Below are 60948 nucleotides of genomic sequence, written 5' to 3'. Positions count from 1 at the left end.
TGTGTGTGTGTGTGTGTGTGTGTGTGTGTGTGTGTGTGTGTGTGTGTGTGTGTGTGTGTGTGTGTGTGTGTGTGTGTGTGTGTGTGTGTGTGTGTGTGTCCCTTGTTAGTTGATGAAGAATGTAAGAAATGCAGTAAAAATTCTTAGGTTTATGGGACTCAGAGCATAAACAACTTGGGAGTCAGTCTGTGTGCGATATGCCAATTATAGAAGAACATGCATCTCCTCAAAATATATGTAAGACTCCTGTTCTTATCTTTCGTAAGAACCTTGTTGTCAATACTGAGACACCGACAGGTCTCCAGATCCAGACACAAAACCAATTGAAATATGACAATTCCAGTGCGCCCTCTGTCCATGAACAAAACTATATTTTAGCTATGTGGAGGGGCAGGAAAGATCACTGCACTCTCACAGCGTCAGTTCTCTCTGGCTTCACAAGGCTTTTGAAAGGCAGAGCAGCGTGGTGAATATATAGCCTCCAGTGCTTGTGTATTGTATTGTATTTCTGTCGTGTGCGGGAGAATAGACACAAGAGCGGCAAAGGCTGAACATTGGATACATTTTTTGTCCTAAGTGTATCTGATATCTACTCAACAAAGATCGATGGGATAGCCTACAAAATGTGGAGCTTCGGTAATAGTTGCAAAGTCACCACGTAATGACACGGAGCATGGAGTTGAAATGTTGCAAATGCGTTTATCCTCAGTTGCTGAGAAGTAGATTTTGACGCGCGCAGGGTCTCATCAATAGTCTTTGAACCTGAGGATTACGTGTGAAAAATAACAGGTACCAAAGACAAGAACGGCATCGAGTTCCAAGGTCTGAATGAGACACTACAGACAACGTTTCTGTAACAAGGACATGAAGTTCTATCCCAAAAATCGAACGTGTATCTTGGAAGTGTTATGTTTTAAAATTTTATTGTGGAATAACCCAGGACTAGCCTAAAGGTTATGAGCGTTCCTGGCGCGTTGTTTACGCATTTCTCAAATCAATGTTTGGAGGCAAGACTGAGCAAGTCCTAAAGGTAAGGGTGAACTTAATATACACGTTATATTGCTTTGTATGTTTAAAAATGGTTTATAGATGCATGATACATAAGACGCTGAGTCTGTAACTTATCATACATGAACCCTCTCTCTCTCTCACACGCACAAACAGCAAATAAAGTTTGTTCATATAATAACGTTTGTTTGAATTGATAACGCCTTGTTTGACATTTCTACAGATGTGCCCAACATTAAATAATTAACGGAATGTTCCCACGAGATTTGTTAAGTTAGCCAAAATGTACTTGCAGTGCCTTTCATTTCAAATGTCCCTTTTGTGGGGACAGCGTGCAGCATACATATTTTGGTAATACGCGTATTTATGTGTACTATTCAACTTTTTATGAAATTAAAATTCTATTTATACACATTCTGTTCCTATGCAGGGTGAAACTGAAAGGATTTGGTGGAGAGGAGAAGAGAAAGGCTTGGCCGCATAGAGGGAGGCGCCTTTCGCGCTGTCCTGAAACCAAAGCCTTTGAATTGTTTTGTTTTTTGTTCACTTCGGGCATAGAGGAGATAACCTGAAAAATTGGACGCTTGAGAATGATGTGCATTTAAAGGACATCATTGTGTGGATTTTCACCGCCAAGACATGCTCCACAGCCGAACAGGAGCACGCTGGGGAAAAGGGTCTGACCTCTCCGGCGTGCGCTCAGACTGGACTAGTACGCATGGGATAGTCGGTAACGCATACTTTTCATTTGAATTCTACAAAATAATATATATTTGTTTGAGTAGGAAATAATGAATTTAGACTACATGAGGTATTTAATTCATTTAAAACTGTTATTTTTGATACATGGATTAAATTCCTATTCGTTTACTTGCGCGTTATGGTACATTGCTGCTATGAAAGCCACATTCCTTACCTGTCATTAGTCATTACCCTTCTCTTAGTGTTTGCTATGCCAACAATTAAATGGCTGGTTTGATGTCAAAGGCTTTCTATTCACATCAGCTGCTTTTGTCATGTTAAACTCTCTTTGATCACACCTGCCACCTGTTCTGGCCTGACTTGTTGAGTCACCAGATTTTTTTATGCAGACCTATTGAGAGTGTTTTTGTCATAAATGTTTATCTGTTATGCCACAAACTGATTGTTCCTCTGTAAACTGATTGAACACTATCGTTATATTAATAATACAGCCTTTCTAACTTTTCTGATTCAAATCAGTCCTAGAAAGCGTATTCTGTGTGTAAACTGAACCTGCCCAATGAAGACTGGCTACAATATAGGTTATCCTTGACCTGTTCTTGTGCCAATTCCCTGGTAGTCTCGGCAGCTAGGAAGTCTTAGTGTGTGACCCTCTCCAAGGGTGGGCTGCAATCTGAATATCAAAGCATTGTTCACACACATGCTAATGTTCAGCGTGTACCCCCCTCAAAGCATGCATACAACCTCACTCATACAGGCGTATCCATTTCCCCTGATTTCCATTGCCTCCCAGGTGCTTGGAGACATTTTTGGTCATTTAGCAGAGACTCTTATCCAGAGCGACTTACAGAAGCAATTAGGATTAAGTGCCTTTCTCAAGGCCACATCGCCCGATTTTTCACATTGTCAGCTCAGGGATTCGATCCAGTGACCTTTCAGTTACTGACCCAACGCTCTAACCGCTAGGCTACATACAATATTAGTCTGCTTTCTTAGTTGACTTTATACTCACCTCTAATGGGAAGGCTGATGCAGTGGCGGCTTTTGTCTCAGTGTTTCGTCAGGCACTTACTGGACATCTAGTATCCCAGTAGCACAGTGTAGATTGGGGAGGTCAGGGAACTGGGCCAAATTGTATAAGTTTGAAGACGAATTTCAAACTCAAGGTGGCTCACACTGTTAGCTACTCTGTAGTCTGTAGGGAAATCAAGTCCCCACAGATGTCAATCCACCAGCATTGGTACGGGTTGCAGAAAGCCAACCAGGAATCAGCAAAAGAGCAGAAAGATGATATTGTCCAACCTTCGATAATAAGGGCTCTGCTTTTATACGCAAACAATGTTTGTGTGTGCATGTGTGAAGTGAGGCACTAAATAGCACCCTTGAGTTGATTTAGGACTGTCCATTTACTTTGCTATTTCACTTCCAGGTGTGTGTGTGTGTGTGTGTGTGTGTGTGTGTGTGTGTGTGTGTGTGTGTGTGTGTGTGTGTGTGTGTGTGTGTGTGTGTGTGTGTGTGTGTGTGTGTGTGTGTGTGAGAGAGAGAGCATGAGATCTGTGGTACCTGAGGTATCTCACATTCTCCTGTGATCCTTCCACTGGTTTCCACTTTCCCGGGTCAAAGGTCATGGAGGTCTGCAGCCCGGTTAGGGATCAGATCAACTGGACACTCTTTTACCCTTTTCCTACAACCTCCCTCTGTGTGGCCTGCATGGTCTGTTTTAACAAGCTTGTACTTTATGGGAATGAGAGGGTGCTCTTTGGTCTGGATGTGTATTTCACTACATGCTCTCATTTCTTCTTCACGTCTCTTTCATTGTTGCATCTTAACATACATCTGTATCGCTTCTGGGAGGCAGTTGGTTCCATATCAACGTTAAATGCATCAACGTGTTGTATATTTATTATTACCTGCAAGTAGCTAAGCTCAAGTGTTATTAAAGTTCTACTCCCTCCCCCTAGTGGTAAGCAAATATTAGATCACTTGAAAATGTATAGTGCCTTCAGAAAGTATTCACACCCATTGGCTTTTCCCACATTTTCTTGTGTTACAGCCTTTCAGCATGACAATAACCTAAAACACATGGCCAAATCTATACTGCAGTTGCTTACCAAGAAGACTTCCATTCAGCCACAAGAGCATTAGTGAGGTTGGGCAATGACGTTGGGCGATTAGGCCAGGCTCTCAGTTGGCATTCCAATTCATCCCAAAGGTGATCGATGGGGTTGAGGTGAGGGCTTTGTGGAAGCCAGTCAAGTTCTTCCACACCGATCTCAACCAAACGATTTCTGTATGGACCTCGCTTTGTGCACGGGGGCATTGTCAGGCTGAAACAGAACAGGGCCTTCCCCAAACTGTGGCCACTAAGTTGGAAGCACAGAATCGTGTAGAATCTCATTGTATGCTGTAGCGTTAAGATTTCTCTTCACTGGAACTAAGGGGCCTAGACTGAACCATGAAAAACAGCCCCAGACCATTATTCCTCCTCCACCAAACGTTACAGTTGTCACTATGCATTGGGGCAAGTAGCGTTCTCCTGGCATCCGCCAAACTCAGAATAGTCCGTCAGAGTGCCAGATGGTGAAGCGTGATTCATTTTTCCAGGGAACGCGTTTCCACTGCTCCAGAGTCCAACGGCGTCAAGCTTTACATCACTCCAGCTGACGCTTGGTGCACAAAGCGACAATGCCCCCGTGCACAAAGCAAGGTCCATACAGAAATGGTTTGGTCAAGATAGGTGTGGAAGAACTTGCCTGGCTTGCACAGAGCCCTAACCTCAACCCCATCGATCACCTTTGGGATGAATTGGAACCACTCCAGCTTACGCTTGGTATTGTGCATGGTGATCTGAGACTTGTGTGTGGCTGCTTGGCCATGGAAACCCATTTCATGAAGCTCCCGATGAATAGTTCTTGTGCTGATGTTTCCAGAGGCAGTTTGGAACTCGGTAGTGAATGTTGTAACCGAAGACAGATGATTTTTACCCGCTTCAGCACTCAGCGGACCCGTTTTGTGAGCTTATGTGGCCTACCACTTTGCGGCTGAGCCGTTGTTGCTCCTAGACGTTTTGACAGCACTTACAGTTGACCGGGGCAGCTCTAGCAGGCCAGAAATTTGACAAACTGACTTGTTGGAATGGTGGCATCCTATGACGGTGCCATGTTGAAAGTCACTGAGCTCTTCAGTAAGGCCATTCTACTGCCAATCTTCGCTCTATGGAGATTGCATGGCTGTATGCGTGATTGTTTTGGACCTGTCAGCAACGGGTATGGCTGAGATAGCCAAATCCACTAATTTGAAGGGGTGTCCACATACTTTTGTATATATAGTGCTTATAGTTCATTTTCAATACATTTGCAAACATTTCTAAAAACATGTTTTCACTTCGTCATTATGCAGTATTATGTTTCAGTCTGTGAGAAAACTAATCCATTTAATCCATTTTGAATTCAGAATTTCAGTAAGGTCTATACTAAATCCACTCTAATAGAGTTCTATGTAGAAGTCTACACAGGGAAGGTTTGTCTGGCTTGCCTTGTCTGTGAGAGTGTGTAAGTAATGAGAGAGATTGGTTATGCAACCTGGAGTGCCACAGGGCAACCTACCCCAATCTGGAATTGTTTAACGAACTCACTGAGCTACAATACGTCTTCTGGGGTAAAGTGAAGGGGGCATGATCCGACCAAAAGGAATTTTGATTTTTTTGTCAACGCTCGCCATTTTTGTCTTACTTTCTTGCAGTTGGGCCATACTGCTAAGTATACCAGTATTATACCTGTGTTATTGCACTTAATGTCTATTGCTGATTTGTCGTCGAGCACTTTGGCTCTTCAAACAGACTTAAATTTAGAACAAAGCGATAGTTACCACAGTTCAAAACACTGATGAAACACGTAGCAAAACTCCTGTTTTTATCGCAAGATCTCACTCTTACAAATTTGCTCTTGAATTCGGAAGAATGTTAACTAGCAGGGTTTGCACTGCAGTGTTTGTGGCTGCGAGCACTTTTTTGATACAATAAGCTGTATTCTTCCGAAATTGCCGGGTCAGCTTCATTCATCATGGTGTCATGGGCTCCTTTGAACTACCGGGCCAGCAGGTCATTACCAGAGCCCGTCTGGGGTTCAAGACAAGCGGGCGACACGGAAACGCTCTGCAGGGCGTTTGTTCATCCAGATGCAGTGACGCATTAATGGCCAGCTTTCCTTGGGTCTGGACCACACTCAACTTAATTAGACAAAATGAGACATGGGATGTTGAGGGAAAGGGGAGAGGAGGTTTGGTGGGGTAGGGTTGGGGGGGGGGGGAGTCCTCACAAGGATAGTAAAACAAGGACAATTCGGATAATTAGGGACATTTCGCCGGTCCCTAGGTTTAGGGTTGGAGTTACAATTAGGATTAGGGTTTTGAGGTTAAGGGTTAGGTTTCGGGTTAGATTTAGGGTTAGGGTTAAGGACAGGGTTAGGTTAAGGGTTAGGGAAAATATGATTTTGAATGAGAATCAATGTCATTGGTCCCCACAAGGATAGTAAAACAAACGTGTTTGTGTGTTTTAAAAAGAGAAGACGACATATTGAGGACAATTCTGTTTTTGCTTTTCAGTTCTTTTTTGTAGATATGTCTCCATATATTGTCTCCAACATTTTCCTCCTTTCTCACTCTCCCACTCTCCACTCTCACTCTCCCACTCTTGCCTGCCGATGTGACTCCAGCAGATTGTAGCGCTCACAAAACCTGTCATCTGAAATCCTATCCTCTATCGCTGCCATAACACAACTTAATGTGTTCCCATTTAAGGTGAGGTTCACCCAAGTGTTCTTTTTCTGTGACTCCCTCTTAAACGGCATTAATCAGCTTGGAATTTGGGATCTTATAGGGACTAGGGAGTGTGCTAGCAAGAAACAAAGGCAGAACCGCTACATGCAGTGTCTTGGTCAAATGAAGTTGAAGTCCGTTATCGGTTGCCGATGAGGTATCTCCAGAAAACTGTCGGTGAAGGCAGTTGTTTCCATTCACACAAAGTTCAAATCAATTGAACATTCCAATGACCCAGTGGCCGACTTAGTAGAAAAAAGGCAGACATTGCTTTTCACATGGAAAACCCCACAGTATTACATTTCTTTCAGTTAGAATAGAGCCTCACAGTGGAGGTGCTATAATACCCAACAAGGAAATGGTTCCAGTCGTTTTTTTCACCATTCATTTTTCCCATAAGGGATTTTAGAAACACTTAAAATAAGGGCTGTTTTTTTTGTGTAGGTTTACACCAGTGTGACATTTTGATAACCGTTTAAATCTCTCTCGGACCACATGACTCTTATCAATATAGTCGGCTCTATTTAATTAGCATCAAAGTAGACATCATGTAAGAATACAAATCCCTACAAGCTCCTGCTGGTCATCTTTCGCTGACACCTTTGCTAACAGGTATAGTGTACATTTTACATTTGCCCTAGAGAGTTCACAGAATTGGAAATTAAAGTAAATTTAGCCAATTTATTCATCACTAAATGTAGTTAACAGATTGTTAATCCAGAGATTCTTACCTTTGCCTCGATTCGGCAGTCTCATCCAGAGCGTCACGGAATTTGTAGTTCTGTATGATAGCCACATTAACAGCTAAATAGCATTTCATTTTTGGGGGGTAAATACAGGCAAATGTATTGATAGAAATCACCTTGTCCGAGAGAGATTTACACAGTTATCAAAACATCACACCAGGGTAAGCCTACACAAAACACAGCCCTTATTTTAAGTGACTAAAATCCCCTATGGGAAAAATGAGTGGTGGAAAAACGATTGGGACAATTTCCCGGTTTGACCGCTAGGTTTTATGGGTATAAAGACTGACCAAAGCAAACTGACCAAAGAACCAATCAGAGCAGTGGGAGTGGCTTAGTGCCATTGAGGTTAAGGTTAGGGGTGATATGTCTAATGTCCTTCTGGAGGATACATTTTAACGCCCACCACTGGACCCTGTTCCTTATAATAAGAGGCTGGAGAGTATGATTTCTCATTCCACAGCATCTCTGAGAGGGACAGGGGTTTAAGCCTGAGGGTGAGGGTACTAATCCGCCCATGCTACTTCAAACACTTGGTTCCCCAGTAAAAACACCATTACCTGGGTTTCTCTGAACCTTTCTAGAGCTCTCCTCCACGGTGAGAGGATGCTAACCTTGGGGCCATGGAGGTAAATCACTGCTCACTTAGACCTGAATTCTATCTTGAGATCTGTGTGCGGAACCCAAGTTTTTGCACAGATCTTCATCAAGGGCGGCAGGAAACCTAGTGGTTAGAGCGTTGGGCCCGTAACCAAAAGTTTGCTAGATCGAATCCCTGAGCTGATGAGGTTGAAATCTGTTGTCCTGCTCTTGAACAAGGCTGTTAACCCACTGTTCCTAGGCTGTCATTGTAAGTAAGAATTTGTTCTTAACTGACTTGCCTAGTTAAATAATGGTTAAATAAATGATTTATGAGAAAGTCCAAGTTAAGTGCACACATCTCAAGTTAGGATTCTGCCCTTAGGTCATAATTTTATCACCAGGCAACCACTTTGTTTGGTTCTAACCAGCACCACTGATTGCAACCAGCTTACTCTGTCTACCCTTAAGGACTAATTGAGGTTCAGTTGTACCGCTTCCTCTTTCCTATCCAGAGCCACTATGAGCTAAACACTGATATTGGCCCTTGTTCTCTCATCTTAACAATGACCCTGCGCTGGTATATCCTAATCCCATGTCTGCTTGTGCTGTCTTGTTAATGCCTAGCATGACAATGAATGTGACAATGTGGCATGACACTGACCATAGGAGTTGGCAAGACAGCACAAACAGATCTTGGACCAGGCTGAGCCTATTCAGCTTGACTAAGCACTTTTGTATGATCTCTTAGTACTGATCTGTGCTGCCGATCATACTATCTTATTAGCCTGTCTTTGATCTGTAACGGTTATTCCGTTGTGTATCTGTATCTTTGTGTGATACACCTGAGAAACACAACCCCCATGTATGTATGAATCTGTCAAGACTGTCCCTGTCTTCAGTAGAAGACTCTCAAGCATCTCTTCAGTGCAGGAAATGCACTGACATCTAGCTAGCATCTCCTTTGGGGATAGCCTGCCCAAGGAAGTGTTGTCCACACCTTCTGATTGCCGCTCCTGACTGGGGTTATCCGAGCCGCAAACATCCCCAGCTATCTGTTTCTCATTTTGGCAGCGTTCTGTGGATTTTCCACCGGTGACAGCTCGGCTAAAGAGTGGAAACTGGCACTAACGAGTAATTACCTCTTCTCCTCTCCAGCCTGGAAGGGATTAGGGGATTATGCAGCGTATTCAGACCCTCTGGTTCTGTCGCTGCTGACTGCAGTCTAGTCTAGCAGCAGTTAGAAGGGCACATCTGGCGCAGCAGTGCAATCAGTGTGGTGAGAGTAGTAGGGGGGAATCGAACCCAAACCCGACACTTTAACACGTAAGGACATACAAGTACAAGACTGGGTGAGGTTTGTGGGTTTGCTACCAGCACAGTCTAAAAACTGAATAGCAAACAAACATGTAGTAAACTGCCAGACGTACAAATTGTCTGTTCTGATTTGGACGTGAACTGTACATATCAGAACAGGTTTGCACAGGAACCAGAAGGAATAGTGAACACGTGTGCCGTGTACAGTATATCATCGTAGGTGTTATGGGAGTTTGTGTACCGGCCCAGATAAAAGTGTGTCTGGTAATGATCAGGCAAGGACCCGGCGGCGATGGCTAGTACTCTGCATCTCCTCTTCTCCTCTTTCTCCCCAGGTGTCTTTTATTGCGGTGGTGATTTAGTGAGGTCTTTTCCATACCCCCATGCGGCAGGGCTCTGTCTATGACAGGTAGAGCAGGCGGATAGAACACCTCTAATGGGGCATCATTATAGGAGAGGGTTCTGTTCTGGAGAGATGGGATGTGGGCTGTTAAAGGGGAAGTTCAAGATTTTACAACTTGATGTTAGATTGTTCCTCACCTCGTAAGTAAGTTTTTTGGCCAGGAGAAACTGTAATCCATGGTTCGGTTTTCTAGCAGCCACGACAAACTTAAACTTTAGCCACCTCTAGCTAAAATCAATGGAAGTGATGATTTATAGTTTCTCCTGGCCCACAGACTACTTTCAGGGTAAGGAACCATCTAACATTAAAGACGCACTCCAGCTATTTTGTTGTACTTTTCCTGTTGAAAAACAATATCCCACATAAAAATACAGTAATGTGCACACACGTAACAGTAAAAAAAAAAAATGTTTGTGCCCTCTGATGTCACCGGCCTCCCCCCTTGCTTGCGTGAACAATAGAGCAGCAATAGAGAACAAAAGAGGAACCCCCCCCCCCCACCACACACACACACTTGTGCCATGTTATGAGGATGCCTGGACCACTTATTGAGATGTGCCTTTTGTTAAGTAAATGAGGTGATAAATGAGTTGAAAAGGACACTGGAGTGCAACTTTAATACGTAAAATCCTGAACTTCCCCTTTAAAGTGAGACAGAACACAGAAGGGAATCCCAGCCTAGCTTGCTCTACGTTTCTATGAGAGCTTTCACACATGTAGAATACAGAATGATGTACAGTGCCTTCAGAAAGTATTCATACTTCTTGACCTATTCCACATTTTGTTGTGTTACAGCCTGAATTGAAAATGATTAAATATATTTTTTTCCTCACCCATCTTCATAAAATACCCCATAATGACAAAGTGAAAACATATGTTTAGATTTTTTTACAAATTTATTGAAAATGAAATACAGAAATATCTAATTTACTGTGAATACTTTGTAGAAGCACCTTTGGCAGCAATTACAGCTGCAAATCTTTCTGGGTAAGCCTCAATGAGCTTTCCATACCTGGATTGTGCAACATTTGACAGCTATTCTTTTCAGCTCTGTCAAATTGGTTGTTGATCATTGCTAGACAATCATTTTCAGGTCTTGCCATAGATGTTCAAGTAGGTTTAAGTCAAAACTGTAACTATGCCAGTCAGGAACATTCAATGTCATCTTGGTAAGCAATTCCAGTGCATATTTTGCCTGGTGTTTTAGGTTATTGTCATGCTGAAAGGTGAATTCGTCTCCCAGTGTCTGTTGAAAAGCAGGCTGAACAAAGTTTTCCTCTAGGATTTTGCCTATGCTTAGCTCCATTCTGTTTATTGTTTGTCCTGAAAACCCCCCCCAGTCTTAATGATAACAAGCATAACTATAACATGATGCAGCCACCACTATGTTTGAAAATATGGAGAGTAGTACTCAGTAATGTGCTGTATTGGATTTGCCCCAAACATAGCACTGGACACAAAGTGAATTACCTTGCCACATTATTTGCAGTATTACTTTAGTGTCTTGTTACAAACAGGATGCATATTTCGGAATATTTTTTATAGTGTACAAGCTTTCTTATTTTCACTCTGTCAATTAGGTTAGTATTGTGGATTAACTACAGTGCTGTTGATCTATCCTCAGTCTTCTCCTATCACAGCCATTAAACTCTGTAACTGTTTTAAAGTTACCATTGGCCTCATGACGAAATCCCTGAGCGGTTTCCTTTCTCTCCGGCAACTGAGTTAGGAAAGATGCCTGTATCTTTGTAGTGACTGGGTGTATTGATACATCATCCAAAGTGTAATTAATAACATCACCATGCTCAAAGGGATATTCAATTTTAGCTTCCTTTTTTCTACCCATCTACGAATAGGTGCCCTTCTTTGTGAGACGTGGGAAAGCCTCCCTGGTCTTTATGGTTAAATCCTTGTTTAAAATTCATGTTAAACACTATTATTTCACACACAGTGAGTCCATGCAACTTATTATGTGATTTGTTAAGCAAATTATTACTCCTGAACTTATTTTGGCTTGCCGTAAGAAAGGGGTTGAATACTTATTGATTCCAGACATTTCAGCTACTCATTTTAAATTCAGGTTGTAACACAACAAAGAAGCCACTTTAACCGTATAGCTAGCTACCCAACTCGGTGATGATAATGTGAAACGCGTTTATGTTCAACCAATGTCATTTGTCCATATATTAGTTTTGGGTGCAAGCCCTGAGCAAATATAATTTAACATGTCCTTATTGATTGTTTAATACAACTGCTTTTAATAAGGAGAGCTTACATTATTCCCCCTATATCAGTGCAAATGTATCCTTACTCAGAACAAATGTACAATTCAATGACCTGTATAAGTAATAGGTGGGCACCGTACCAACAACACAAATATAAGGTGACAACCAATCGACTCTCCTATTGCACTTTTACAGATGAACGGGCTGCTGACCATACCAAAGCCCTTGAGGCACATCACACAAACATACATTCACACACACACACACACACACACACACACACACACACACACACACACACACACACACACACACACACACACACACACACACACACACACACACCATGAGCACAGGCTCCGAAGCTCTGGAGGTCTTCAGGACTCAGCAGCCCACCTCCACCTTCTACCCTGAGGGGCTGGAGGTATTGGACTGTAAACAGCTCCAGAGTGGTGGGGTGAAGTGAGCCGGTCAGACAGGCCCACATAGACACCCAGCGTACAGGGCTAAAGGAGGCTAAACGCTCCCAGCTGTGGCATTAAGGACTCAGTACAAGGCCTCTCAAGAGACCGAGAAGGGATCTGTTGAAAAAGCCCCTTTAACCTCTCTCTCTTAATGGCCAGCTTTTAAATCAGGTTAGGGGAGAGGGAGTTGGCGAGTTTGCTGCTTGGTTTTGGATTGCAGTCTCTCTCGGTCTCTCTCCTCCGGAACACACATGCGGGTGCGCACGCACGCACGCACGCACGCACACACACACACACAAACACACACATTTATCTCTGCTTTTCAGGTTCCATTGTGTAAGAGATTAATGTCTGCTTTCTCCCTGGGCCTGATTTGACCTATTATTTCTCAGTAACTATATTGATGTAGTCAAGCTTCTGTAATCTTCGGCAGCATAGCCGGTGATGCATACACAGATCCTATCGTAACCTTTGCACTGTAATCTCCTCAGTCCTCCATCATCTTGAGTAAAGATAGCATCACGATGATTGTCCTCCATATAGTGCACTTCGCTTGACCAGAGTCCTATGGGCCCTGGCCTAAAGTAGCGCACTATAAAGGGAATAGGGTGCCATTTGGGACGCAGCATGAGGGTTGTATTTAGAAACATTGAAGAGCAGCAGAGTTTACATACCTTATCGTGGACCTTCACGTCACGCTCTAGTTCAGCTACCAGGCTATCGCGTCTTTCTGGTGGATGATAGATGACTGTTTATGTATCTTATATAGGCCTATGCTCGTTTTTACAGAATCTGCTGTACCATCACCGTATGTTGTGTCAATGTGTTTGGTGAGCTGAATTTCATTTCGCCATAACATCTGTTGATGTCGAAACCAACCACGTTTGACTGAGTTCACCGTATGGGCTTTAACATTACCAGAAGAGATCGAATTCTCTTGAGAACCGGTGTTGTTTCTAGTCAATCCCTCCACATATGCACGTATCCTAAGGTGTTACTTACATGGCACGTCAGCTGGGATATGTATGGAGAGCTGAGACAGGACCAGTAGCAGGATGTGGACAGATAAGCCCCCAGCTGCTCAATGAGAGTAGTGCAGGGTGCTGAATCCATGCCTAATCTCTGGCGCAATTCCGTGTGCTTTTAGTTCTTGTATTCCAAGATGAGTCCACGACGAATAAATGGCAACTCATCTCTTTGGAGAGAGAGAATCACTTGTTTCTGTTGCGTTTCTAAGCCCAATTGATTAAATGAATGCTCTGCTGTTCTAGCAGCAGGTGCTTCACTGTGTTAACAAGTTAAGTGGAGCAAACACCCATTGGTTTTCAATATTATAGTCATTTAGCAGACACTTATCCAGAGCGACTTACAGGAGAAATTAGGGTTAAATGCCTTACTCAAGGGCACATTAACCAATTGTATACCTAGTCGGCTCAGGGACTTGAACCAGCAACCTTTCAGTAACTGGTCCAATGCTCATAAACCGCTACGCTATCTGTGAATCTGATCTGCTCTGTTAGCTCTATTTACTTGTTTGTTCACCTTTACCATTAACCTCTTACATCTAGACGTTCCGCTAGCGGAACACCTGCTCCAATGTCCAATGATAGGCGTGGCGCGAATTACAAATTCCTCAAAAATACAAAAACTTCAATTTTTCAAACATATGACTATTTCACAGCATTTTAAAGACAAGACTCTCCTTTATCTAACCACACTGTCCGATTTCAAAAAGGCTTTACAGCGAAAGCAAAACATTAGATTATGTCAGCAGAGTACCAAGCCAGAAATAATCAGACACCCATTTTTCAAGCTAGCATATAATGTCACAAAAACCCAGAAGACAGCTAAATGCAGCACTAACCTTTGATGATCTTCATCAGATGACACACCTAGGACATTATGTTATACAATACATGCATGTTTTGTTCAATCAAGTTCATATTTATATCAAAAAACAGCTTTTTACATTAGCATGTGACGTTCAGAACTAGCATACCCCCCGCAAACTTCCGGAGGAATTTGCTAACAATTTACTAAATTACTCACGATAAACGTTCACAAAAAGCATAACAATTATTTTAAGAATTATAGATACAGAACTCCTCTATGCACTCGATATGTCCGATTTTAAAATAGCTTTTTGGTGAAAGCACATTTTGCAATATTCTAAGTACATAGCCCAGCCATCACGGGCTAGCTATTTAGACACCCGGCAAGTTTAGCACTCACCAATATCAGATTTACTATTATAAAAGTTTGATTACCTTTTGTTGTCTTCGTCAGAATGCACTCCCAGGACTGCCACTTCAATAACAAATGTTGGGTTGGTCCAAAATAATCCATCGTTATATCCGAATAGCGACGTGTTGTTCGTGCGTCCCAGACACTATCCGAATGGTAAAGAAGGGTCGTGCGCATGGCGCAATTCGTGACAAAAAAAATCTAAATATTCCATTACCGTACTTCGAAGCATGTCAACCGCTGTTTAAAATCAATTTTTATGCCATTTTTCTCGTAGAAAAGCGATAATATTCCGACCGGGAATCTCCTTTTCGGCAAACAGAGGAAAAAATCACAAAGACGGGGGCGGCCAGGTCACGCGCCTAAGCCCACAGTCCCTTGATCGGCCACTTGAGAAAGGCGATAATGTGTTTCAGCCTGGGGCTGGGATGACGACATTCAGGTTTTTCCCGGGCTCTGAGCGCCTATGGACGACGTAGGAAGTGTCACGTTAGAGCAGAGATCCTTTGTAAAAGATAGAGATGGCAAAGAAGTTCCAGAAATGGTCAGACAGGCCACTTCCTGTAAAGGAATCTCTCAGGTTTTGACCTGCCATTTGAGTTCTGTTATACTCACAGACACCATTCAAACAGTTTTAGAAACTTTAGGGTGTTTTCTATCCATATATAATAAGTATATGCATATTCTAGTTACTGGGTAGGATTAGTAACCAGATTAAATCGGGTACGTTTTTTATCCAGCCGTGAAAATACTGCCCCCTAGCCATAAGAGGTTAACATGAAATTTGTTGCCGAAACTGGTGATCGAACCAGGAACCTTTAGCGAATGTTCTAAACCCCAGTCAAATGTTGTGTTTGAGCCTTTTTAGGGTTCTTTACAGGAAAAAGCTTTAGGGGGGCATGTGGTGCTGCCATTGACATACAGCTAACCCGGTCACACTGTACACCTCGTATGTAAACATCTGCGATGCTCACACCCCTTATCACCACCTCCTCATCTCTGTGGTTTCCCCCGGTGCCCCTTCTACAGAACCAGCCCTACCTCCTCCTAAATAAAGAATGCCTTTGACAGGTATCTGACTGAAGGTAGCCTTTGTCGCTGGACAGGAGCTGTTGTGTGGCTGTACGTACAGACAAGCCGACACTAGCCGCACTACCCGGCAGCAAACACTAGCCTTTTTACCTCAGTAACAATAAACATATCGTTCGCATTGAGGACGTGATTGATGTGACACGTCGGGTTGTTTAAGGGTTGAAAGGGTGTTTTTGTACAGTATTGGTTAATATGGATACGTTATCGCAGGCCACATCATGTTGTGCAGTTAGTTTATGTTATTCTTTTCAGAGTGCGTTCTCGAGATTGGGACAATTGACAGAGCGAGGCCTTGTTCTGCTTTCCCTCCAGGTGGACCAAGATGGAGGACGAGGAGGAGAGACAGACCGGGGGTTACCGCAATGCCGTCAGCAGGCGCCCCTTACCACCTGAATAGCTGGAAGGTGAGTGACTCGTTCTGCTTATTGGTGACTTATTATCTTTACCATCATTATCGTCATCTTCATAATCACCACTATTATCATCACCTATCCATGTCTTCTCATCCTCTCCAACATCATCTCATCATCATCCTCCTTATTAGAGTCATACTGTTGGCTGTGTTGTTTCTCTGCTCTGTGAACCATCTCCCATTAACTACTGTCTGCTTTTGTAGGTGGTGCTGTGGGTGGTCTCTTTGCTGCCCCTGGTGGAGGGTGCCCGTATGGGCACTGGTTTGGGGGCAGACTATGTCCAGGCTGTTGGACTGGTGGGAGGGATGTGGGAGAGGCAGCTCCCAGACACTCTACCTGGGGTGGATGAGCAACAAGAGGAGGAGATTGACCCGTACTCCCCCTGGCATGGCCTCTCCGGTAAGAGTGGAACCAGGAAGTGCTTTTTAGATCTATGTTATCTACATCACTTTTTAATCCAGCATGATGTTCTCCATGAATAGGGAAGAGTAAAAGAAGGGTGTGCAATAAGATTATAGAGTACAAGCCACTGATCTTCTCTCTCTCTCTCTCTCTCTCTCTCTCTCTCTCTCTCTTCAGACCCCTCTGTGATGGACGAAGCAGACGACCACCCCAGTGGCCGGTGGGTGGGACGTTCCCCCCGCAACTCTGACCCCTCAGATGCCGAACCAAAAGGCTTGGCCAAGAAAAAGAAGAAGAGGAGGAAGAAAGAGAAAGAGAGGGACAGAAAGGACAAAGGAAAGGGAAAGGGCAGGCAGCCCCAGCAGAGCAGCCCAGACTGCAGGGTGGAGAAACGAGAGATGCGGGTGCGGGACTTGGGCCTGGGCTTCGACTCGGACGAGATCATCCTCTTCAAGTTTTGCGTGGGCTCCTGCCAGTCGTCCAGGACCAACTACGACCTGGCTCTATGGTCCCTGATGGAAAACGGGTCCCTGCCGCGGAGGACCTCCCGGCGGGTCAGTGCCCACCCCTGCTGCCGGCCTGACCGCTACGAGCCAGTGTCCTTCATGGACGCCCACACCACGTGGCAGACCATCCAGTCACTGTCGGCGGCCAGCTGCATGTGTATGGGCTGAGGGAGCCAGGTAAGAGGAGGATGAATAGGGCAGGGTGGCAACTGGCTGTCAATCACCCCTTCCTGATAATATACAGATGGTGGCTCGCCTTTGAGTCTGGGTCTAGGGAGAGCCTCTGGGTTCTGGGAAGGCAAAAATAGTCGCTCCGAAAACATATGCAACAGGGCTGGTCCCCAGTACAAAGCAGGATAGAGATTCTGTAGAGTGTCTATGATGGTGGAGTGAGGCCATGCCTCTTCCTGTTGTACATTTTCTGTTGAGGATAAAGTGGATCCGGTTGCAATGAGAGACTGCCATGACCGAATGGCAAGACAGTCTCTGGGAACAGTTTTTAACAAGATGGTGACCACACAATGGTAGGATCTTAATATTCACAGCAGTTGGGATATGTATAAGACTGACCTGGAGTACTGATTAAAATATTGACTCAAAGGTCAAAAAGAGGACCATATCTCATTGCATTTATTTGACCACAGGTAGACAGACAGGCTCAAAACAGGGATTTTCCGTAACTGCATTTTTCAATGTTCTCTTGAATTGTACGAAATGGATGCCATGCATCTCTTTGCATTACTGCATTATAGTCAACATATTTATTACAGATAAGTTATTTATTTATTGTTATTTCATATGAGGTCATTTTTATGGACTGTAGATTTATATTTATTGTCATGATCACATATCCCGGGGGGTTTGTGTTGCTGGATCCTTTGACTTTGAATTGTGTTTGATTTTTTGGGTTTTGAAACATCAAAAAGATCAGAACAAGTAGGCAAGGAACTCAACATGCAGTATGTCTCATTTCACACAAAAGAAGGAAGTAGTCTTGTGGCTGAAAACCTAACCAGGTTACAAGCTTAATTTTGTTTTTTCATTGTTGTTTCAGTATTTCAGAGCAATTACAGTCAATATTATTATTATTATTGAAATGGTTTCCTTTATTTTTGTACAACAATGACATTATTCTGTGTAGGAATAAAGTATTTCTAGATATACTGTGGATTGCTTATTATTTCTAAGATTCACCCCTTACCCTCACTTCACCTCTGCTTGGATGCAAGTTGGGAGTCCTAGAGTATATCACACCCTCATATGATCTTTCAGATCAATGCTGAAATAGAGGTGATGGTTGCAAATTAAGAGCTGGATTCAATCTGTATCGCTGAAGTATCGCTGAAGAGCCGCATAAAAATGTTTCCGACTGAGCCGACATATGTAGTGTTTAACGTGAATGCAGTCTTCGCAAAAACGGGTACATTGTCTTTAAATTTCAGGAGCTATAATCTTCCGCTATACCTCTGCAATACGGATTGAATCCATCCCTAACACTATTGTAAATGTACCCATGGTAGTAGACCAAGCAAACTGCAAAAGGTACTTGAAAAATAATTGGCTTGTTAAAGCCAATGCTAGATTGCTACATGCTAGATTTTTAAGGCAATTTTCAAGAGGTCAAATGTCAAATCTGGTGAAAATTGACATAATGGAAATAGTGATACATTTAGGTCACATATGCTGAAATTATTTTGAAAAATGGAGGGGATTATCAAACATATACACTTAGACTATGGAATTGATGCCTTAATAGTTACTTTTCATACAATTATTATGCTTTACACCATGCAGATATACAGAAAATATTACAATTCAGATGTGTTCCGCTACAGTTGTGGTCTGTACTGCCACTAAGGACCATTCTCAGATGATGTAGACCCTCTGAGGTCTACAACTGCGGGAGACCCCATTGGACCAGGAACACTTTGCGGAAGACCTCACTGGACCAGAGAGCTTTAAGCCAGGCATGTACAAAAGAAAAGCCTACTTTCCATCATTTTGGTCAAACTTCGGTTTCAGCAAACAAAAATACTTTTCTCAGACAGTGTAGATCACCTCCAAATACTCAGAAATAAACTTCTGAATAATAAGCACCTTACCTTGTGAGGATCGGGCATTCTGAGGCAGAGATATTGGAACTAAGGGGTCAAGTGTAAATGCAGTCAAAGTTGACATTTTTGAGGTACTGATAGATTTTGGCCATTTTCACTGAATATAAAGACAAAATAAATGTACATTACCACTCAAAATTTGGACACACCTACTCATTCAAGGGTTTTTCTTTATTTTTATTATTTTCTACATTGTTGAATAATAGTGAAGACATCAAAACTATGAAATAACACATATGGAATCATGTAGTAACCAAAAAAGTGTAAACAAATTCAAATTGATTTTATATTTCAGATTCTTCAAAGTAGCCACCCTTGTCTTGATGACAGCTTTGCACACTCTTGGCATTCTCACAAATGGGTCTTCCAAATGGACAATGACCCCAAGCATACTTCCAAAGTTGTGGCAAAATGGCTTAAGGACAACAAAGTCAAGGTATTGGAGTGGCCATCACAAAGCCCTGACCTCAATCCTATAGAAGATTTGTGGGCAGAACTGAAAAAGTGTGTGTGAGCAAGGAGGCCTTCAAACCTGACTCAGTTACACCAGCTCTGTCAGGAGGAATGGGCCAAAGTTCACCCAACTTATTGTGGGAAGCTTGTGGAAGGCTACCCGAAACGTAAGTTAAACAATTTAAAGGCAATGCTACCAAGTTAAACAATTTAAAGGCAATGCTACCAAATACTAATTGAGTGTATGTAAACTTCTGACCCACTGGGAATGTGATGAAAGAAATAAAAGCTGCAATAAATCATTATCTCTACTATTATTCTGACATTTCACATTCTTAAAATACAGTGGTGATCCTAAAACAGGGAATTTTTACAAGGATTAAATGTCAGGAATTGTGAAAAACTGAGTTTAAATGTATTTAGTTAAGGTGTATGTAAACTTCCGACTTCAACTGTATACACTCAGAATCCATGATGACAGGTTATTGAAGATGATTACTGTAACTTATGACGCACAAATAAATACAGAGAATTGCTGAAGCATTTGATGCTCTCGGTGGTATCATTCTATGGGAATTTAGCCACCCCCTTGTCAGGATGAAAACACTTAATCTAAGACAAATGTGTTACGCAGGGCCAACCATTAGTGTTTTATTATCATATGTAACAAATTGTGTTTAGATATAGTAAATATAAACCTTTGGACATGGTGATCAATTTGTATAATTTTCACTTAATATCTTCAGTGTTTCTTTATCTCAGGTTTATATTTTATTGTGTTGTCACGAACGACGTTGTAATGATGGTCGGACCAAGGCGCAGTGAATGTTGAGTTCCACATGATTTATTAGAAAGTGAAACTAAGCAAAGACAAAAACAAATAAACAATAACCTCTTACATCTAGGCGTTCCGCTAGAACGCGGAACCCCTAGCCAACAGCCAATGGGATTGCATGGCGCGAAATACAAAAACCTCAAAAATCCAATAATTTAAATTTTTCAAACATACGACTATTTTACACCATTTGAAAGTTAAACCTCTCCTGAATCCAACCACGTTGTCCGATTTCAAAAAGGCTTTACAGCGAAAGCAAAACATTAGATTATGTTAGGAGAGTACATAGACAAAAATAATCACACAGCCATTTTCCAAGCAAGCATATATGTCAATAAAACCCAAAACACAGCTAAATGCAGCACTAACCTTTGATGATCTTCATCAGATGACACTCCTAGGAGATTATGCTATACAATACATGCATGTTTTGTTCAATCAAGTTCATATTTATATCCAAAAACAGCTTTTTACATTGGCGCGTGATGTTCAGAAAATGTATTCCCACCAAAACGTCCGGTGAATTTACAAAAATACTCATCATAAACGTTGACAAAATACATAACAACTATTTTAAGAATTATAGATACAGAACTCCTTTATGCAATCGCTGTGTCAGATTTTAAAATAGGTTTTCGGCGAAAGCACATTTTTCAATATTCTGAGTACATAGCTCGCCATCACGGCGAGCTATTCAGACACCCGCCAAATTCGAGGCAAACTAAACTCAGAATTAGTATTAGAAATATTGTATTACCTTTGCTGATCTTCGTCAGAATGCACTCCCAGGACGGCTACTTCCACAAGAAATGTTGTTTTTGTTCGAAATAATCCATATCTATGTCCAAATACCTCCGTTTTGTTCGTGCGTTCAGGTCACTATCCAAAGGGTAACGCGCGAGCGCATTTCGAGACACAAAAAGTCAAAATGTTCCATTACTGTAATAGAAGCATGTCAAACGCTGTTTAAAATCAATTTTTATGGTATTTTTAACGTAAAATTGCAATAATATTCCAACTGGACAATAGTGTATTCATTCAAGGAGGGAAAGAAAAAACAGCGTGCTCACGGGAACGCGCATATCCAATCTCTTTGTCCCCAGGCAGTCCACTCAGAAACTGAGCTACTATACTCTGCCCAGTGACAGGGGAATGCTCAAAACACTTTCTGAAGGCTTTAGACAGCCAATGGAAGCCTTAGAAAGTGCAACGTGACAGCACAGATACTGTAGTTTCGAAAGGGACTAGAAAGAAGAACTACATTTCTCAGATCCTACACTTCCTGGTTGAATTCTTCTCAGGTTTTTGCCTGCCATATGAGTTCTGTTATACTCACAGACTCCATTCAAACAGTTTTAGAAACTTCAGAGTGTTTTCTCTCAAAATCTACTAATAATATGCATATTCTCGTTTCTGGGCAAGAGTAGTAACCAGTTTAAATTGGGTACGTTTATTCATCCGGCCGTGAAAATACTGCCCCCTATCCATATCAGGATAAACTAACAACGAACCGTGACTACAGAGAATGCTACGTGCACTAACTCAAAACAATATCCCATAACACACAGGTGGAAAAATGCCACTTAAGTATGATCCCCAATTAGAGACAACGATAGCCAGCTGCCTCCAATTGGGAATCATACTAAAACACCAACATAGAAAAAACAAACTATAACCCCACATAGAAAATATAAACTAGACTAAACCCCTAGTCACACACTGACCTACTCTACCATAGAAAATAAAAGCTTTCTATGGTCAGGATGTGACATGTGTGCCTAGTAGTAATGCTTCCCAGTTAAAAATAATAATGAGAAAGGTATTGAGCTAGCTAACGTTTCCAAAATCTAATCAAACAAAAAAATAATTACTTTAATGAGATGTGTTTGTGCCGTAAGGTGCATTAGTAGCACAATTTAGGAAGGTGTGCTTATTGTTTTGTACACTAAGTGTGTATTTCCACACTATGAGGTTGGAATGATACTGTGAAATTGTGAAAATGATGATAATGTCCTTTAAGTGTAAGAGCTGTTTGAAAATACTGCCTGAAATATACAGTGCCTTCGGAAAGTATTCAGACCCCATTACTTTTTACAGATTTTGCTAGGTTACAGCCTTATTCTAAAATGTATTTTTCCCTCATCAATCTACTCACAGTACCCCATAATGACAAAGCAAAACAGTTTTTTTGAAATTCCTTGCCGCTGAAAAACATCTCTACAGCATGATACTACCACCCCCATGCTTCACCGTAGGGATGGTGTCAGGTTTCCTCCAGACGAGACGCTTGCCATTCAGGCCAAAGAGTTCAACCTGGTTTCATCAGACCAGATAATCTTGTTTCTCATGGTCTGAGAGTCTTTAGGTGCATCTTGGCAAACTCCAAGCGGGCTGTCATGTGCCTTTTACTGAGGAGTAGCTTCCGTCTGGCCACTCTACCATGAAGGCCTGATTGGTAGAGTGCTGCAGAGATGGATGTCATTCTGGAAGGTTCTCCCATCTCCACAGAGGAAGTCTAGAGCTCTGTCAGAGTGACCATCGGGTTCTTGGTCACCTGCCAGTTTGGCCAGGCGGCCTGCTCTAGGAAGAGTCTCGGTGGTTCCAAACGTCTTCCAATTAAGAATGATGGAGCCACTGTGTTCTTGGGCACTTTCAATGCTGCATAAATGTTTTGGTATCCTTCCCCAGATCTGGTCCTCGACTCAATCCTGTCTCGGAGCTCTACAGATAATTCCTTCGACCTCATGGCTTGGTTTTTGCTCTGACATGCACTGTCAACTGGGGGACCTTATATAGACAGGTGTGTTCCTTTCCAAATCATGTCCAATCAATTGAATTTACCACAGGTGGACTCCAATCAAGTTGTAGAAACATCTCAAGGATGATCAATGGAAACAGGAGGCACCTGAGCTCAATTTCGAATCTCATAGCAAAGGGTCTGAATACTTATGTAAATAAGGTATTTCGGATTTGTATTTTTAATATATTTGCAAAAAAAATCTAAAAACCTGTTTCTTTTAGCTTTGTCATTATTGTGTATTTTGTGTAGATTGCTGAGGAATTATTTTTATTTAATCCATTTTAAAATAAGACTGTAATGTAACAAAATGCAGAAAAAAATCAAGAGGTCTGAATTCTTTGTAAAGGCACTGTAAGCCTGTTTTGGTGGGATGGAGTTTTGGCCTGCCTGGTGAAAGACACTTCTGAACGGTAGAGGAGATTGGGGTAAATTGAGCTAAAGGAGTAAGTTGAGCCATATTTGTTTCTAGGAAACCGTACACAAAATGAATCATTTTAACCAAATATTTAGGAAGAGTTCATCATTTCATGGAGTCTATGGAGGAAGAAACCACATGGAAAAAGTGGTAAGCAAGTTAGGTGGAAAAAACAGATTTTCACCAATTTATTGTGTTAGAGGTTTCATGATGCTTGTATCTAAACCAAAGTAGATAATTGTAAGATTGTTCTATACATCAGTTGGGGTCTCTATAAGCTTCAATATGAGATACTAACCCTAGCATCAAAGTGCATCCTTGTAGCTGTGTGGGCTAATATAGTTCAAATGTTTGCCTTGGGGTAAGTTGAGCCAATTGCCATGGGGTAAGTTTAGCCTTTTGTTGAGCCAATGGCAAGTTGAGCAAATTGCCATGTGGTAAGTTTAGCCTATTGTTGAGCCAATGTCAAGTTGAGCAAATTGAAGTGTTTTCTTCCTAGGCGTAATGCAAGGCATTAGCGCTGGGATATGAGTTAACAACAGGGCCTGGCCTATGTTGAAAGAGTTTTAAAAAGTACAAAGTTATTTGTTAGGTGTTAAGCCTGTGTTGAAGATTTACTCTGGGATCTTATTTCTAACATATCACATGAATTATAAAATTCGTATGATATCATACAATTGCAAAATTCGTAACATTTGACTCGAAATGGATGACCTAGTAAACAATCGGATGATGTAGTACACAAAAACAGGGACCCATTTTGGCTTGTGAGCACCACTTTAAAAACTGTGCTGAATTGTGTTTGGGAAATAAAGATAGACATGGTTTTAAAAAGGTAGTGGTAATATTTCATTCAGTACAGAAATTATGTAGGCAGCTTAACTGTAAGTTGTGCCGAAGACAAGCTATGTTTTCAAAACTGTAATGTTTTCATTAATTCTGATTATTTCCAGGGATACACAACATCCTGAAATGGATGTAGATCTCTTTGTTAGAAAGAATAATATATTTCCCTTGACGGAGTGATGCTGAACGTAAAAATGGCTCAATTTATCCCCCTCTCCCTTACACACTTTACCTTGTGAGGGTCAAACATTCTGAGGCAGAGATATTGGAGGGATTGGAACTAAGGAAGAGCTATTGGAACTAATGCACTCAAAGTTAACATTGTTGAGGGAATGATAGATTTCGGCCATATTCGTATTCGCGGCCATATGAATAACATACAAATGTATACTTAAATATACTGCACATACTTGGAAAATAGCAACGTCCTTCATGACTGTTTATTGGTTGATTTGTAATACTAACAAAATCAAATGTCTGTACTAAGATATTGACGGAGGCTGTGTGGGTATGTGGAACATTCTCTTTAACATTCATCAAGGTATGATCATAATTACAACTGAAGCCATGCGATGGGAAATATCTTCCATTTCAATCATGTTGTGAAATGAATGCAATTAAACTTTTAGTGTATGCGAGCAACAGCACTATACTGTACCTTGGTTACAGTGTAAATCTAGCTACTATACTTTTTTCAATTAATTTGGAAAATTGAAAATATCTATTAGGCACACAACCTGAGATTTAAAAAAAAAAACACACACTTTGATGATATATTCTGTGAAAATCTTCTAAATTGATCACCAGATACAAATGTTTATGTTTACTATATCTACATGTGATTCATTAGATATGATATTGAAAAGCCAATGGATGGCCCTGCATAACACGTTTGTCTTGGATGTATTTACCCTGACAAACTTTAGAGGGTGGCTAAATTCCCATAGAATGGTGGCACAGAGCAGATGTCATCAAATGCTTTAGAAATGTGTATTTATTTTATTTCTCATAAATTACTGTACTTATCTTCAGTAATCTGCCATCACGGATTCTGAGTGTACACCGAATGTACAAAACCTTAACAACACCCGCTCTTTCCGTGACATAGACAGACCATGTGAATCCAGGTGAAAGCTATGATCCCTAATTGATGTCACTTGTTAAATCCACTTCAATCAGTGTTGATGAATAACAGGAGACATGTTAAAGAAGGATTTTAAATCATTGAGATAATTGAGACATGGATTGTGTACAGTATGTGTATCATTCAGAGGGTGAATGGGCAAGACGAAAGATTGAAGTGCCTTTGAACGGGGTTTGGTAGCAAGTGCCAGGCACACGTTTGAGTGTGTCAAGAATGGTCCACCACCCAAAAGATATCCAGACAATTTGACACAACTGTGGGAAGCATTGGAGTTAACATGGGCCAGCATCCCTGTGGAACGCTTTTGACTCCTCGTAGAGTCCACGTATATGGTATATATAGTACCGTTATTTTTTCTTTATATTTAGTAACACTTTACTTGACACCCAGCACCATAACACGTTATGACAGTCATAACCATATCATAATGTCATAACAGCTGACATAACTTGTCATAACCTGTCATAATATGGTCATAGCACTGTCATGACACATATATTTACACCTGTTGTGACATACTGTATGTTGCGTTATTTTATGACTGGTTATGACAGTTACATAATAGTGTAAAAACTCAAAAATAACTACCGTTAGTGTCAAAACCCACAAAACCTACCACACAAGGCAAAACATTCCATTACACCTGCACAGCCTATATGTCAACAGTATGTTTATGTTATATACAGTGGGGAGAACAAGTATTTGATACACTGCCGATTTCACAGGTTTTCCTACTTACAAAGCATGTAGAGGTCTGTAATTTTTATCATAGGTACACTTCAACTGTGAGAGACGGAATCTAAAACAAAAATTCACAATGCATCCTTTCCATAGTCTAAGTGTTTATGTTTGATAATCCCCTCAGTTTTTGTTGTGAATTTCAGGATATGTGTGTCAATTTATGCCTATTTTCACCAGATTTGACCTTTGACCACAAGAAAATGGCCTTAAAAATCTACATTTCATGTGACATCATGCCTAACTTTGTGTATCACCCCATCATTGTTTGATCTAGCATGGATAACAGCCTTTAACACACATTTTTTAAAGCACTTTTTCCAGGTTGGCTGGAAACCCCTGGCAACCCCTCTTTTACGCTGCTGCTACTCTCTGTTTATCATATACGCATAGTCACTTTAACTATACATTCATGTACATACTACCTCAAATGGCCCGACCAACCAGTGCTCCCACACATTGGCTAACTGGGCTATCTGCATTGTGTCCCACCACCCGCCAACCCCTCTTTTTACGCTACTGCTACTCTCTGTTCATCATATATGCATAGTCACTTTAACCATACCTACATGTACATACGACCTCAATAAGCCTGACTAACCGGTGTCTGTATATAGCCTTGCTACTGTTATTTTCAAATGTCTTTTTACTATTGTTTTCTTTCTTTACTTACCACCCCACACACACACCTTTTTTTCGCACTATTGATTAGAGCCTATAAGTAAGCATTTCACTTTAAGGTCTACCTACACCTGTTGTATTCGGCGCACGTGACAAATAAACTTTGACTTGATTTGACAGTCCTGTTCAGTTAGAGTAGTTTTCCTTGTGTCATAGTGCCCCCTACAGGTTGGATACAGAAATACAGCAACCTGAAAGGTGTTCAGTTCACACTATTCATCTCAAGAAGGCATCACACGTCTTCACCTCAATAATCCACAGGAATTCTCATCAGGTTGATGATCTCTCAACACAAGTGTTCATTGCTTTTGTTTTCAGAAAAAGATCAATAAATATAAGACCTCAACAAATACATAAAATGGCCCGTGCTTCATAATAGATTAGATCGCAAAACTTGATGCCAAGTCACTTCAAGTCACGATGACTCGTAACTGTTGTCGGATCTGATTCTGTTTGATCACCTTAATATGTGCGCTTTCCGTAATATGCTTATTATGTCATTCACTCACTACTCATTAACTGCATTTAGTTAAACATCCTTGAGGTAACAAGTTTTACTGTTCAGATGCATTAATTCTCAGAAAATTCAAAAACGCACAATACTAATGACACAATTTTTTCACGAGATCAGAATGAATTTTCCAATCGTTTTAAAACACATTTAAATAGGAAAGTTGATCATCACTCACAGTTATTAAGTCATCAAAAACATTCAACAGTACAAAAAAACGTTTGACATGTTGGTACATTCAGTTACTACTCCCTACATGCAACACTGAGATGGCACAGAAAGAATCAGCACTTCCAATTACTTAATTAACATTTCAATTAGACCGACAGTGTCATTGCATCAATGCTGGGAAATATATTCTGCAGTTAAACTTTTTTACTGGATATGTGTGCAAGAGAATTTCAACAAACACCTTTTGCTACTATTTCTGTCAAGTCTATGCATACAATTTGATGCATACGTTGGATATATCCAATGTGTGCACCACACAGTACACAGAATGCATTGCAACTGCCTCTGCAACCCAATGCTGCAAGGCAAATGCAGTATTACATTGGAAATTAATGTACTTCTGATGTACCAAAACGCTGTCTGATCACTCAAAGACTAACATCTGAATATATCAAGAAGATCCTATAAAATGGGACCAATGTGTAAAAATTACATTCTTAAATTCATTGAATTAAAAAAGTATAAAGAGAATTCTGTCGTGAAGGCAAGTAGGTGCCTATTGTACCCATATGCCATGATACTAATAGAATTGCGTTACAAATTTTAAAACTGCATCTTAAAATGTCCAAATTGGTCCATTTGGTACATCAAGGCTACATCAAGGTCCCTGCAAACAAAAATGAGTCCTTAGGACATCCCCAGCACGTAGAACGCCTCATTTGCTGGGGAAAATGACACGTGTCTGTCTGGCTGTCAGCATCTCAGATATTTGCTGTTAAAGTCAATGTGAAAACATTCATGTTTTGTAGAGGATACCACAGTCCTACAGTTGCTCAGAGGCACTTCTCCGAATGACAGGAGCTAGGTGTGCTGAAGGTACAGGTGACTATGTCCACTTTACTGACATGGCTATGGAGACCTGCTGGTGTGCACTTTGCCGGAAGCGCCTTACTGCCCCCGAGCATTGGCGCCATCATGGCCGGTTTGGACACCACAGCAAGTTCTGCCTGGAAGCTGCGCACGGCAGTTTGGTCGACACTAAACGGATGGAAGTTATCCCGCGCTATGTCAAAGTCCCAGGCTTCACGCATGGTAAAGTCTGTAAACGATTTACTTTTGGTGGTAACCTGGTTCTGGAATTCATTTCTGTAGTCGGCTGTGCATAATGACACATAACTGGTCTCGTTAGTGCATTCAAATGACAGGTGTGAATGTTGACTGCCAGTGCCAGCACAGACTAAAGTAGGCCCAGGCCCCGCCTTGACTTTTCCAACTGTATTCTTCATCCTCTCACAGCCCTTAAACAACAGGTTCTTCCGACAGAGGATATAGACCCAGGGGTCCAGAATGGGGTTGAACGAGGCGAAGCGGATAGCCATCAGATCACTCCGGTAATCCGGTTTCACTCCAGCACAGATGTAGGCAGGACCATACAGCTGGTTTACAAAGATGCGCACCTGTCAGATTGAGAGAATATATAAAAATAGTATGTGTGGATAAAGCAAACAATTGTTCAGTAATATTCTATTCATGCATGTCTGTGTTGCATAGCTTTGTCCATATTTGAAACACATACCCATGGCATGCACAATAGCTTCAATGAAATTTCCATAGATGCTTTTTACTTACCACTAAAGGAATGGAGCACACCAGGAAAACGATGGTCATAAATATTAGCAGCCAGAACATTTGGATCTCAGCCGCGGACAGGCTGGTGACAGAGGGCAGGAACCCGCGCAGTGAGCCACCTTTCGCGGACACCTTCGCTCTCACTATCAGCGTCTTCTGGCTCATCCTCACAAGTGACAGACACACTGCGAAGTTGCACAGAACTGTCACCGCAATCAACAGCAACATGAACCCACCGTAAAGAAACGAATACGGGGCGGCGAGGGGGTCCGTCGCCCTCCAGTCCAAGAAACACCAAGTGCCTGGAAAGTGGCGCATGTGCTTCCCGAACCCAAAGCTGGGCATGATGCACAACACAATGTTGGCCAGGTAGATGCCCATGAGCGCGAAACGCGCCATTGTCCGGTCAATATATTGAGAGTAAAAGTATGCGTAGTTTATGGCCAGGTATCGTTCAACTGCCATGGCGCACAGGATGGACATTCCAGCCGAGCCGAAAAATAGCATAGAGAAGGAGAATAAATCACACAGTAGTTCTCCGCCGGGCCACCTCTGGACTATGTAGGTGGCAATAACTACCGGGCTGGTGAAACAGGTGCCCAACAGGTCCGTGATAGCCATTCCAACAACCAGCGTATAGAAAGTGGTCTCCTTCTGTTCTTTCTTTGAGATGCACAACACAACAATGGCAATGAGGTTCCCCAGGACTCCAACGGCGAACATAGTGGCTGAAGTGACCAGGGATTTGGATTCCAGTCGCAGAGGTGGGAAAGTGCTGTGGTTGTAGGTGACACAGAGCGGTTGGAGTAGTTCTGAAATGTTTGAGCCATTGTCATTGACGGAATAATTCATCATTCTTAAATTAAAACTGAAACATAATAGCTTGATAGCTTCAACATCTAAGAAACATTCCTTCAACACCATGCGGTATCTTTACAAGAGAACACAAAAAAAGCAACATAAAAGAAAGCGTAGCCTACGATACCACAGAACATATGTTGCTGGGCTTTGTTTTCGTCCTACCAGCAAGCTCAAACAGTTCCCATAACAGTGTGGTTTGGTTTGGGCTGTGTCTACAACCGCTCCTGACGCTGCTGCTGGTATTTAAGCTACTAGCTGTTCGCTCGCACACACCCATTGATGTCAATAATGTGACGTCAGGCACACGAGGTGTAGCCTACATTATTATTATTTTTTTTTACATTGAACGTTTATTCATCTAGGCAAGTCAGTTAAGAACAAATTGACCGCCTACCCCGGCCAAACCCGGACGACGCTGGGCAAATTGTGCGCTGCCCGATGGGACTCCCAATTACTGCCGGATGTGATACAGCCTGATACTATCATACTTCTAGGTTGAATAATGGACCCTGCATGACTTCAACACAGAAAAATGATATTTGTGCCAAACGTCTATCCTTGGAAAGTAAGTCTGTGAATATTCTTTACAATGAACGTTCAACCGTTTGTTTTAAACTCGTCTTTATTCAACAGTAGACATAGTCTTTCTACTCAGTGTACAGCCCAGCAACACAGCCCAGGTGATCTGAGCCACACCTATGCTTTTATAGATCATACATTGGGGCAGGGGCGCAACTTTCACTGGGGACATGACTCCCCCACATTCTGAAATTGCATTTTTGTCCCCACCAGTTTTATCATTGTGCTGTGATACAAAGCTCGCAAAGGTGTGCTTTAGGACCATGCGGGGTAGGCTGTTTTCCAGGTTTCACCCAGCTGGATTTAGGACCACATGGACAACACAGAGCATGTGGAAAGGCTGTGTTAAGGCAAAGGGAGAGATTAACAGAGGCAGCTGCTGTCTGTGTTGAGCATTTTCTCAGAGTTGTAAAAGCAGAGCAGAAACTGGCTACTCTTTAGTTGACTGATCTAGTCAGTAACTTCTGTTTGACAGAATAAAAACTAGCCATCTCACTAACTTTAGCTATTCGTTTTGCCTCAATCACACTAGACCTGAATGAAATGATGAAACCAGCGGCCAAACGATTGAAGACCGATATATTCTGAAGTTGAATAAAAACTCACATTACGCTGAAGAGTCAGTATAGCAATGTTACGTTGTTGATCTGTCAGTTTCCCTAGCTAATTCCCTACTTTTCACACTGCCACGGTATAAACAGCTCTACAGGCTTCACTGTCATGATCGACAGTCAGTACACAACACTATGCTCATCATGTCTTAGCAGGATCAGAAGGTGACAGGTGTCTACAGAGCTCAGGTGAATTTTGCAGTATATTATAACAACCAGTGAATGGATACAACGTTCCATCTTGAATTGATGGGTAGGCTACAGTCTGGCATCTGGGAGCAATGGTATTTTCAATTATTGAACCATTGATCCTATTCGTGGATAATATAATGTATAAATGTACACCAAGGAAGTTCTTTGTAAGGCCTCATCTGAGCAGGATCAGATGGTGACGGGTCTCATCAGGGTCAGGAAGCTCGGGACAACCGGGGACGGCATAGAGGTGAACTTTTGCAGATATAACACTTTCTTCTCTATGTGCAGCGAACACTGAACAAGCAAGACGCTTCAAAGAATTAAACTATTTTTAGGTAGTCTTTTAAACCCCTAAAGTTGATTTCCAAAGTGTATCAAGGGTTGATAGTGGCTTTTCCAGATGACACAGAACACGTAAAACAAAAATGTGAGGAAGACCTGGGATACGCTACGATGATGATGAATGGATACAGATATGTTAGAATGCCCAGTCATGTTAATTTAATCTCAGACATAAATTACTGCAGTTTAAGACCATCCATATAACATACTATATGCCAGTTAAACTGAATTATCATGGACTCAGAAATGTCATTATTCTGCTGGAGGTGTAAAACACAAAAGGGGACATATTTGCATATGTGATGGTCTTGTGAAGGCTGGCTGAATTCTGGCAAAGAGTATGTTCTTTTATCTCAGCATGTCTACAGATTCACCCTGGTTTTCTTTGCTTGGAAATGTTGATTCTGGAGACTTATCAGATGAAACTGTGTAACCTAGCATTTATATTGGCTAAGAAATGCATTGCCATTAATTGTAAGGTTGGTTATCCTCCCACAATGTCACAATGGATGGCAGAAATGTTAAATTAAATATCACTAGATTTGATTTATTACAAGATTAAGGGTATACTGTGCAACTTTCATAAGGTATGGATTCGTTATATGGAATAAGGTACGACAAAAGGAGTCTGTACTGAAAACATGCCCACGTTTGGAGAGATACCTATTTAGGCAATCCCTAGGGGGGGGTCTACAGTACCGTTAGTTGTCACTCTGGCCTTGGCCCAACACACCTGAAACCAATAATGAATGTTTCACTAAGATCGTAAAGCTGAGTGGGGTGTGTTGGGTTGTGGCGCTGCAGGGCCGTGGACCCCTAGGGGCAGGACGGGGTGACCCAGCTCTATTGTGTGTTAGTAAAAAGAGCTCTACAGTACTATTAGGCCTATGATATTAATTATATGGAGGATGGACTGTTTGTGTATGTTAATGTGTAGGAGGTGTATGTGTGTTTTTTTTATTAAACTTTTGATTTCCAAACCTTTCCCTTGAGACATAAAAAAAAAGTGAAGATGGGAAGGAAGTTGTGTTGGGGAGAGAGTTGAGTTATTGACTAGACTGGTGGGGGTCAGGTGTGCAGGCAGCTCTGGCTGGCTGAAATTTGATATAGACGATGTCTTAATAAAGATAATCAAAACATAGGTCTTTGTACTTTATTTGTAAGAGTTGTTAATTTGTTAGGCTAATGGTTAAAGGTGCAACACAATATTGATTATTGAATTATCATTGATCTAGTTCAGTCTTATTAATCACTTAAACATATTTAATAATGGTCTCTTACATAGCTGTATGACTGTGGGCATTTCTGCTTACTTTTTGTTGTTGCTGGCGTTCGCAGATTCTGCCGGTATTCTCCTGAAGTTGCCGTTAATAGGCTACACCAGTGGTCGGCAACCTTTTCTATTTGGAGTGCCAATTTCTATCTTTCCATTTATACCAATCTGTGTGCCGTTATGATTTTCGTATGCACATTTTTGTAGAACAGTTTCATTTCATTTATAATAAATAGTCTTTGTATCTGTCACGGTTGTCGTCGGTGAAGGACCAAAACGCAGCAGGTATGTGTATGCTCATCTTGCTTTTTAATAAATACAAAATGAACACCAAAATAACAAAGAACGAACGATCGACAAAAAACAGTCTGGTAAGGCACAAGACTCAACACAGAACAATCACCCACAAATAACAAACACAAACACACCCTCATATATGGGACTCTCAATCAAAGGCAGATAGACAACACCTGCCTTCAACTGAGAGTCCCAACCCCAATTAACCAAACATAGAAACAGACATACTAGACAAAATCATAGAATACCTGAAAACCAAACAGTGCCCAAAAACCCCGGAATACTTAAACCAAATGCCCCTTCAACAAAACACACCACCCCGAACCACATAAAACAAATACCCTCTGCCACGTCCTGACCAAACTACAATACCAATTAACCTTATACTGGTCAGGACGTGACAGTACCCCGCCCTTAAAGGTGCTAACCCCGGAAGCACCTTAACAAAAATAACCCCAAGCAACACCAAAAAGAAAAATTACCCCTTACTAAAGGGAGGGAAGGGAGGGTGGCTGCCGTCAACGACGGCACTGTGCTACACCCCCCTCCCCAACCCACCTATCTCTGGAGGTGGCTCCGGCTCAGGCCGTTCCGGGACAGTCGGGGCAGTCTGGCAACTCGGGACAGTCGGGGCAGTCTGGCAACTCGGGACAGTCGGGGCAGTCTGGCCACTCGGGACAGTCGGGGCAGTCTGGCCACTGCTGCAGTTCAGCGCAGTCTGGCAACTCCGGCAGTTCAGCGCAGTCTGGCCACTCCGGCAGTTCAGGGCAGTCTGGCAACTGCGGCAGTTCAGCGCAGTCTGGCCGCTCCGGCAGTTCAGCGCAGTCTGGCCGCTCCGGCAGTTCAGCGCAGTCTGGCCGCTCCGGCAGTTCAGCGCAGTCTGGCCGCTCCGACGACGACTGTTGACTGGCGGGCAGCTCCGACGACGACTGTTGACTGGCGGGCAGCTCCGGCGACGACTGTTGACTGGCGGGCAGCTCCGGCGACGACTGTTGACTGGCGGGCAGCTCCGGCGACGACTGTTGACTGGCGGGCAGCTCCGGCGACGACTGTTGACTGGCGGGCAGCTCCGGCGACGACTGTTGACTGGCGGGCAGCTCCGGCGACGACTGTTGACTGGCGGGCAGCTCCGGCGACGACTGTTGACTGGCGGGCAGCTCCGGCGACGACTGTTGACTGGCGGGCAGCTCCGGCGACGACTGTTGACTGGCGGGCAGCTCCGGCGACGACTGTTGACTGGCGGGCAGCTCCGGCGACGACTGTTGACTGGCGGGCAGCTCCGGCGACGACTGTTGACTGGCGGGCAGCTCCGGCGACGACTGTTGACTGGCGGGCAGCTCCGGCGACGACTGTTGACTGGCGGGCAGCTCCGGTGACGACTGTTGACTGGCGGGCAACTCCGGCGACGACTGTTGACTGGCGGGCAACTCCGGCGACGACTGTTGACTGGCGGGCAGCTCCGGTGACGACTGTTGACTGGCGGGCAGCTCCGGTGACGACTGTTGACTGGCGGGCAACTCCGGTGACGACTGTTGACTGGCGGGCAACTCTGGTGACGACTGTTGACTGGCGGGCAGCTCCGGTGACGTGTTGACTGGCGTGGCTGGGTTTACGCACTTGAAGGCTAGTGCGGGAGCGGGAACAGGACGAGTCGGACTGGGTTGACGCACTTCCGGGTCCGCACGAGAGACAGGAGCTGGAAACCCAGGGCTATGGAGGCGCACAGTCGGTCTTGATCTTACCTCCTGCACAACCCGTCTTGGCTGGATGGAACTAGTAGCCCTGTACGAGCGGGGTGCCGGTACAGGGCAGACTGGGCTGTGCAGGGGCCTGATGGTAGCCGTGCGTGAGCGGGAGTTGGGTAGCCTGGTCCTCGGAGGCGTACCGGCGACCAGATGCGCTGCGCAGGCATCCTCCTACCAGGCTGGATGCCCGCTCTAGCACGGCACCTGCGAGGGGCTGGAACAACGCGCACTGGACTGTGCGTGCGTATGGGTGAGATAGTGCGCTCCTCAGCGAAACATGGCGCTCCCCACCCCATACGCTCCTCCATATAACCACGGGTAGCTGGCTTCCGGCTCTTCCTATGCCTAGCCAAACTACCCGTGTGCCCCCCCAAAAACATTTCTTGGGGGTGCCTCTCGTGCTTCACCCTCAGCGCGTCCATGGCCTCGTACCTCCGCCTCTCTGCCTTGGCTGCCTCAATTTCCCACTGCAGGCGGCGATAATCCCCAGCCTGGTGCCAAGGTCCGGCCCCGTCCAGTACTTCCTCCCAGGTCCACTTCTCCCGCCAGTCCAACTCGAAGTCCCTCTGCTCCTTCTTCTGCTGCTTGGTCCATAATTGGTGGGTGATTCTGTCACGGTTGTCGTCGGTGAAGGACCAAAACGCAGCAGGTATGTGTATGCTCATCTTGCTTTATAATAAATACAAAATGAACACCAAAATAACAAAGAACGAACGATCGACAAAAAACAGTCTGGTAAAGCACAAGACTAAACACAGAACAATCACCAACAAATAACAAACACAAACACACCCTCATATATGGGACTCTCAATCAAAGGAAGATAGACAACACCTGCCTTCAACTGAGAGTCCCAACCCCAATTAACCAAACATAGAAACAGACATACTAGACAAAATCATAGAATACCTGAAAACCAAACAGTGCCCAAAAACCCTGGAATACTTCAACCAAATGCCCCTTCAACAAAACACACCACCCCGAACCACATAAAACGAATACCCTCTGCCACGTCCTGACCAAACTACAATACCAATTAACCTTATACTGGTCAGGACGTGACAGTATCTCAAAATCATTGTCTGTGGTTAACCTACATTCTATCTAAATCTAAATGAAAATTATACAAATCTTAAAGTAACTTTTATTGCCATTGCCTACTATGTAATAATAACCTACATAAAGCCAGACATAGAGCTTGGGACAGACACAGCTGTAGGACTAGTAACCGAAAGGTTGCAAGATCGAATCCCAAGCTGACAAGGTACAAATCTGTCGTTCTTCCCCTAGGCCGTCATTGAAAATAAGAATTTGTTCTTAACTGACTTGCCTAGTTAAATAAAGGTAAAATATATTTTTTAAATAGGCTATTTATGCAAGGGATAAGAAGTAATCAGGTGTTTTATGAGGTTTCCACTGGATCAGAGCATTACATTTTTCCATTTCATGCTGAGTGGTTATTCAAAGGGAGAGAGCTGGAAATATTGTTCAAATTTTTTAACTATTGTCATTCTCAATTTACTTGCTGTTTGAGGTGAAGAAAAAATACTTTGAGAAGCTCCACAGCTCATTAGTGGTGGTAAGTTAAGACAATCAGAAAAACTATCAGACATCCATAAATGGACACATTTATAGGCCAATTTTTTAATCTCCAAATCAAATAAACATTTTGCGCACAGGCCAGGCGGGCTAGTCCTACTTCTGTATGCGTAATCAGGTGAGCTTTCCTTACTCAACATTGACTGGAGTGTTTCAAACAAACGATTATGAATAAATTGACAAAACTCGTAAATGCAATGAAATAAACAAAAACGTGTTTCTCACAAGTGTAGCATAGGTTTTGAGTTCTGCAAAACACATGTCCAAGGGGAACGAACGGTAAATGACTGTAATAATAATAATAATATTTTGAATGCATTAAAAATGCCCATAACAAAACAAACATTGCAGATTACAAATTATGGGAATTAACGGTAAATGTAGGCTACTACTGATGATGTATGTAATGGGGAATTGATAGACGTTACAATGCACACATTGAAGTTATGAAACAATGAATACCCACGAAATGGTGGGAGAGAGCGCATTCTGGAGATAGACGTGGCATCCCCGCAGCCTTTTCAATGGATTAGACCAATGAGACAGGCGCAAATCACACAGGTGTCTCGTGTGCCATGAAATACATATATATTTGCGACTGCTCGACGAAAACAATCTAAGGTTTTCAATAGACCCCTTTTGTCATACAGTAGGGTATACAGTAGGCTATTCCATATAAGGCACACAGTATACCCTTAAAATCTTGTAAGAAATCAAATCTAGTGATGCGTAACTTGACATTTCTGCCATCCATTGTGACATTGTGTGAGGATAACCAACCTATTCAATTAATGGCAATGCGTTTCTTAGCTGCTATAACCTGTCTGGGCTAGGGGGCAGTATTTTCACGGCCGGATGAAAAACGTACCCAATTTAAACAGATTACTACTCTGGCCCAGAAACTAGAATATGCATATTATTAGTAGATTTGGATAGAAAATACTCTGAAGTTTCTAAAACTGTTTGAATGGTGTCTGTGAGTAAAACAGAACTCATATGGCAGGCAAAAACCTAAGAAAATTCCAAGCAGGAAGTGGAAAGTCTGAGAATTGTAGTTCTTCTTTTGATTCTCTATCGAAGCTACAGTGTCTGTGGGGGACGTTGCACTTCCTAAGGCTTCCATTGGCTGTCAACAGCCTTCAGAAAGTGGTTTGAGCATTCTCCTGTCACTGAGCAGATAATAGCAGCTCATTCACTGAGTGGTCTGCCTGGCAACAAAGGGATTGGATATGCGCGGTCACACGAGCACGCCGTTCCTTCTTTTTCTTCTTGAATGAATATGCTATTGTCCGGTTGGAATATTATCGCAATTTTACGTTAAAAATACCATAAAGATTGATTTTAAACAGCGTTTGACATGCTTGCGGTAATGGAACATTTTGACTTTTTGTCTCTCGTTCCACGCTCGTGCGTTATGCCTTTGGATAAGTGATCTGTACGCACGAACAAAACGGAGGTATTTGTACATAAATATGGATTATTTCGAACAAAAACAACATTTTTTGTGGAAGTAGCAGTCCTGGGAGTGCATTCTGACGAAGATCAGCAAAGGTAAGAGAATATTTCTAATACTAATTCTGAGTTTAGGTTGCCCCGAACTTGGCGGGTGTCTGAATAGCTCACCGTGATGGCTGAGCTATGTACTCAGAATATTGAAAAATGTGCTTTCTCCATAAAGCTATTTTAAAATCTGACACAGCGGTTGCATCCAGGGGTAGTCTATCTATAATTCTTAAAATAATTTTATATATTTTGTCAACGTTTATGATGAGTATTTTTGTAAATTGATGTGCACATTCACCGGACGTTTTGGTGCAAAAACCAAGTCATGAGGTCGAAGGAATTGTCCGTAGAGATCCGAGATAGGATTGTGTCTGGCACAAATGTGGGGAAGGGTACCAAAAAATGTCTGCAGCATTGAAGGTCCCAAGAACACAGTGGCCTCCATCATCCTTAAATGGAAGAAGTTTGGAACCACCAAGAGACTTTCTAGAGCTGGCTGCCTGGCCAAACTGAGCAATCGAGGGAGAAGGGCCTTGGTCAGGGAGGTGACCAAGAACCCGATGTTCACTCTGACAGAGCTCCATAGTTCCTCTGTGGAGATGGGAGAAACTTCCAGAAGGACAACCATCTCTGCAGCACTCCACCAATCAGGCCTTTATGGTAGAGTGGCCAGACGGAAGTAACTCCTCAGTAAAAGGCACATGACAGCTCGCATAGAGTTTGCCAAGAGGCACCTAAAGGACTCTCAGACCATGAGAAACAAGATTCTCTGGTCTGATGAAACCCAAACTGAACTCTTTGGCCTAAATGCCTAGCGTCAAGTCTGGAGGAAACCTGACACCAACCCTACGGTGAAGCATGGGGGTGGCAGCATCATGCTATGGGGATGTTTTTCAGTGGCAGGGAATGGGAGACTAGTCCGGATCGAAGGAAAGATGAACGGAGCAAAGTACAGAGAGATCCTTGATGAAATCCTGCTCCAGAGCGCTCAGGACCTCAGACTGGGGCAAAGGTTCACCTTCCAACAGGACATTGAAAATAAGCACACAGCCAAGACAACGCTGAAGTGGCTTTGGGACAAGTCTCTGAATGTCCTTGAGTGGCCCAGCCAGAGCCCGGACTTGAACCTGCTCGAAGCTCTCTGGAGAGACCTGAAAAAAGCTGTGCAGCGATGCTCCCCATCCAACCTGACAGAGCTTGAGAGGATTTGCAGAGAAGAATGGGAGAAACTCCCCAAATACAGGTGTGTAGCGTCATACCCAAGAAGACTTGAGGTTGTAATCACTGCCCAAGGTGTTTCAACAAAGTACTGAGTAAAGTGTCTGAATACTTATGTAAATCTGATGTTTTTTTTATTTTTCATACATTTGCAAACAGTTTTAAAAACCAGTTTTTGCTTTGTCATTGTGGGGTATTGTGTGTAGACTGTACAAATCCTCACTATCAGTAGCTGCAATTTGGCAGTACGCCCAGACCGTGTTCAGAGAACGAACAAAAGATATCTCAGTGTCAAGGTCTCAGCCTTGTGAGGTATTGGTCTGTTACATGTTATGAACCAATATTGGTCTGTCACATGAATGAAACAAAACGGTAATGATTAATTAATTATGCTAAATCGTGCTAATATAACTTGTCTGTGTATAGCCGTATATAAGACAACTGCTGGGACTGCCCAGGCAGAGCTTCTGACAGACATTCACTATGGTGCATTATGTTTGTTGGAGCCTCTCCAGCTCGCTGACAAATAAAGGATGTTTCATTTAAGATTGACTTTGAGTGTCCCTGTGTAAGAATTTCCACAACAATGCCGTTCGGACTGACCAACGCTCCTGTTGTGTTCCAGGCCCTGGTTAATGACATTCTCCGCGACATGTTGAACCGATTTGTGTTTGTCTATCTCGACGACATCCTCATCTTTTCCCGCTCAGCTCAAGAACATGTTCTCCAGCAACTCCTGGAGAACCAGCTTTTTGTTAAAGCAGAAAAATGTGAATTCCATCGCTCTACCATCTCCTTCCTTGGATACATCATCGCTGCAGGCAATGTGCAGATGGATCTTGGCAAGGTGAGTGCGGTGGTGGATTGGCCTCAACCCACTTCCAGAGTGCAGCTGCAACGCTTCCTGGGTCTTGCCCATTTCTATCGCCATTTTATCCCGGTTTACCGCACCCTGGCTTCCCCCCTTTCAGCACTCACCTCTCCCAAGGTCCCATTCGCATTGGACTCCAGCTGCTGACCGGGCATTCCTGGATCTAAAGCATCGATTCACTACAGCTCCCATATTAATCCATCCGGATCTGTCCCGTCAGTTCGTGGTGGAGGTTGACGACTCGGACGTCTCAGCGTTCTGCCCAGGACCAAAAGCTGCATCCCTGCGCCTTCTTTTCCCATTGTCTTAATGCCACTGAGAGGAATTATAATGTTGGAAATTGAGAACTTCTCGCGGTGAAGATAGCGTTGGAGGAGTGGAGGCACTAGTTAGAGGGGGCGGAACATCCAGTCATTGTGTGGACTGATCACAAGAACCTGGAATATCTCCACACCGCGAAGCGTCTCAACTCCAGGCAAGCTCGATGGGCCCTGCTATTCACTCGGTTCAACTTTACCATCTCCTACCGCCCGGCGTCCAAGAATGTTAACCAGGTATGCGCCCAGGTAGGACACCAGGGTGAGGGGGGGGTTGGTATGCTGTCCCACCTTGACCTGTTTCACCTGTCTTTGTGCTTGTCTCCACCCCCCACCAGTTATCTCCCCCCATTTTCCCCTGTGTATTTATACCTGCGTTTTCTGTTTGTGTGTTGCCAGTTCGTCTTGTCCTACTAGCGTGTTCCTGTGCTTCCTGTTCTCTAGTTTTTGTTTTTCTTAGTCTTCTCAGCCTGTCCTGACTCTGCCTGCCGTCCTGTACTCTGCTTGACTCTGATTTGGATTACTACCCTTTGCCTGCCTTGACTTAACTTTTGCCTGCCTCGTGAACTATTATAAACTCTGAGACTCGTACTATCCGCCTCCTGTGTCTGGATCTGGGTCTTAGCCTGAGTCCTGATAGTGTTGGAGGATGAAAAACAGGTGCAAGGTTTGTAACTGGAGCAAATGCTTAGGGACAATTAGAAAATTATGGGGTGGTCTGGTGGACCACCCCAGTAAACTTTGCGCGTGTGCGCACGCAGCAGCCCCGAGACCACCACGCAGCTCCCCGGAACCCCCACGCGGCTCCCCGGGACCGTCCCGCGGCTCCCCGGGACCACCACGCGGCTCCCCGGGACCGCCACGCGGCTCCCCGAGACCGCCACGCAGCTCTCCGGGACTGCCACGCAGAAATATCAGCCCACAGAGAGAAACATGCAATTGAAGTTCACTCAACTTTCTAGAGCAGTGGTCACCAACCAGTTGATCGCGAAGAGTCATGTCAAATCATGTCTGTCATTGAACAACCCCTTGCCAAGATCATGTGGGGATGTTATGGGGCTATTTAGCTTCCACTGGTCCTGTTGCCCCATTTAAGGTAAATGGCATCATGAACTTTACCAATTACCAGGACATTTTTGCAAAAAAACATGTTGCCTCTTCCAGCAAGACAATAACCCCAAGCACACATCAAAGTCCACAAAGAAAGGGTTCATTGACCACTGTTAAAAGACCAGTGCTGATTTAGCAGTTTCAGCACCCCTTTTCTAGTAGTTTATTGTACTTGCTCAACACCCCCTTATTTTCTCACCTTAGTGGTACCTCCGAGTCACTCCACTTGTATCAGCCAATCACAGTCCACCATTCCCCATACACCTCACTGAACCCTCCTCTTCATTGAACCGTGCTCAGGTCTTCAGAGTGAGATCATGGTCAGAATGGAATGGCCTTGCTGGACTATTCCTTATGTTAATTGTGTTTGACCTGTGTTTTAGTGCATGCATCTAATTGTAATTACTATCCGACATGTCTTTGGGGTTTTAGTTGGGTGTTGCTAAGGCAGTAGAATATTTACCATGTTTGTAATGTTATAAGGTATTTTCTCATGGTCAGAAAGCAATGGACTTGCTGGACTTATCCTTATGTTAATTGTGTTTGACCTGTGTTTTAGTGGGTGCATATTATTTTAAGTACTGTCCGACATGTCATTGGGGTTTTAGTTGGGTGTTGCTAAGGCAGTAGAGTATTTACCATGTTTATAAGGTATTTTCCTTCCATGTACTTCATGCTATTTCTAACCAGCTAGCCCAGGTGCTAGCCAGTCATGCTAGCTCGTTATGCTGTGTACCACATGCTTCGTTTAGGATAGCCTATCATATAAACTATGCTCATACTTTCTGGTTAAGTTAATAGCCGTGTTTATGGACATTTGGAGTCTTTATTAAGCTTCATGCTACCGTGTACTGTGTGTAGCCTTATGATGTATGCATGTAGCCTAATTTAGCCTGTGCAGACCTTAGTTACATTGCAGTCATGTTTCGGTTGTTATATGCCTACCAGTAATTGGGCCTTTGAATTCTACAATCTGTGTATTTGTCTGTAAGCCTGTACTTACGGCTATTATTTTATTCTCTTTCCATAGAACCACTTGTATACACTTTCACTTTATATGTGAGCTATCATTACAGAAGAGTGTGGTGTGTTGAGCCCAATATCTGCAATAAGCCTGTTCTGAAGACATCTGACTTGTTGTTGCCGAACAGCTCTCTACTAGTGCCCATTCTACATGGTCCTCCCAGATCAGCCCATTTAGTATTTGTCATGGTCCTTCACTCGCCGGATATTATAAGCTACCACAGCCCAAGATGTCTCAGAGTTACGCAGAGTCAAGGCATTGGTCACCATCCATCTCATCCCGGTCTCCTCTCCCTGAACGAAGACAAGCAAACAAGCCTGAAGACACGGCATGCCACTCCCACTGCACTAGACGCAGTGACCGTTGGGACGATCGGTGGTATGCTATCAGGGAGCGGTTCTAGATCCTCCGTCGCAGCACAGCTCTCCTCTCTGATCTGATGCTACTTGAGGCCAAGAAGGAGCTCAAACAGATGGTGCATAGGATAGAGCAGCTCAAGACTACACTAGCCAAACCACCACCAACTGAATCTCCAGTGCCACAGGCTCGTACCAGCACACCACGGAGGGTCAGTGAGAAGATGCAGGGAAGGGACGGCTGTATCTACGACGAGGAGAAGATCACCACCATTGGTCACCAAAAGGGATGTCCATCCTGACCAAGTGGAGGCTGACCAGTCCTCATGTCACCTTTCTCATGCACCTTCTCGATCACTGCCAGTTGCTATGGCTCATCTTCAAGGGGTTGCTGCAGATTTACCGGCCTGCAGCTCCACACCACTCTCGTCAGCCTAAAGTTGCTCATCAGCGCGTTCATAAGCAAAAGCCCTCGATGACGCCTTCACCTTCAGCATCAGTCACCATCAGCCCCGGTCTCGGATCCAACCTCTGCTGTGGAGTCCCTCACAGGGTGGCTAGAGCCTTCTCCAGGGCCAGAGGAGCTACCAGAGCTCACCCTGGGGCAGCACCCCACGACTGTGCTCCAGCCAACCGCATCCATGCTGATCCAGCCTGCTTCGACCATGGAGCTCAAGTTAGTAGTGGGGCCTACAACACCCGCTCCTGCCATGGAGCCTCAGCCTTCGCCAGGGCCCGAGGAGCTACCAGAGCTTACCCTGGGGGAGCACCTTACCACTTTTCTCCAGCTGACACCCGCTGTGGAGTCATCACAGTGGTTCTACAGCCCTTCCAGGGATGGAGGAGCTACCACAGTTCACCTACTCCAGCCGACATATTGACCCTGCCTGGTGGGATTGACCTCATCTTACCTTCCAAGTCCAGCTTGCCACCGTCCAGTGGTGTGTGCCTACCTCCACATGGACAGCTCAGGCTGGCCCGACTCTGTCAGCCCCTGCCTGTGGGACTTGCCTGTCACCACCTTGGGGGTCTCTGCTGGCCACTCATGCTAGTACCCTGCTAACTCCAGTGTCCAGAATCCCTCTTTCCTCGAGACCCTCTAGATCTTGCCACGAGAGACCCTCTTGATGTCCCAGTGGGGTACCCTACTATCCATGGTGTTCAGTGTCCTGTCGTAGGAGACACCTCATCCTCTGCCCTACTACATACTCAGTCTATAGCTCCTATAGCCCCAGTAGGTCCAGAGCATCATGGCTCTCAGTTCCCTGATTTCCTTGATCACCCAGTGGTTTCACAGTTTCCTGCTATGCTAGGCCCACCATTTCCTATCCCAGAAAGCTCAGAGTTTTCTGTCCTGATAGGCCCAACATCCCCTAGCTCACAGTCTGTAGCCCAGTCAGGCCCCAAGTCACTAGCTCAGTCAGGCCCCAAGGTATTAGCTCTGGGCACTCAGTCAGTTTCTCCTGGACCAGCTGTCCAGCTCTCTCCCGTCATTGGGTCTTTTATCCCTCTCTATCAGGTGAGCCGCTGTCTCCTGTCCTCCTGAGATATCCACCCGTTGCTGCTGTGAGGATCCAGCTGATCTCAACTCCTGTCCCCGGGCCCTCTCCTGTCGCTGACATGGGGGTCGGGTCATCTGCTGTCCTGAGATCACTGTCCGTTGCTTCTGTGGAGATCCAGCTGACATCAGCTCCAATCTTGGATCCCTCACCTATCATCACTGCGAGTGCCCAGCTGAGCCCTCCCGCTGTGGCCTGGCTTCCTGATATGGGTCCTTCGTCTAATTGTCCTGCTGCGGCCTGTCCTCCTGATCCAAGGTCCTCACCTGTTCCCCCTGCCTGTGTCCGGCCATTCCGGTGGCTGCCACCCGTTGCTGCTTTGTGGGTCCAGCCACCAAAGTATCCAGTCCCAGTATCCTTTTTGAGCTCTACTGCTGCAGCTATGCGGTCTCCAGTCCTTAGATCCTTGTCAAGCTCTGCCGCTGCGGCCCTAATATTTCTAGTCCCTGTGTCCTCAGCTGACACCATGCTGGGGGTCAAGATAACTCCTGCTCCTCTGCTGGGGCCTCACCTGCCCTCACTGCTAAGGTCCTCTTTTTGTCTGTTTCTGGGCAGAGGGGGTGACCGCCATTGGATACACTTCTGCATGCTGATGGCTCACCTTTTTCAGAACTGCAAAGCCTGCAGTGGTCTCGGCCTCGTCACACAGCCAGGTTTTGTGACCTCAAGCACCTATTTGATGGGGTGGCCAGATGCACCAAAGAACAAACCTTGTTTGGGCCAGATGCGTATTGTCTACTTTTTTGATGGGGTAGCCAGACACTCACAAAGACTGGACTTTTCCTTGTCTGGCTCCTTCACAGCTCTTCTTCCCTGTCCAGGCAGATGAACACACAGTAGTGGCCTTATATTCAGTTGTACAACTGACTATGTATCCCCCTTTCCCTTATGTCATCCCCTTAAAGATAGAGCCTTTTGTTTAGAGTTCACATTTACACAGTAGATGTGGGGTTGGCTCTGCCAGCTCTGATTTAGCAGTTTCAGCACCCGTTTTCTAGTAGTTTGTTGTACTTGCCCAACACCCCCTTATTTTCTCACCATAGTAGTACCTCCAAGTCACCCCACTTGTATCAACCAATCACAGTCCACCATTCCCCGTGCACTAGAAGCCTTCACGGGTCCAAAAAGTTGGATCCTTTCCGAAATGGACCTGGGGCTTTCCCATCCGTACCGATATGCATAATGTTTTTTTTATATATAGAGACGCGTTACGAACAGACCCAAGGACAACTAGACCCGTTCCATATAGACCTGGTCGGATCCAGACCTGGTCCAATCCGAGTTAGAGATGCCGAAGAAAAGTCAATTTCTAAGCTATTTTAATAACCGGAACTGATAAAACGTGAGGGAGAGGAGTTAGAGAGAGGTAAAACTCTAGCAGGGGCCGTGCTGTGTGTGTAAGCTACTGTGAGTGTGAGTGACTGACACAGGGAATAGGGAGGGAGGGAGAGACGAGAGACCGCAAACAACCAAGCCGACTCGCGCTACAGTAGACTAATAACTGCCATAGCTAGGTTATTTATCATCCAATATGATTTACGTAGTACCTGTCTGGACTGCATCAAACCGGGAGAAGCTAGTTAAGCTAGCTAGCTTGTCTAATTGAAGCTGCATGCACTTTATAATCCTACACAGTTACAAATAACAACAACTCCATTCAAAACACAGGTGGCTCGTCCATTAGGGCGTTAGGGGCAGCGCCCCACTTGTGATTGGTAAAAAAAAAACAGACTACAGTATCTATCAAGCACAGATGGCACTAAAGCAAAAAGCTAATTGTAATTAACTTGTAAATAAATAATTATAAGTCATAGGAAGGAGCTTTGGACCTGATAAACCGGACAACTACATCCAACAACAGTCGAAGGACAGATGGAGTACACTAGCTAGAACTTTCTCAGCGCGGATCTGGAAGGACAAAAAAAAGCATGGCTAATTTTATTGTCCCCCCGTGTAACAAAGCATGATCACGGTGTATCACAAAGCATGATGAAATGAATTAGCCAGCTACTACAATTTTGAGAAACATTGAGAAATAGTTTGGTAGATTTTTGGTCAAATTTACCAGTTATCTACCTTTTGATAGGCATCTAGCTAGCTATAGCTGGCTGGTAGCTTGCTCGTTAGTCAGCTCCAATGCCAACTTCTAAACTCATATCTGATTAACTCAGAAATATAAAGTTATTTCATAATGAACATTAACTGTCTAGCGCATCATGCTTTGTAACATTATGTTAGATAGTGTTTTCACTTATTGCATCTGTATGCTTGTTGCGTTCTCCCTTGTGCACTCGTTCTTTCGTGAGCTGGCTGATCGTTCTAAATAGTATAATCTAATCTGTTTAAAGCAGTGGCAACATGTGCAGCAGTGGTCATTCAGTTTTTGACATAGAGAAGTGAAATAGGTGTATTTATGCTGTTGTTCAAATGCACCGATCGCCTCAAAGAAACTACCGGTAGTTCTAAAACTTGGCATCAAATATCTGTCATGCTGCTTTGTTAACAACTCCAACCATCTCACGCCCCGGGTATTCAGCCAATCGCTGGACTTATTACTCATGTTTATTGTATTTGACCTGTGTTTTAGTGTGTGCATCTAATTTTAAGTACTGTCCGAAATGTCATCGGGGTTTTAGTGCCCGTTCTACTTCGTCCTCCCGGATTCGCCCCTTAGTACAGTGGGGGGAAAAAGTATTTGATCCCCTGCTGATTTTGTACGTTTGCCCACTGACAAAGAAAGGATCAGTCTATAATTTTAATGGTAGGTTTATTTGAACAGTGAGAGGCAGAATAACAACAAAAATATCCAGAAAAACACATGTCAAAAATGTTATAAATTGATTTGCATTTTAATGAGGGAAATAAGTATTTGACCCCCTCTCAATCAGAAAGATTTCTGGCTCCCAGGTGTCTTTTATACAGGTAATGAGCTGAGATTAGGAGCACACTCTTAAAGGGAGTGCTCCTAACCGCAGCTTGTTATCTGTAAAAAAGACACCTGTCCACAGAAGCAATCAATCAATCAGTTTCCAAACTCTCCACCATGGCCAAGACCAAAGAGCTCTCCAAGGATGTCAGGGACAAGATTGTAGACCTACACAAGGCTGGAATGGGCTACAAGACCATCGCCAAGCAGCTTGGTGAGAAGGTGCCAACATTTGGTGCGATTATTCGCAAATGGAAGAAACACAAAAGAATTGTCAATATCCCTCGGCCTGGGGCTCCATGCAAGATCTCACCTCGTGGGGTTGCAATGATCATGAGAACGGTGAGGAATCAGCCCAGAACTACACGGGTGTCACGTCCTGACCAGCAGAAGGAGCTATTGTATTAGTTTTGGGGTCAGGACGTGGCAGGTTTTTGTGTGTTTAGTGGTGAGCTGGTGATTGGGACTCCCAATTGAAGGCAGGTGTGTTGAGTTGCCTTTGATTGGGAGTCCCTATATAGTAGGGTGTGTTTTTCTTTGGGGTTGTGGGTAGTTGTTTGTGTGCACTGCGTTTGTTTTAGCCTGCCACACTGTTGCCGTTGTGAGTATTGTTTTTTGGTTTTCCAGTGGATACTTTACTTGTTTTGTATCAATAAACATGAGTATCCACATTCCCGCTGCGCCTTGGTCCATTCCTAACAACGGTTGTTACAACGGGAGGATCTTGTCAATGATCTCAAGGCAGCTGGGACCATAGTCACCAAGAAAACAATTGGTAACACACTATGCCGTGAAGGACTGAAATCCTGCAGCGCCCGCAAGGTCCCCCTGCTCAAGAAAGCACATATACATGCCTGTCTGAAGTTTGGCAATGAACATCTGAATGATTCAGAGGACAACTGGTGAAAGTGTTGTGGTCAGATGAGACCAAAATGGAGCTCTTTGGCATCAACTCAACTCGCCGTGTTTGGAGGAGGAGGAATGCTGCCTATGACCTCAAGAACACCATCTCCACCGTCAAACATGGAGGTGGAAACATTATGCTTGGGGGTGTTTTTCTGCTAAGGGGACAGGACAACTTCACCGCATCAAAGGGACGATGGACGGGGCCATGTACCGTCAAATCTTGGGTGAGAACATCCTTCCCTCAGCCAGGGCATTGAAAATGGGTCGTGGATGGGTATTCCAGCATGACACTGACCCAAAACACACGGCCAAGGCAACAAAGGAGTGGCTCAAGAAGAAGCACATTAAGGTCCTGGAGTGGCCTAGCCAGTCTCCAGACCTTAATCCCATAGAAAATCTGTGGAGGGAGCTGAAGGTTCGAGTTGCTAAACGTCAGCCTCGAAACCTTAATGACTTGGAGAAGATCTGCACAAAGGAATGGGACAAAATCCCTCCTGAGATGTGTGCAAACCTGGTGGCCAACTACAAGAAACGTCTGACCTTTGTGATTGCCAACAAGGGTTTTGCCACCAAGTACTAAGTCTGAATTGTGTCTGTGAGTATAACAGAACTCATATGGCATGCAAAAACCTGAGAAAAAGTCAACCAGGAAGTGGAGGATCTGAGAATTGTAGTTCTTCTTTCTAGTCCCATTCGAAACTACAGTATCTGTGGGGTTACTTGCACATTCTAAGGCTTCCATTGGCTGTCTAAAGCTTTCAGAAAGTGGTTTGAGCCTTCTCCTGTCACTGGGCAGAGGATAGGAGTTCAGTTTCTGAGTGGTCTGCCTGGCAACAAAGGGATTGGATATGCGCGGTCCTGCGAGCACACTGTTTTTTCTTTTTCTCCTTGAATGAATACGTTATTGTCCGGTTGGAATATTATCGCAATTTTACGTAAAAAAATACCATAAAAATAGATTTTAAACAGCGTTTGACATGCTTCTAAGTGCAGTAATGGAACATTTTGAATTTTTGAGTCTCGAATTGCGCTCGCGCATTACCCTTTGGATAGTGACCTGAACGCACAAACAAAACGGAGGTATTTGGACATAACTATGGATTATTTTGAACAAAAACAACATTTCTTGTGGAAGTAGCAGTCCTGGGAGTGCAGTCTGACGAAGATCAGCAAAGGTAAGAGCATATTTCTAATACTAATTCTGAGTTTAGGTTGCCCCGAACTTGGCGGGTGTCTGAATAGCTAGCCTGTGATGGCTGAGCTATGTACTCAGAATATTGAAAAATGTGCTTTCTCCGTAAAGCTATTTTAAAATCTGACACAGCGGTTGCATAAAGGAGTTCTGTATCTATAATTCTTAAAATAATTGTTATGTATTTTGTCAACGTTTATGATGAGTATTTTTGTAAATTCACCTGCAGTTTTTGGTGGGAATACATTTTCTGAACATCATGCGCCAATGTAAAATGCTGTTTTTGGATATAAATATGAACTTGATTGAACAAAACATACATGTATTGTGTAACATAATGTCCTAGGAGTGTCATCTGATGAAGATCAAAGGTTAGTGCTCCATTTAGCTGTGTTTTGGGTTTCTGTGTCATATATGCTTGCTTGGAAAATGGCTATGTGGTTATTTTGGTCTATGTACTCTAACATAATCTAATGTTTTGCTTTCGCTGCAAAGCCTTTTTGAAATCGGACAATGTGGTTGGATTAAAGATAAGTGTATCTTTAAAATGTTGTAAAATAGTCGTATGTTTGAGAAATTGAAATTGGATTTTTGAGGTTTTTGTATTTCGCGCCACGCTGTTCCATTGGATATTGGCTAGGCGTTCCGCTAGCGGAACGTCTGTCCTCACCAGGTTTTAATGCAACCGCTGTGACAGATTTCAAAAAAGCTTCACGGGGAAAGCACACTTCGCAATAATCTTAGTACGGCGCTCAGAAAAATACATCAGGCAATACAGATACCCACCATTTTGGAGTCATCTAAAATCATAAATAGCATTATAAATATTCACTTACCTTTGATGATCTGCATCAGAAGGCACTTCCAGGAATCCCAGGTCCACAATAAAGGTTGTTTTGTTCGATAAAGTCCATCATTTATGTCCAAATAACTCGTTGTTTGCGCGTTCAGTAAGCTACTCCAAATGTAGGAAGCGCGCCGAAACTTTCACAACGAAAAGTCAAAAAAAGTTATATTTACGTTCGTAGAAACATTGTTAGCATCAATCTTTAGGGCCTTTTTAACATAAAACTTCAATAATATTCCAACCGGATGATTCGTATGTCTTGAAAAACGTTATGGAACACAGCTACCTCATCACGTGAATGCGCGCCACTGATCTCATGTCATTTTCTGAGTCACCAACTTCCCGGCCTTCTTGTTTGCTCTCTGTTCACTGCAAAAGCCTGAAACAAGGTTCAAAAGACTGTTGACATCTAGTGGCAGCCTTAGGAAGTGCAAAATGAACCCTAAGTCACTGTGTGTTTGATAGGCAATGACTTGAAAAGACTACCAGCATCAGATTTCCCACTTCCTGGTTGGATTTTTCTCAGGTTTTTGCCTGCCATATGCGTTCTGTTATACTCTCAGACATCATTCAAACAGTTTTAGAAACTTCAGAGTGTTTTCTATCCAAATCTACTAATAATATGCAAATATTTGACTCTGGGCCCGAGTATTAGGCAGTTTACTCTGGGCATGCTTTTAATCCAAAATCGAAAATACTGCCCCCTATACCTTAAAAAGCTAAAGTAATGATGGACTGTTGTTTCTCTTTGCTTATTTGAGCTGTGGACTTGGTCTTTTAGGAAATGGGCTATCTTCTGTATACCACCCCTACCTTATCGCTACACAACCGATTGGCTCAAACGCATTAAGAAGGAAAGAAATTCTACAAACTAACTTTTAACAAGCCAAACCTGTTAATTGAAATGCATTCCAGGTGACAACCTCATGAAGCTGGTTGAGAGAATGCCAAAAGGTTGCAAAGCTGTCCTCAAGGCAAATGGTGGCTACTTTGAAGAAACCCGTATATAAAATATATTTTAATTAGTTTAACACTTTTTTGCTTACTACATGATTCCATATGTGTTATTTCATAGTTATTCTACAATGTATAAAATACCAAAAAATAAAGAAAAACCCTGGAATGAGTAGGTGTGTCCAAACTTTTAACTGATACTGTATGTGTGTGACGTGTGTATGTACACAAGAAGAAAAGCTTCTCATCACTAGTCCACACGTATAAGTATCCTTGGGGGATCTCTCTCCAAATATGATACTGAGCTGTTTCTTTTCATGGCATGTATTGTCTCTTCGTGGCAATGTAGTACAACTACATTCAAAGCTGCAAATAAATGTAAATGAGGTCCAAGTCAACTAAGAAACATGACAAATCCAAAATAGTGAAGATACATTTATTTTAGGATTGTATTTAAATAGAGAATGAACCCATGTTCAAAAATACCACTGGTTCAATTATATTACTTGTCACAGTAATGGTGTGGTGTCACATATTCATCCCCACATAATTCCCTCAAATGTCATACCTTCAGTTATAGATTTTCTGCATTATACACCTTGCCATTTTAGCAATGTCAGAACAATGACATTTTCCTGCATCCTCCCCTGAAGGTGGGGTTGTATATGATTCCACTGTATTGCACTCTTTAATTATTCAAAGTCAAAATTGAAAGACATGTTTTCTACTCAGGAGTAAAAAGGTGATAGTGTCAATGTAATGGAAAACTGTAAATTATACGTTCATTTGTGTATTAACAACAATAAAATAAATGATGATGCATTGTTCGGTAAATATGGGCGGGGAAAGAATTTTGTAATGGTATTGTAATTCCACCCCACAGAATACGGTAACATACCATATCTTTGGAGAGCCAAAAACCTTTTGACCACAAGTGGGTGCATGGTATTGTTGTTTCTGGCTCATTAACATATTTTGAGGCGTGCCTTTTAAGAGGCTATATTTTTTGCTTTGTGAGTGAGAATGCTGTACCAATTGAACTCCTATGTGGTTATAGTGCCCAATCAATTTGTATCGGGGACAGATTGGTCTCGCAACAAGTCAGAAACATTTTACCATGTCCTTTAGGTCTGTTTTGCCCTGTAGTTGCTGCCAGTTTGGAAGCCTTTGTTAAAGGTCATGAACAGTCAAAATGAAATTGGATGACATTTGGATGAAACCAGATCAAAATATGATGACCAAAGTATGAAAAATTACTGTTGCTTCTACAATAATAAAATGTTATCATAAATTTACTGGTCCCCTCCACCATGTCAAACACTTGGATTCAGGAGCAGGATTATTAAGGGGATAGAGTGACATCACACTAGATTTCATTCTAATACACCCTTGCTAACATAATATTATTAAGGGTGGCAGGTAGCCTAGTGGTTAGCACGTTGGGCCAGTATCTGAAAGGTTGCTAGATTGAATCCCCGATCTGACAAGGTATAAATCAGTTAACCCACTGTTCCTTGGCCGTCATTGTAAATAAGAATTTGTTCTTAACTGACTTGCCAAGTTAAGTAAAAATAAATATTCTCTTACCTAATTTAAATAAGGACCGCCTTGTAACCAACATCAGAGAAGGCGTGTTTGTGGAGGGGTGTGGTTTATGTAGCTAGATGGCTACTCTACTGGTGCCAACATTTGACTGTAGGGTGTCAGCAAATATAATTTAAAGTTTACACTATGCATCAATGGCAAATATACTTTTGTCCCCTTTCATCTGTGTCTGGTTAGCTAGTTACTGACTGCTAGGTTTTCAGCCAGCGTGGAACAAAAAGTCTTTCAAAACTCTGACGCAGTTGTCATGTCAAAACACCCGTAATTTATTTCACAAGAGACATGCCAAAATGGGAGATGTATATAAAAAAATTAAAGAGAGAGAGAAATGTATTTTTCTACAATTTTGAGGAATTCTATCTCCAAAACATAATATGGGTGATATTTTAGTCACTCAAAAGGCTATTTTACATGGGAATCAAAATTACTGTTCAGGACATTTAAAGCTTTAACTTTGTTGCAGTGTTCCCCATTTTACTGTTTAAGTGTTCAAATTAGAATCCAGCCAGAATGAGGCTATCCAACAGACAGAAATTGTATTTACCCACAACCTGCATTCAGAATGAGGCCTGTTGGAAGATTTCATTAATTAACCTCAAAAATATGTATTTTTTAAAACCGGAACAACCATTTCAGTAACGGTTGCAATATTTCTAACTGATTGAAAAAGTTTAGAAAATGTATTTTATTGATCTATGTGCAGCCTAGTATTAATCAATCAATGCATATGTAAAAACACAGATATTAAAAACAATCCCCCCCAAAATGTACCTGCAGTAGAGCATGCTGGGAAATATGATAATGCTGGGCGTGGCTTTGATGAGACTGTTTTACTCTCCACTGTAAAACATCTCTGGTGTTAACACCAACACTGAGGGTTCTTTTAAAACTGCTTAGCGTTAATTTCGCTCTTACACTACAAATATTATACCAAAAAATATCACTGGCCAATACACATACATTTTCTAAACTAATCCAATCTCTCAGTAGTTTGACTAATTGCAGATGGTTGTTCCAGTTTATATGATTTAGGTAGTCTCTAATAAATCTGCCCTACCCCGGCAGTCATTCTAAATTCAGGTAGCAGATGATTCAAAGTTCCAATTGTTGGATAGCCTCACTCTGGCTGGATCCCAATAGGAATTACACATTACTTTGCAAGCCAGCATAATGTGACGTGATGTGTCCTGTAAACTGGGGTTATAGACCACTGTATTAGGGTGTAACTACCCTGCAAACAAAAATGAGTCGTTAGGATATTCTCAGGGCTTTGAATCATGGTCCTGTGGAGGTTTTGTCTAATTCCACGGACGTCTCCAATGACATTCATAGGATGTTCATAGAAGGTTCTGTAATGGTCCCCTGGAAGTTTGTCTAGTTCCCGGCATGTACCACGTACCTCGGGACATCATGTGATGGTCACAAGGCAATGTTCTATTGGAGACTTGTCTTGTTTCCTCTATGTTCGTGGAATGTCATTTAGAACCAGGGTGTTTAAGTCGTTATATTTTTAACGTTTTAGTCATTTAGCAGACACTGTTAACCTGAGCGACTTACAGTGGTGAGTGCCAGTGATGTACTTAAGTAGTACTTTCAAGTAATTTTACTTAAGTAGTTTTATGGGGTATCTGTACTTTACTCTACTATTTATATTTTGGACAACTTTTACTTCACTACATTCCTAAAGAAAATTATGTACTTTTTACCCCCTACATTTTCCCTGACACCCCAAAGTACTCATTACATTTTGAATGCTTAGCAGGACAATAAAATGGTCTAATTCACACACTTTTTAAAAGAACATCCCTGGTCATCCCTACAGCCTCTAATCTGGTGGACTCAATAAACACATGCTTCGTTTGTAAATGATGTCCGAGTGTTGGAGCGTGCCCATGGCTATCCGTAAATAAATAAAAAACATGAAAATGATTGTGTGGTTTGCTTAGTATAAGGACTTTGAAATTATTTATAATTTTGATACTTTAGTATATTTTATCAATTACATTTACTTTTGATATTTAAGTATATTTAAAACCAAATACTTTTAGACATTTACTCAAGTAGTATTTTACTGGGTGACTTTCCCTTGAGTCATTTTCTATTCAGGTATCTTTACTTTTACTCAACTATGACAACTGTGTGCTTTTTCCACCACCGGTGACTGCATACATTTCATATTTGTTCATACTGGTCCCCCATGGGAATCAAACCCACAGCCCTGGCATTGCAAGTGCCATACTCTACCAAATGAGCAACATGGGATTGTGTATCACGTCATCAGGACATCCCGAGAAACGCTCTACCCACCTACCTGGGCATGTTGACCCTAGTTTCATTACACATCATCCATTGTTACTGTTGCCGAGCACATCAAGGCCCTGATTGGTGAACTACTGACCCATTCACAACTGTTTGTCTATTGACAAGGTTAGGGACACACAAAGTGTTTTTAAGCTACAGTAGGGTCTGAAATGATTGACACCCTTGATAAAGATGAGCAAAAATGACAGTATGAAATAAATAATTAAAATACTGAGCTATATTATATGTTCAAAAAAAGGATTAGATTTTGTATACTAATACAATTGCTCAGAGAAACAGATTTTGCTTAACAAGTAGTTTACCATTTTTTTTTTTAAATGGTAGGGGTCAATACCTTTCAATACCTTACCTTACGAGGATAACTGCACTGAGCCTTTTCCTAAAAAATGTTATGAGTTGGAAAACACATTGGCAGGGATCTTAGGCAATTCCTCCATACAGAATCCTTCCAGATCCTTGATATCCTTATTATGTGTTTATGGACTGCCCTCTTCAATTCAAACCACAGGTTTTCAATGGGTTTCAATTCCGGACACTGAGATGGCCATTGCAAAATGTAAATTAACCAATTCTTTCTGGACTTTGATGTGTGCTTGGGATTATTATCTTGCTGGAAGATCCACTTGCAGCCAAGTTTTCAGCTAGTGTAAAAGATGAACAGCGTCCCACTTCCCTTAAAACCCCATCCCATTTCATTACTTTACTTATAAAACCCCATCCCATTTCATTACTTTACTTATAAAACGTTTTGAAAACGTCCTGACATGGTCCTCAACAACGTCCTGGAGACTTATAGGGAACTTTACAAAGGTCCTCAAGAGAACGTTCTCTTGGGGCCATCAGGCGGCGTCCTGATGACTGGTAAAATTGATTTCCTGAAAATGTGCAGTAAGTTACCAGGACATTACTGAGGACCATGTCAAGACTTTTATAGTACGTTCTCAGGACTTTCATTTCACATGATAGTCCCAAGCTAATGTTGTCTGGGGGACCTTTGTGTATTTCCCAGTATTGTCCAAGTTATCAGGATGTCAGCTAAGACCATGTCAGGATGTTTTTAACACGTTGCAACACTCAATACCGAATTCCATTGGACTCTGGAGCAGTGGAAACACGTTCTCTGGAGTGATGAATCCCGCTTCACCATCTGGCAATCCCGACAGACAAATCTGGGTTTGGCGGAAGCCAAGAAAACGCTACATGCCCGAATAAAGTGCCAACTGTAAAGTTTGGTGGAGGAGGAATAATGGTCTGGAGCTGTTTTTCATGGTCTGGGCTAGGTCACTTATTTCCAATGAAGGGAAATCTAAACGCTACAACATACAATGACAATCTAGACAATTCTACAACTTTCTGGCAACAGTTTGGGGAAGGCCCTTTCCTGTTTCAGCATGACAAAGATCCATTCAGAAATGGTTTGTCGAGATCGGTGTGGAAGAACTTGACTGGCATGCACAGAGCCCTGACCTCAACCCCATCGAACACCTTTGGTATGAATTGGAAGGCATACTGCGAGCCATTCATAATCGCCCAACATCAGTGCCCGACCTCACTAATGCTCTTGTGGCTGAATAGAATCAAGTCCCTGCAGCAATGTTCCAACATCTATTGGAAAGCCTTCACAGAAGAGTGGAGACTGTTATAGCAGTAAAACGAGGACCAACTCCATATTAATAGCCATGATTTTAAAATGAGATGTTTGACGAGCAGGTGTCCACATACTTTTTTTGTTTGTTCAGTATATACTGAACTAAAATATAAACTCAACATGCAACAATTTCAAAGATTTTACTGAGTTTCAGAACATAGGAGGAAATGAGTCAAATGGAATACATTCATTATGCCCTAATCTATGGATTTCACATGACTGGGAATACAGATATGCATATGTTGGTCACAGGTACCCAGTGGTGGAAAAAGTACCCAACTGTCATACTTGAGTAAAAGTAAAGATACCTTAATAGAAAATGACTCAAGTAAAAGTAAAAGTCACCCAGTAAAATCATATTTGAGTTAAAGTAGATGCACTTATTGATGAAGCCGATGACTGAGGTGATATACTCCTCAATGCCATTGGATGAATCCCAGAACATATTCCAGTCTGTGCTAGCAAAACAGTCCTGTAGCGTAGCATCCGCGTCATCTGACCACTTCCGTATTGAGCGAGTCACTGGTACTTCCTGCTTTAGTTTTTGCTTGTAAGCAGGAATCAGGAGGATAGAATTATGGCCAGATTTGCCAAATGGAGGGCGGGAGAGAGCTTTGTATGCATCTCTGTGTGTGGAGTAAAGGTGGTCTGGAGTTTTTTTCTTCTGGTTGCACATGTGACATGCTGGTAGAAATGAGGTAAACAGATTTTAGTTTGCCTGCATTAAACTCCCCGGCCACCAGGAGAGCCACTTCTGGATGAACATGTTCTCATTTGCTTATAGCCTTATAGAGTTGGTTGAGTGCTGTCTTAGTGCTAGCATCGGTTTGTGGTGGTAAATAGACGGCTACGAATAATATAGATGAGAACTCTCTTGGTAGATAGTGTGTTCTACAGCTTATTATAAGGTACTCTACCTCAGGCGAGCAATACCTTGAGACTACTTTAATATTAGAAATCGCGCACCAGCTGTTATTGACAAATAGACACACACCCCCACCCCTCGTCTTACCAGAGGTAGCTTCTCTGTCCTGCCGGTGCATGGAAAATCCCTATAAAAGCTCTAAATTATCCGTGTCATTGTTCAGCCGCGACTCGGTGAAACATAAAATATTACAGTTTTTAATGTCCCGTTGGTAGGATAATCTTGATTGTAGGCCATCGATTTTATTTTCCAATGATTGCACGTTGGCCAATTGAACGGATGGCAGTGGGAGTTTACACTCTTGCCTACGAATTCTCAGAAGGCAGCCTGACCTCCGCCCTCTTTTTCTCCGTCTTTTCTTCACGCAAATGGCAGGGATTTGGGCCTGTTCACGAGAAAGCAGTATATCCTTCGCATCGGACTCATCGCGAAGGAAAAAGCTTCTTCCAGTCCTAGGTGAGTAATTGCTGTTCTGATGTCCAGAAGTTATTTTCGGTCATATGAGACAGTAGCAGCAACATTATGTACAAAATAAGTAAAAAAAGAAGTTACAAACAACGCAAAAAAACTAAGAAAATAGCAAAGTTGGTTAGGAGCACATAAAACGTCAACCATCCTCTCCGGCGCCATTCTACATTCTATTGTCGGATGTGGCAGGGCTTGAAAACTATTACGGATCACAAAGGGAAATCCAGACACGAGCTGCCCAGTGACGCGAGCCTACCAGACGAACTAAATGCCTTTTATGCTCGCTTCAAGGCAAGCAACACTGAAGCATGCATGAGAGCACCAGCTGTTCTGGATGACTGTAGGGCCTGTAGGGCCAGACGGATTACCAGGACGTGTACTCAAAGCATGCGCGGACCAACTGGCACGTGTCTTCCCTGACATTTTTCAACCTCTCCCTGACCGAGTCTGTAATACCTACATGTTTCAAGCAGACCACTGTGCCCAAGGAAGCGAAGGTAACCTGCCTAAATGATTACCGCCCTGTAGCACTCATGTCGGTAGCCATGAAGTGCTTTAAAAGGCTGGTCATTGCTCACATCAACAACATCCTCCCAGATACCCTAGACCCACTCCAATTCGCATACCGCCCCAACAGATCCACATATGACGCAAATTCAATCACACTCCACACTGCCCTTTCCTACCTGGACAAAAGGAACACCGATGTGAGAATGCTGTTCATTGACTACAGCTCAGCATTCCAAACCATATTGCCCACGAAGCTCATCACTAAGCTAAGGACCCTGGGACTAAACACCCCCCTCTGCAACTGGATCTAGGACTTCCTGACGGGCCACCCCCAGGTGGTAAGGGTAGGCAACAACATGTCTGCCACGCTGATTCTCAACACTGGGGCCCCTCAGGGGTGTGTACTTAGTCCCCTCCTGCTGACGACACAACAGTGGTAGGCCTGATCACCGACAACAATGAGACAGCTTATAGGGAGGTCAGAGACCTGTCAGTGTGGTGCCAGGATAACAACCTCTCCATCAATGTGAGCAAGACAAAGGAGCAGATCGTGGACTACAGGAAAAGGCAGGCCGAACAGGCCCTCATTAACGTCGACGGGCTGTAGTGGAGCGGGTCGAGAGTTTCAAGTTCCTTGGTGTCCACTTCACCAACAAACTATCATGGTCAAAACACACAAAGACAGTCGTGAAGAGGGCACGACAACACCTTTTCCCCCCTCGGGAGACTGAAAAGATTTGGCATGGGTCCCCAGGTCCTCAAAAATGTTCTACAGCTGCAGTATCAAGAGCATCCTGACCGGTTGCATCACCGCCTGGTATGGCAACTGCTCGGCATCTGACCGTAAGGCAGTACAGAGGGTAGTGCATATGGCCCAGTACATCACTGGGGCCAAGCTTCCTGCCATCCAGGACCTACATACTAGGCGGTGTCAGAGGAAAGTCCCAAAAATTGTCAGAGACTCCAGTCAGAGACTGTTTTCTCTGCTACCGTACGGCAGCGGTACCGGAGGGCCAAGTCTAGGACCAAAAGGCTCCTTAAAAGCTTCTACCCCCAAGCCATAAGATTGCTGAACAATTAATCAAATGACCACCAGACAATTTACATTGACACCCCCCCATTCGTTTTTTTTTACCCTGCTGCTACTCACTGTTTATTATCTATGCATAGTCACTTCACCCCTACCTACATGTACAAATTACCTCGACTAACCTGTACCCCCGCACATTGACTCGGTACCGGTACCCCCTGTATATAGCCTCATTATTGTTATTTTATTGTGTTACTTTTTATTATTATTTACTCCCGTTTATTTGGTAAATATTTTCTTAACTCTTTCTTGAACTGCACTGTTGGTTAAGGGCTTGTAAGTAAGAATTTCACGGTAAGGTCTACACTTGTTGTATTCGGCGCATGTGACAAATAAAGTTTGATTCAATGCCTAAAATAATTAGTTTTGAAATATACTTAAGTATCAAAAGTAAATGTAATTGCTAAAATATATTTAAGCATCGAAAGTAAAAGTATAAATCATTTAAAATTCCTTATTGCACACCAGACAGCACCATTTTCTTGTTAGTTTAATTTACAGATAGTCACTAAGCACGTGTTAGTGAGTCTGCCAGATCAGAGGCAGTAGGGATGATCAGAGATGTTCTCTTGATATGTATGTGAATTACATCATTTTCCTGTCCTGCTAAGCATTCAAAATGTAATGAGTACATTTGGGTGTAAGGGAAAACGTATGGAGTAAAAAGTACAGCATTTTCTTTAGGAATGTAGTGAAGTAAAGTAAAAGTGTAAATAGTAAAGTACTGTACATATACCCCCCAAAACTACTAAAGTAGTACTTTCAAGTATTTTTACATAAGTACTTTAAGGTATCTGCAGTGGTGTAAAGAAATGGGCCTCAAGTACTCGTCATGGTATTTC

General features: G+C 43.0%; 2 protein-coding genes across 2 annotated transcripts; one reads left to right on the top strand and one right to left on the bottom strand.

The window, feature by feature from the left end:
* The first annotated feature begins 384 nt into the window (after nt 1–384).
* Nucleotides 385–18077, top strand: LOC106568971 (artemin). Its single transcript, XM_014139886.2, has 5 exons — nt 385–1030; nt 1439–1738; nt 15908–15999; nt 16212–16407; nt 16588–18077. Exons 2-5 carry the CDS (start codon nt 1648–1650, stop codon nt 17082–17084), a joined length of 876 nt encoding a protein of 291 aa, XP_013995361.2. The 5' UTR covers nt 385–1030; nt 1439–1647; the 3' UTR covers nt 17085–18077.
* Nucleotides 18078–28167: 10090 nt separating this feature from the next.
* On the bottom strand, nt 28168–30306 carry LOC106569025 (prostaglandin E2 receptor EP4 subtype-like). The gene is made up of 2 exons (XM_014139954.2): nt 29254–30306; nt 28168–29081 (listed from the first exon to the last, which is right to left on the bottom strand). The coding sequence occupies exons 1-2, from the start codon at nt 30175–30177 to the stop codon at nt 28458–28460; spliced, it is 1548 nt and encodes a 515-aa protein (XP_013995429.2). The 5' UTR covers nt 30178–30306; the 3' UTR covers nt 28168–28457.
* Nucleotides 30307–60948: the final 30642 nt, after the last annotated feature.

Source organism: Salmo salar, chromosome ssa14, assembly GCF_905237065.1.
Source record: "Salmo salar chromosome ssa14, Ssal_v3.1, whole genome shotgun sequence".
NCBI lineage: Eukaryota > Metazoa > Chordata > Actinopteri > Salmoniformes > Salmonidae > Salmo > Salmo salar.
The sequence above is the reverse complement of the archived record's forward strand: the minus strand, read 5'-3'. Positions and strand labels throughout refer to the sequence as shown.

Excerpts from the sequence above, each read along its gene's own strand:
- LOC106568971 (XM_014139886.2), top strand. The coding sequence starts at position 1,648 with ATGCTCCACAGCCGAACAGGAGCACGCTGGGGAAAAGGGTCTGACCTC. Across the intron at positions 1,739-15,907 it reads TAGTACGCATGGGATAGTCG|GTGGACCAAGATGGAGGACG; the intron begins GTAACGCATACT and ends CTTTCCCTCCAG. Across the intron at positions 16,000-16,211 it reads ACCACCTGAATAGCTGGAAG|GTGGTGCTGTGGGTGGTCTC; the intron begins GTGAGTGACTCG and ends CTGCTTTTGTAG.
- LOC106569025 (XM_014139954.2), bottom strand. The coding sequence starts at position 30,177 with ATGGTGTTGAAGGAATGTTTCTTAGATGTTGAAGCTATCAAGCTATTA. Across the intron at positions 29,082-29,253 it reads TGTGCTCCATTCCTTTAGTG|GTGCGCATCTTTGTAAACCA; the intron begins GTAAGTAAAAAG and ends TCAATCTGACAG.